The following is a 72,089-nucleotide window of genomic DNA, read 5'->3' as shown; positions in this document are numbered from 1 at the left end:
AAAATAAAAAATTCCTATTGATAGTTTCAGTTCAAATGTTTACATTACAGAAGGGTTTTTACCCCCCCTTTTTTTTTCTAAATTTATTTATTAATTAAAAAAATTAAGAAACCAGATAAAACATCAACCTATATAATCAGTAATTCACAATATCATCACATACTTGCATATGCATAATTTCTTAGAACATTTGCATTAATACGGAAAAAGAAATAAAAAGACAATAGAAAAAGAAATAAAATGAACACAGAAATGAAAAAAAAGATTATACCTACCATATCCCTTACCCCTCGCTTTCATTGATCACTAGCATTTCAAACTAAATTTATTTTAGCATTTATTCCCCCTATTATTTATTTTTATTCCATATGTTCTACTCGTTTGTTGACAAGGTAGATAAAAGGAGCATCAGACAGGTTTTCACAGTCACACAGTCACATTGTGACAGCTGTATCATTATTCAATCATCATCCAGAAACATGGCTACTGGAACACAGCTCTACATTTTCAGGCAGTTCCCTCCAGCTGCTCCATTACATCTTGAATAACAAGGTGATATCTACTTAATGTGTAAGAATAACCTCCAGGATAACCTCTAGACTCTGTTTGGAATCTCTCAGCCATTGACACTTTGTCTCATTTCACTCTTCCCCCTTTTGGTCGAGAAGGTTTTCTCAATCTCCTGATGCTCAGTTTCAGTTTATTCTAGGGTTTTTCTCAATCCCTTGATGCGGAGTCTCAGCTCACTCTAGGATCTCTTTCCCACGTTGCCAGGAAGGTCCACACCCCTGGGAGTCATGTCCCACGTAGACAGGTACCCCCCTTCTTTGATTTTGTATTTGTATATCTTTTGTCAGGGTAATTGAAAATCTTGGTTCTTAATCATCTTGACATTTTTACCCATTAGCTTTATCCTACCATATACATACAATGGCTTAAAAATCGCAATATTAATATTACTATTAACAATAAATCTATTGAATGAAGTTTCATATTTACTTGTTGTTCTTTTAGTCTTTAGAATATTTACCATTACGGATATACAGTCAAGGTGTTGTATTTAGAAGTCAGCTGAAATATTTCCTCTAATAGTTACATTAAAATTTGTTACGTAATTAGGTTAATTTGTCTTAGTTTTCATTTTAGTGTTCAATTTTCTTCTTTTTGAATGAATTTCATTTATAATAGCTAAAATATTTGCATGGTTCAAAAGTCAAAAGAAGATTTTTAAAAAATGTATTCAGACAAGTATCATGTTTATCCTCTCCCTCTGCACCCATTTCCTTCTGCCCTGTTTAAGAGAACATTTTTATTGGTTTCTGGTTTATTCTTGCAGGGCTTCTTTGTGCAAAAATAAACACATATGTATAAGCCTTCTTACTTACTCTCCTTTTTGAATCAGAATGTAGCATTTAATAAGTACATCTTTTCATCTTACTTTTTAAAAAACTTGATATTTTATTTTATGTAATTTTTAAAGGACTGGTATTTGTTCAAATTGCTCACATAAATCCGTTCCATCTGAAAGGGAAATGTAAAGTTCTTCTAGTAGTGCAAGCCCAGTTGGCATGTCCTATCCAAAGGTCTTCCACGGCAGTCTGCAAAAAAATTAAAATGTAGTTATCTCATGAACTGGATGTTTTTATTCTTAGGACTACAAGGGATTTTCAAAATCCCTTTAATTTTAAAATCAATCGTATCAGTTACAGAAGGGTAGACCACACAGCTGATTTCTGATGACTGAGTTATGTTATCACTGAACATAGCTTGTAATAAATGGTTAATGGCATAATGAAGATCTTGGGATACAGCCTCTTCAGAGTAACTAAGTACCACCTGGAAGGAGTCACCTAGCTGTCCCTAGGGGAGTCGTGTGCTATTGACCTTTTCCACTACTCACTCCTCACCATGATAATCAGGCTTGAAAGCTGAGAGGACCATACTCAAACTCGCCTAAGGTTTTTACAGGAAATCAGCAAAGGAGGTATTGTGAGGTAATGATTTTGAGACAATGTAATGTTTACATGCTGATGAAATCTTAAGGGCTTGAACCAAGTTGTATTGCCTTAAATGTATTAATTTTTTATATGTCTAGTCTTTCTCATAGGATAGTGGTGAGGATTTAATGAGATGATACTGGGTATCCAGTATTAACCCCTTCCTCCTCCTCCCCATCCTAAAACAAAGTCCTTGAACTTTGGAAATACTTTATAAATGAAGAGAAATTGTTTTTTTCTATCAGCGTCCTTGTCAGCATGATTCTGAATTGTTTCCAGGAGTAACTTTCCTTTCGTAAAAAGAACTTTATACTATTCGAAGTACACGTGTGGTTTCATTTTTGTTCAGTGTACCTTACCTTCCATTGGGAAAACTTATTTCTGAGGAATGAAACCCCAGAAGATATCTACAACAGAACATGTCAGATATCTTTTTGAAAATGATAATACAAGGAAAGGCCTGAAAAGATGTAATATTCAGCTGAAGGCCAATGCAGTGTCTGAAGGGAACTGTTCTCATTATTACTTTAAAAAGTAAAGTTACAGAATTACATCCAAGGGCATAAAATAAAACACTACTTTAAAATCAGAATGACTGAACAGTTAGGTGAAACAGGAAAAGGACACGGACTTAAGAACCATTTGAATGGAATAATGACCCATCATTCCTCGATGCTTCTGTTACAAGAACATCTTAAATCACATTGCCTCCTTTTTTTCTCTGCAATGTCTTCATTGAAATCACTAAGAAGTATTTTCACAGAACTAATTTAGGATTCAAAATTTCAACATAGTAGCCATCAGGATCTTGAATAAATGCCCGGCCTTTCATTTTACCATTATCAGGTTTCTTTACAAATTTGACTCTCAGTTCTTTACATCTTTTACAGGCACCACGTACATCAGAAACAGCAACTGCGGTGGGACCAAATCCTCCAGGGTCTGAATTGCCACAGTGGCAACTCTAAATTGCATCATCTCAGGTGCCCCAATTGTGTGTCAGCTTAAGTGTAGCTTTTTTGGAGTATACCCATGTTACTTTTTCATATTTATCGCTGCAGTTGTCATTTTTTATCCTTGTAAGCCAAAGAAATAGAGTGAAATTTTCATAGTGGGAAAATCTAATTTTTTGAGTAGTGTTGTTCCAGGTATAAAGTGTCATTCTTAGTATAAAAATTTAATGACTTCTTAGGATCTTTATTTGGTAGTGTGGTCTGCTGCAATAGAAGATCTTGGTGCTGGGGTCTGCATCAGAGCAGCAACTGAGGACAGCCTTGCCATTGAGGCTGGGTGCATTGTCACCCAGCTGCATCAGTGACCCGTCACCTCTCCTGGCCCCTGCTGCACCTTTGAACATTTAACAATAGATCCTTAGGATTATGCCATATTATTTTTCGTTCCCTTTTACAGCTGCATGGCATTCTGTTATCAGGAAATACCATAGTTTTTTTCCAAACGGTCTCCTAAAGATGGTTCCAATCTATTGTTGTGAAAAATAAGGCCAAAACGAATGCTTTCTTTCATGTTTCAAGTTTGTAGAAATATGTGTTAAGGGTATATTATTAGAAATGAGATTTCTGGATCAAAGGATAAATATATATGTAATTTCTGAAGGATTTTTTTATAGCAGTTTTGGGTTTACAGAAAAATCATGCAGAGAGAACAAAGTTTTCATACACCACCCAACCCACAGTTTACCCTATAATGCATGTTATTAGTGTTCGCATTAGTTTGGTATCTTTTTTACAACAGATGAAACATAAACATTATCATTACATTTATATAACTATAATCCATAGTTTGCATTAAGTTCACTCTGTTTTGTTTTGTATAGGTCTTTATTAGCTAAGGTTCTTTAGTAGAAACCAATCATAAAAACCCATTTTTAAGATTTTTTTAAGATTCTGTTTCTTAAGAACCATTCCCAGTACTAAGCTGTACTAGCTAGGGTTCTCCAGAGAAACAGAATCAGCAGGAGATATCTATAAATATAAAATTTATAAAAGTGTCTCATGTAACTGTGGGGATGTGGAGTCCAAGGTCTGCAGGGAAGGCTGTGGGTTGGCAGCTCCAATGAAGGTCCTCAACGAACTCTCAGAAGAGGGTGGCTAAATGAAGCAGGAAGAGTGATTGTCTCTTCTGAATCCTCCTTAAAAACCTTCCAGTGATTAGATTAAGCATCACTCGTTGCAGAAGACACTCCTTTGCAGCCAACTTGATTTAAGTCCATGACATGTCCTCATAACAGCAACAGACCAGTGCTTGCCCGGCCAGACAACTGGGCACCATCACCTGGCCAAATTGACACATGAACTTGACCTTGACAGTCCACCTGTTGTCAGCTTGGCAGTTATACATGTAACCGTAAACCATACTTACTCTCTAAGTACAAAACAATAACAGACACATTTTTTCCTTGACTAGCAAACAATACTCAACTGTCCCACATACAGCTGGAAATGCATTAAATCTCTCCAGAATGGGTGCAAGTCCTTGGGTAATATTCACTTTTAAACTTGATATTTTACAACTTAAATACTGCAACACGAACAAAATAGCTTATTCATATGATAAAGGAGATAAAATAAAGAAGAAAACAAAGATATTTGATTTATGTATAAATACATCATTTCTGTAACTGATTGCATGGATGTAGCTCACATTTATCACTACCTTCTTCCACTATCCATTCTATGTTCCCTTTACCCTCAGCAAGCACTTCAGCTGGCCATAGTTCTTTGCCTGGTGGGGTGACCCAAACCATCATTACTTAAGTTTCAGAGCTATTGGTAGTCCTTCTTTACCTCCATTTCCCCGGATAGTCAGGGTCAACCACCCCCTGCCAGCAAAGTAATCCCCTTCTTGGCTTGTTGATCCGGGGCATCCCCTACCCCACCCCTCGGCCCCTGGTTCTAGTTTCTGAGTCTATGAATCTGCTTATTCTATTTATTTCATATTAGTGAGAGCATACTATATTTGTCCTTTCAGACATTTTTTTTTCAACATGAGGTCTTCAAGTTTCATTCATGTTGTCACATGTATCAGAACTTCATTCCTTTTTACTATTGAATAATATTCCATTGTATGTATATGCCACATATTGTTTATCCAGTCTTCCATTGATAGACATTTGACTTGCCTCCACCTTCTAGCTATTGTGAATAATGCCAATATGAACACTGGTGTGCATATATTTGTCCCAGTCCATGCTTTTGATTCTTCTGCATGTATAACTAAAAGATGGATTGCTGTGTTGTATGGTAATTCTTTATTTAACTTTAAAGGAACAGGTACATTGTTTTCCACAGCGGCTGCCTTGTATTCCTAATGCTAACCCATCGAAAAGCCAAACCAATGTGAAGTCACTCGCACCTCATAACACCCCTCCTTGGCGGCACTACTATGGCATCCTCATTTAATGACAGCTGGGACACAGGGAGGTGGCGCAACTTGCTCAGCTCTAGATGTGCCCACCGCAGCCCTTTTATAGAGGGAGACAGCTGAATTCGTTTTTGCTACAATTCTGCTAACCAGCAATCAAAAAGCATCAAAGTACAAATAGTTCAACCTCTCCCCAAATTTGGCGGTGCATTCCTGCTTCCCGCCTCCCACCAATGTCAATCCCCGGCGGCCGCAAAATTATGAGTGTAAGTTTTACTTACTTCCTGTAAGTAAAAAAACTTAGTGTTTTTTTACTCACGGAAAGACCGGGTGAGTCGGGATATTTCCTCTAATGAATGTGCAGGGGTTTGCAGGGTCACTGTTCAGTTCGGACTCGGAGAGGGCAAATAGGGATGGAGTCTGAGTGGAGGAGCTGAGTGGCTTTCTGCGCTCGCAGAAGGCTCGGGTCAGAGTCTCAGCAGCGGCTGGGCCGAAGGGCTCTCCAGCACCGAGGGAGCAGTGACCCCGAACCGGGTGCGTGAAGCCTACATATGAACGTCTCACTCGGCCCCCAGGCTAGAGCTGGTTGGCTGGACCCATGATTGTAGAAACCCAACAGAAAGGGGAAAAGACCTGATTCCAAGACGCGCTCATTCCCTCTCCACCTTCCCCCACTCCTTTACATATTCCCCATCCTTCACCCCTCATCTGCTGCTTTTTGGCTCCTGCCCGGATGGTCAAATCCTTGTGTTACAAACAGCTCGTTTCCTTCTCACAGTGCAACGGAAGCTTCCAGGAGCAGGTCCCAGACGCTGGGCGGTCCGCTCAGTTCGTGGCTCCGCAGCAGAGCCCAAGCGCTCCTCATTTGCTTTTGCCTTCCGTGTCCTCCACCAGGGCGCCCCCTTTCTGCTCCGAAACAGGTCGAGTGGGCACCTGCAGGACACTCCGCGTGACACCCTGCACTAGCTCACCTGCCCTGCCCCCACTGCACCCCCGCATCGCCCCTCCCCCCGCCCCCACGACGCTCTTACTGGGCTCTAGCTCTGCAAACCCGCCCTAGTGTGGGCCTCTCCTGGGTGAGTCCGTGGAGCTGTGATTCTCTGCTAGGGTTTGCTAATTGTCAAGGACGGGGTGGGGAAGGGATCCAGCTTCAAGGGGGGAGGTGCTGGAAAACCCAGGAGGCCGGTTTTAGTCCTGGCACCATTTCCTCCTGGGACCATTAATTAATGAAATGGATTCTCAGTAGGGGAAGATAAAAATGAATTTGACTTTTTCTTATAATTTTCTTCAAAGACACTCTCACCTCCCCCCACACCCCCCATCTCGGCTTCCTGGGGCAAGGAGCGGCCTGCCTGGCACGTGGTTCACATACAGAAATACAAAAATACATATCTTGGGCTTAGTTCTTCCGCTGAGCTGCAAGAACTGTCGGAGGGGGAAGCTGCCCACCCCGGGGAATCAGATACGAAACAAACTGGCCGAGCTTCCAAAACTCCACATGGGCTTCGGATTTCCTGTCTCTGGAGGGCACATCACCTAGTCACCCTCTGCCAAGTCGGGTAAAGCTTTCTGTCCCCTCCTTAACCCCAATCCACTGGTTCCAAGTTTGCTCCATTCTTCCTGTTTAACTATCCTTCCCTTCTCCAGCCCTCCACGGTCTAAAGGAAATGCTCGGGTACTTCGAACTCTCCTGACCCTCGGGTCTCCTGGAATGCCACTGGACAGCAAGCAGGCGGCGAAGCGGGAGAGGGAGAATGAGAGGGGTGCACCTGGTGAACAAACCCGACTTCGAAGGCTGTAACTTCGGTTGGGTGCCGGCGGTCCTGACCTCAGGGCCGGCCACTTCTCCCTTTTGCATTGCGGCGCGCCCTTGCCCACTCCCTGAAGCCTCCTCCAGATCCAGAGCAGGGCGGTCCCTCAAGCTCCTTTCATTGCAAGCCCACTAGCTTGAAAAGTCTGGGGTTTCGATACAGAAGAGTGGACACTGAGGCTGGCTGCATGGCTGGCTAGAGGCCACTTGTCCCCTTTCCCCGGCTAGCAGCACCGAATATTCCAGGGAAGCACGGTGCGTGCTGGTCTTGAAAGCAGAGACGGAGTCCCAAACACACTGTACCCAGAGGTCGCCCTTCAGACTGCAAGCTAGTGGATGAGGGCGGACAAGGTCGCTAGGCACAGTCCATGCTCAAGACTTAACTGAGGGATCTGGGAGAACCCAGTTGGTCCTGTCGAATTCAGACCCGCCATCCTTGTTAACCTGGTCTGGATGAGTTTCAAGGCTCGCGGAAGGGCCACCAGCATTTGGCGCCAGAATTGTAGAGCCGGGTGGAGGCCCGTAGGGGGCGACGCTCTCGCTGCAGAGCTGTACCGCCCGGAGGGGGAGCGGCGGGGGTTGCCGGGGAGAAAAGGGAAACTGGGTATTTTAGTCCGTAAACCCTAGGGAGTCCTATCTTGAATGTGGTTATTCTAACGAGGGAAATCAAATCTGCAACTTCAAGTTTGCTTGTGGTTTCCTGCGATGCAACTGGTTCGGGGGTTTGATTTGCCGAATTGAGAAAGACATTTTTTTCCTCTCCTTTTCAGCACCAGCCCTTTTCCAAGTCGCTGCCTACTTCCTCATTTAGTCCTCGAGGCTGTCAGCAAAGCAGTCTTCCTCTCAAGGTGAGTCGGACCAGATTCTCAAGAGCAACGGGATGGAGAGGCTGGTCCTCGCGGACTGAACGGTCCCCATCATGAGCCTGAGACTGGTACCGGGGTCGCGGAGGGGGGTGGGTGGGCAGCCGGGGTCCCAGAGCGTGTGAGGAGGAGGAGTCACTGCGTCAAAGCCGGACTTAGGTCGCTCTACCGCATCTGGAATCTTGAGGAGGGATGGGAAACTTGAACTAGGGGCTGGCCTTTTTAACGCGTATGGAGGCCCTGCCAGACTGGCTCGAATTTCTGGTCCATTACCTCTGATATGTCGGTATTCTTGTGTGTCACCATAGGTGACTGCTTCATCGACAGCACCAGTACCTCTTTGTGCAATGCCAAGTTTCTTTACCGCAGAGGAAACGGCTGTCGCGGGAGGCTCGGGACTCCGTCTAGGACTTAAATGGACCGATTTGAAAATGCGGGGCGCAGTGCTTATTATTGGCACTGCCGTCTTCCAGCTTGTGTTAATTTTTGAAACCACACCCCACTACCCCCCCCCCACGCCTTTTTAAATTGTAAAATATAGCCTATAGACAGCAAGGCCCTTAAAACCTAGCTGTAGTTGTCATTTTGTTATAGTGAACCTTCCGCACAGGACGGGTTCCACATCTCAGCTGTCCCGCCCGGCCGCCGAGTGTTAGCGGGCTCTAGTCTCCCGCGATCATTTTGTCGCTTTCTTCCTCTGCTTTGCGTTGTTTGCGCCCTCTGTGAAATGAGGAACGTCCTCTCAATTCTGGCTTTCCCTCCTACCTTTAGGACATGTCGCCCTCGAAACTGAGCATCTCACTTCGCGCCTCGAGCCCCGGGTCGTGGTGGACCCTGGTCGCCGCGGGCGTCCTCGGAGCCGCCACCCCCTGGCTATGCTGGGTGATCTCCCTTCCATCCTCTCTGTCCAGCTAGCTAACAGGAATCCATGAACGATGTGCGGAACAACCCTTTGTTGAAATGGTGGCGTGAGGGCCACTCCAGGGAGTGGAGTGGAAATCCACTCAAGTGGGTGAGCTTAGAGATTATTAGTCATATTAACCCGGGAAAGGGAGTCGCAACGGAGACTGCAGCACGGGATTCACATGCCTGGTTTTCTTCCTATTTCTCAGGGAAGGATTCTGGAGTCGAAGTCACTTGGGGCAAAAACACCTGGAACCACAGGGAGCTCCCCACCAACGAGCACAGATGGCCCTTCTGATGCAGTGGATAGTCTGAATCACTCCTAGCCAGATTTCCCAAGCAGGCAGTAGAATATGCCGCCAGAGGATGAGGCCTCCTCTGACCCCTAGGGCTCTTGCAAGAACCTGTTCTTTGAGGTTCAGCTAAAGGGCTGAGTGATCTTGGGCAAGCTTCCTCAAGGGTCTGTGTCTCAGTTTCCCTCCCCAGGCAATGGGTTGCTTGATCAGGGGCCTCCTTCACAGAGGTGGCGATCAGATGTGGAAAAAGCACTTTCAACCTGAGGAGCACCTTGCCAATGTCATTGTGTTTAAACTCACTGCCTGAGACCACTCAATAAAGTATTTAAAAGCCAGACTTCAGCTGGCATACCTATTCCTGAAAAGCAAAAGGGGAAGAAAGAGAAGAGAGGCAAGGCAAATTGGAATCATGCAGCTGGGTGTCCTCTACCAGCTGAGAATGTCACATCAACACAATTAGAAATCTAACAGAAGACTTGATTCCCAGACCAGCAGCCCTCTTCACCTCCAGAATTTTTTTCTTTCTTTCTGATTTTTTTTCCTTCTTTGCTTTTTTGGCTCCTGCCATGACTGACAAAATCTTCAGTCCCGGGATACAGATTGTGCAACAGGACTGAATATAAAAACTCAGAAATGGACAGCGCAATACTACCTAACTGTAATGTAATTATGTTAAAACACTTAATGAAGCTGCATACGAGAATGATAGAGGGAGGAGGGCTGGGGGTATAAATGAAATCTGAAAGAAAGATAGGTGATAAAGATTGAGATGGTATAATCTAGGAATACCTAGAGTGTATAATAATAGTGACTAAATGTACAAATTTTAAAAATGTTTTTGCATGAGAAAGAACAAAAGAAGGTCATTACTGCAGGGTGCTGAAAATAGATGGTAATTAATATTTTAAAATTTCAACTTATGTGTGAGACTAAAGCAAAAAATGTTTATTTGGTACAAAATTTACATTTTGACTAGTGCATCTCCTAATATCACTTATGTAGATAGTTTTATTGAACACCATAAGTACTTGGAATCTTGGGTAGGACATGAAATTTTGTTGGTTTGTCCAGAGTGATGCCCCGATGAAACCCAGAGTGATTCGATCAGTGAGTGGAAAAGTATTTGCAAAGTCTCCTTCGGGGAATGGTGGAATTCCCCGAAGTTGAATTCTTGATATTCTCACAAGCAATGCGGACAACCAAGCTATAGGCTGAACCCCCAGTCTTGGAGTTGGTTCTTATGAAACTTAACCCCACAAAAGATAGGTCAAGACTACTTAAAATTTAGGCCTCAGAGTCCTCAGATGTTGGCCTCAGATGTGGCCTCTCTCTCTCCAGCCTACACGATGAGCAGTCTCACCACCCTCCACCTCTCTGCATGGGACATGACTCCCAGGGGTGTGGACCTTCCTGGCAACGTGAGACAGAAATCCTAGAATGAGCTGAGACTCAGCATCAAGGGATTGAGAAAAGCTTCTGGACCAAAAGGAGGAAGAGTGAAATGAGACAAAGTGTCAATGGCTAGAGATTCCAAACAGAGTGGAGAGGTTATCCTGGAGGTTATTCTTACACATTAAGTAGATATCACCTTGTTATTCAAGATGTAATGGAGAGGCTGGAGGGAACTGCCTGAAAATGTAGAGCTGTGTTCCAGTAGCCACGTTTCTTGATGATGATTGAATAATGATACAACTTTCACAATGTGACTGTGTGATTGTGAAAACCTTGTGTCTGATGCTCCTGTTATCTACCTTGTCAACAGACGAGTAGAACATATGGAATAAAAATAAATAATAGGGGGAACAAATGTTAAAATAAATTTAGTTTGAAATGCTAGTGATCAATGAAAACGAGGGGTAAGGGGTATGGTATGTATAATCTTTTTTTTTTTCTGTTTTCATTTTATCTCTTTTTCTATTGTCTTTTTATTTCTTTTTCTGAATTGATGCAAATGTTCTAAGAAATGATGATATGCAAGTATGTGATGATATTGTGAATTACTGATTATATATGTAGAGCAGAATGACCATATGTTAATGTTTTTGTTCATTTATTGTTAATTTTTTTAATTAATAAATAAATTTAAAAATTTTTTTTAAAAAACAAACCTTTAGTTCCTTTCCAGTGTGGTTGACAGTTTCCTTGTGCCTCTCACCTCCCTCTGTCATGCAGCAGAACTCACAGGAACCATGCTCACCTTTGCCTTCCCCTATCCTCTGCAGGGTGTGACCTCAGCAGGTACTAAGGATATAGACTTAGTGGGGACCTGCACAGAAGAGCCATGTTACCCCAGAGCTCAACCAGGTCACCCCTCTTCCACCTCTTTGCATTCACACATCTCCTCTCACAATGCTCTGGCCCAGTTCTAGTGCTTCCCAGCTTCTCTGGTGTTATATACCCCTGGGCAGTGGCCCAAAGGCAGAGTGGTAGGTGCAGATATGGCTCAAGGCAAGGCCTGAGGACCAGAGCCCTCCATTGAGGGGTTGGTTATTTTGGAAGAGGAGGAGGGATCTGATTTTTTATATATATATATTTTATTGTAAATAACAAACATACAAAAATTCTTGACATACATTATTGATATTGTTGCAATCAATGGCTCACAATATAACCACATAGTTGTGTGTTCATCACCATGATCAGTTTTTGAACATTTGCATCACTCCAGCAAAAGAAATAAAAAAAAGAAAAAAGTCATACATGCTATACCCCTTACCTGTCCTTCTCATTGATCACTAGTATTCCAATCTACTCAATTTATTTTAATCTTTGTTCCCCCTATTATTTATTTTTTATCATATAGTTGTATGTTCATCATCATGGTCATTTCTTAGAATATTCAGAAAAAGGAACAAAAATAAAACAGAAAAAAATCCATACATACCATACCCCTTACCTCTCCCTTTCATTGATCACTAGCATTTCAATTTTCTAAATTTATTTTGACATTTGTGGGGACCTGATTTCAAAAGGGAGATGCTGGAGTAAGAAACCAGGAGACCCTATTTTGCCTGGGCACCAACTTCCCAGGGTCTGTTAATTAATGAACTGACCTCATAGGAAAAGCCAAAATGTAACCTGACATTTTCATTGTATAATTTTCTCCAAAGGCATCTGTGGTGGTTTGAAAATATTCACCCCAGAAAAGTCATGTTTCAGTTCTGTTTCAATATTGTGGAGGTAGCCATTTCTTTTAATCATGATTCAATACTAGAATCTTGGAAAAAGATGGAAACTTTTGGTTACATTATCTCTAGGGACAGGTGACGTGTGGGTGTGACCCTTTGATTAGATGGAGATGTGACTACACCCCTTCCAGGTGGGTCTTGATTAGTTTACTGGAATCCTTAAAAGAGGAAACATCTTGGAGAGAGTCAGAAATGACAGAAACAACAGAGCCGACAGAAACTTCAAAGCAGAGCTGACACAGATGTTGACACTTGGAGAACAGAAATATGGATATTTGGAGATGCTTAGAGCTCAACAGACACCACCATGAGATATTAGGCAAGTCAGTGTCTGGAGAGACCCATGGGGAACCAAGAAATGAAGGCCAGCCCTGGAGAAATAAAATGACGAACCCCCACAGGAACAGAGGCTGAAATCAACAGAACCCAGGAGCAAGGGACCAGCAGATGCCAGTCATGTGACTACCCAGCTGACAGAGGTGTTCCTGAACCACTGGCCTTTCTTGAATTGAGGTATCTTTCTTTGGATGCCTTAGTTTAGACATTTTTATAGGCTTAGAACTGTAAACTTGTAACTTATTAAATTCTTTTAAAGAGCTGTTCGAGTGCTGGTGTATTATATTCTGGCAGCTTGCAGACTAACACAGCATCCTCTCCCCCAGGCCTCCCTGTGTGTGGAATGGCCTTGCCCTTCCTGGTGTTAATCTGGTGAAGGTGAAAATTGATTGGAATTGGCAGGTTTTTAAAAAAATTTTTTTTATTAATTAAAAAAAATTAACAGACAAAACATTAAGATATCATTCCATTCTACATATACAATCAGTAATTCTTAATATCATCACATAGTTGCATATTCATCATTTCTAGAACATTTGCATCGATTTAGAAAAAAATAAAAAAGACAACAGGAAAAGAAATAAAACGATAACAGAAAAACAGGTAACATACCCCTTACCCCTTGCTTTCATTTACCACTAGCACTCTAAACTAAATTTATTTTTAACATTTGTTCCCCTTATTATTTATTTATTTATTTATTTTAATTAATTAAAAAAATTAACACAACATTTAGAAATCATTCCATTCTACATATGCAATCAGTAATTCCTAATATCATCACATAGATGTATGATCATCATTTTTTAGTACATTTGCATCGATTTAGGAAAAGAACTAGCAAAACAACAGAAAAAGATATAGAATGATAATATAGAGAAAAAAATAAAAATAATAAAATATATATATATAAAACACAAACAAACAAGCAAAAAAAACTATAGCTCAGATGCAGCTTCATTCAGTGTTTTAACAAAATTACATTACAATTAGGTAGTATTGTGCTGTCCATTTTTGAGTTTTTTATCTAGTCCTGTTGCACAGTCTGTATCCCTTCAGCTCCAATTACCCATTATCTTACCCTGTTTCTAACTCCTGCTGGTCTCTGTTACCAATGACATATTCCAAGTTTATTCTCGAATGTCGGTTCACATCAGTGGGACCATACAGTATTAGTCCTTTAGTTTTTGGCTAGACTCACTCAGCATAATGTTTTCTAGGTCCATCCATGTTAATACATGCTTCATAAGTTTATTCTGTCTTAAAGCTGCATAGGACTTGGCAAGTTTTGATGGCTTAGTTGGTTGTGTCATTCAAACTCTCACTTCCAAGGGATCAGAGGCCCTGGTTGTCATACCCTTCTCAGGATGGGGTTGCTGCATATGTCCTTTCACAGCCACAGCTGGGCACAGAGTACTACAAGGCACCCGGTGGATCACCTGGCTTACACATAAATTCTTCCCGACTCCCATTGGGTAGCGGCAGCTGTACCTCCTCCTCTGATTAGGGTCATTTTTCACTGCCAGTATAGAGGCTTCTCTTTTCTCCTGTTCATCTTTGGATGCAAGGATGTAAAGTGCCCTGGTGGTAATCATAGCTTGTATAGCTTTTAGTTCGGTGAGACCCCTCTGTATCTCTTGGCAACCTGTTCCCCTTGGGGTACCAGGACATCTAATCCCACAGCCCCCAGATTTGAAGAGATGGGAAGCACAGACTCCAAATGGATCATTGAGAATGATGGCAAATGGGCTCACTTGATTTCACCCCTTGGTTTCTGAACCCATTATGCTTTCCTTTTGGGAATACAGCATCATATAGATGTTTCTGATTCAATAAGTACATTGCATCCTGAAAGATGCCACCTCTTCTTGAAGTGTAATGCCTCTGAGCTGGTGTTTCAGAACTGCCATCAGCTGGGCATTCCAATACTGTCAGGCAGACAGCTTTTGGGTGGTGCAGAATCAGTGTGACTCATGGTCATGAGTCTACTCTCACATCCTTTTTATTGTGAAGTCCAAGCTACATTATGTGGGATCAGGCACTCCTTAAGTCCCAGTGGTATTTAGCTGAAGTTCTGTGCAGAGAAAAGCAAACATATCAAAATCAGTGCGTATTCTTGTGAGAATGAAATGCTGGCCCTTTGAAGATGAAAGAAGCACAATGTAGTCAACATTTCATCAAGTGACTGGTTGGTCTCTTCGAAGAGTATTGCCACATTAGGGGCTAGGCATTGGTCTCTGTTCCTGGCAGGTGGGGTGTTTGAGAGGTAGCACAATCCAAAAATGAAATTAAGAAAACAATTCTATTCACAGTAACATTAAATACTTATGAATAAAATGAAGTAAATAAGAGCAAGACTGTATATTCAAACCTACAAAATACTGTTAAGAAATTCAAGACAATCTAAATAAATGGAGAAACATTTAATGTTCTTGATGGGAAGATTTAATATTGACCAGATAGCAATTTTCTCCAAACTGAGCTATAAATTCAAAAAAATCTATACCAAAATCCCAGCAATTTTTTTAGATTGATTTTCCTAAAATGTAAGGACCTAAAATAGCCAAAACAATTCTGAAAAAGAAAAATAATGTCAAATGTAAAACAGTTAAAAGAGACAAAGAAGGACACTATCTACTAATAAAAGGAACAATTAAACAAGAAGACATAACAATCATAAATATTTACGCACTGAACCAGAATGCCCCAAAATACATGAGGAATACACTGCAAACACTGAAAAGGGAAATAGACACGTATACCATAATAGCTGGAGACTTCAATTCACCACTTTCATCAATGGACAGAACATCTAGACAGAGGATCAATAAAGAAATAGAAAATCTGAATATTACTATAAATGAGCTAAACTTAACAGACATTTATAGGACATTACATCCCACAACCGCAGGATACACCTTTTTCTCAAGTGCTCATGGATCATTCTCAAAGATAGACCATATGCTGGGTCACAAAGCAAGTCTTAACAAATTTAAAAAGATTGAAATCATACACAACACTTTCTCGGATCATAAAGGAATGAAGTTGGAAATCAATAATAGGCGGAGTGCCAGAAAATTCACAAATATGTGGAGGCTCAACAACACACTCTTAAACAACGAGTGGGTCAAAGAAGAAATTGCAAAAGAAATTAGTAAATACCTCGAGGTGAATGAAAACGAAAACACAACATATCAAAACCTATGGGATGCAGCAAAGGCAGTGCTAAGAGGGAAATTTATTGCCCTAAATGCCTATATCAGAAAAGAAGAAAAGGCAAAAATTCAGGAATTAACTGTCCACTTGGAAGAACTGGAGAAAGAACAGCAAACTAATCCCAAAGCAAGCAAAAGGAAAGAAATAACAAAGATTAGAGCAGAAATAAATGAAATTGAAAACATGAAAACAATAGAGAAAATCAATAAGACCAGAAGTTGGTTCTATGAGAAAATCAATAAGATTGATGGGCCCTTAGCAAGATTGACAAAAAGAAGAAGAGAGAGGATGCAAATAAATAAGATCAGAAATGGAAGAGCAGACATAACCACTGACCTCACAGAAATAAAGGAGGTAATAACAGGATACGATGAACAACTTTACGCTAATAAATACAACAATTTAGATGAAATGGACGGGTTCCTGGAAAGACATGAACAACCAACTTTGACTCAAGAAGAAATAGATGACCTCAACAAACCAATCACAAGTAAAGAAATTGAAGCAGTCATTCAAAAGCTTCCTAAAAAGAAAAGTCCAGGACCAGACAGCTTCACATGTGAATTCTATCAAACATTCCAGAAAGAATTAGTATCAACTCTCCTCAAACTCTTCAAAAAAATCGAAGTGGAGGGAAAGCTACTTAATTCATTCTATGAAGCTAACATCATCCTCATACAAAAACCAGGCAAAGATATTACAAAAAAAGAAAACTACAGACCAATCTCTCTAATGAATATAGATGCAAAAATCCTCAACAAAATTCTAGCAAATCGAATCCAGCAACACATTAAAAGAATTATACATCATGACCAAGTAGGATTCATCCCAGGTATGCAAGGATGGTTCAACATAAGAAAATCAATTAATGTAATACACCATATCAACAAATCAAAGCAGAAAAATCACATGATCATTTCAATTGATGCAGAGAAGGCATTTGACAAGATTCAACATCCTTTCCTGTTGAAAACACTTCAAAAGATAGGAATACAAGGGAACTTCCTTAAAATGATAGAGGGAATATATGAAAAACCCACAGCTAATATCATCCTCAATGGGGAAAAATTGAAAACTTTCCCCCTAAGATCAGGAACAAGACAAGGATGTCCATTATCACCACTATTATTCAACATCGTGTTGGAGGTTCTAGCCAGAGCAATTAGACAAGAAAAAGAAATACAAGGCATCAAAATTGGAAAGGAAGAAGTAAAACTATCACTGTTTGCAGATGATATGATACTACACGTCAACAACCCGGGAAAATCCACAACAAAACTACTAGAGCTAATAAATGAGTACAGCAAAGTAGCAGGTTACAAGATCAACATTCAAAAATCTGTAGCATTTCTATACATTCGTAATGAACAAGCTGAGGGGGAAATCAAGAAACGAATCCCATTTACAATTGCAACTAAAAGAATAAAATACCTAGGAATAAATTTAACTAAAGAAACAAAAAACCTATATAAAGAAAACTACAAAAAACTGTTAAATCACAGAAGACCTAAATAGATGGAAGGGCATACCGTGTTCATGGGTTGGAAGACTAAATATAGTTAAGATGTCAATCCTACCTAAACTGATTTACAGATTCAATGCAATACCAATCAAAATCCCAACAACTTATTTTTCAGAAATAGAAAAACCAATAAGCAAATTTATCTGGAAGGGCAGGGTGCCCCGAATTGCTAAAAGTATCTTGAGGGAAAAAAACGAAGCTGGAGGTCTCACACTGCCGGACTTTAAGGCATATTATGAAGCCACAGTGGTCAAAACAGCATGGTATTGGCATAAAGATAGATATATCGACCAATGGAATCGAATAGAGTGCTCAGATATAGACCCTCTCATCTATGGACGTTTGATCTTTGATAAGGCAGTCAAGCCGACTCACCTGGGACAGAACAGTCTCTTCAATAAATGATGCCTAGAGAACTGGATATCCATATGCAAAAGAATGAAAGAAGACCCGTATCTCACACCCTATACAAAAGTTAACTCAAAATGGATCAAAGATCTAAACATTAGGTCTAAGACCATAAAACAGTTAGAGGAAAATGTAGGGAGATATCTTATGAAACTTACAATTGGAGGCGGTTTTATGGACCTTAAACCTAAAGCAAGAGCACTGAAGAAGGAAATAAATAAATGGGAGCTCCTCAAAATTAAACACTTTTGTGCATCAAAGAACTTCATCAAGAAAGTAGAAAGACAGCCTACACAATGGGAGACAATATTTTGAAACGACATATCAGATAAAGGTCTAGTATCCAGAATTTATAAAGAGATTGTTCAACTCAACAACAAAAAGACAGCCAACCCAATTACAAAATGGGAAAAAGACTTGAACAGACACCTCTCAGAAGAGGAAATACAAATGGCCAAAAGGCACATGAAGAGATGCTCAATGTCCCTGGCCATTAGAGAAATGCAAATCAAAACCACAATGAGATATCATCTCACACCCACCAGAATGGCCATTATCAACAAAACAGAAAATGACAAGTGCTGGAGAGGATGCGGAGAAAGAGGCACACTTATCCACTGTTGGTGGGAATGTCAAATGGTGCAACCACTGTGGAAGGCAGTTTGGCGGTTCCTCAAAAAACTGAATATAGAATTGCCATACGACCTAGCAATACCATTGCTGGGTATCTACTCAAAGGACTTAAGGGCAAAGACACAAACGAACATTTGCACACCAATGTTTATAGCAGCGTTATTTACAATTGCAAAGAGATGGAAACAGCCAAAGTGTCCATCAACAGATGAGTGGCTAAACAAACTGTGGTATATACATACGATGGAATATTATGTAGCTTTAAGACAGAATAAACTTATGAAGCATGTATTAACATGGACGGACCTAGAGAACATTATGCTGAGTGAGTCTAGCCAAAAACTAAAGGACAAATACTGTATGGTCCCACTGATGTGAACCGACATTCGAGAATAAACTTGGAATATGTCATTGGTAACAGAGACCAGCAGGAGTTAGAAGCAGGGTAAGATAATGGGTAATTGGAGCTGAAGGGATACAGACTGTGCAACAGGACTAGATACAAAAACTCAAAAATGGACAGCGCAATAATACCTAATTGTAAAGTAATCATGTTAAAACTCTGAATGAAGCTGCATCTGAGCTATAGGGTTTTTTTTTGTTTGTTTGTCTGTTTGTTTGTTTGTGTCTTTTTTCTTTTTCCTTTTTTTACTATTATTATTATTTTTATTTTTTCTCTATATTAACATTCTATATCTTTTTCTGTTGTTGTGCTAGTTCTTTTCCTAAATCGATGCAAATGTACTAAGAAATGATGATCATGCATCTATGTGATGATGTTAAGAATTACTGATTGCATATGTAGAATGGAATGATTTCTAAATGTTGTGTTAATTTCTTTTCTTTCTTTAATTAATAAAAAAAAATAATGTAGGACCACTTTACCACACCCAGTTTCAAAATTTACGATAAAATCACAGTGATCACGTTTTGGCTTTATGGGCACAAGGAAGAGCATAAAAACCAAAGCCACAGAACTGAGAGTCAGAAATACATTTTTACATTTATGGCTAATGGATTTTTTTCACACAAATAATATATTTTAAATAAAATATGCCATTTTATTAACATAAGTTAAACAATAAAAACTTTTAAGATATTAGGTAGTACAGTTAGAGAATAATGTTTGATTTAATAAAGAGTGAGTTTTAATGAAAAACACATTTTAATCTAAAACTTCTGAACTCAGGAAAATCTTAATTTTACAATTTGTAAAATTTTTGCATTTTAGGAAAGACATTTGGTTCCATATAAATTAATTCTTAAAACTTTTAAACTTTTTTCTTAATTCTCTCACATATAAAATTACTATATAAGCAAATACAATGTGAAATGGGGTATATCAGGGTGTTTTTAGTAAAAAGTATTTTATATATTTTCTGAAATTGCTTTCTTGTTACCTTGTACCTTATTAAAGTATTACACTTGTTAGAGTTAGTGTTCTCTAGAGAAACAGAATCAACAGGAAATATTTATAAATATAAAATTTATAAAAGTGTCTCATGTAACCAAGGGAACGTAGAGTCCTAAATCCGAAGGGCAGGCTGTGAAGCTGATGATTCTGATGGAGGGTCTGGATGGACTCCACAGGAGAGGCTCGCCGGCCAAAGCAGGAAGAGTACCTGTCTCTTCTGAATCCTCCTTAAAAGGCTTCCAGTGATCAGATTAAGCATCACTCACTAACGAAGACACTCCCCTTGGCTGATTACAAATGGAATCAGCTGTGGATGTAACCAACGTGGTCATGATTTAATTCTATGAAATGTCTTCATAGCAAAGACAGGCCAGCACTTGCCCAACCAGACAAACAGTACTGCCACCTGGCCAAGTTGACACATGAACCTGACCATGGCAGTCCACCTCTTGTCAACTTGGCAGCTATACTCATCACCTTAAACCATACCTAATTTCTAAATAGAAAACAATAAAAGACACATTTTTTTTTCTCACCCAACAAATACTCAACTATCCTGCATATAACCAGAAACACATTAAATCTCTCCAGAACAGGGCACAAACCTTGGGTAATATGCATTCTCAAACTTGATATCTTACAACTTAAATAGTATAACATGAACAAAACAGCATTACAGTCCTCGTTTCTGTAACTGATCATGTGGTTGTAGTTCATATTTATCACTACCTTCTTCCACTGCCTATTCCATGTTCCTTTTATTCTCAGCAAACACTTCACCTGGCCATGGTTCTTTGCCTGGTGGGGTGACCCAAACATTCATTCCTGAAGTTACAGAGCCATTGGTCGCTCTGCCTGGATTGAGTTGTTGCAGTTTTCCATTGATTTAAATCACAGGTCATGGTAGTACTAAAAGATGCCCTAGGGGATTTCCTATATTCCAGGAAAACTCTTCTTTACCTCCAGTGTGTAGTTGCAGTCCTATTTCCCCCTGATAGTCAGGGTCAATCACCCCAGCCAGTAATGTAATCCCCTTCTTGGCTTGTTGATCCAGGGGCATGAGTAGCCCAAAGTGACCAGGTGGCAGTCTTAGATTCCAGTTCAATGGAATCATTGTTGTTTCTCCTGGTGGAACACTTTCACTTTTGGAACTAAGACCTGTAGACCAGTAGAGCTGAGGGTCACAGGGACAGGAAGAAAAAATTTTCCTAGTGGATCGCTAGGGGTAATATGAGTGGTGCCATTCCCATGTCCACCCCTTGGTTCCTGAACCCATGGATTCTGGCTATGGGAGAAACAGCACCATATAGTGGATGCTGATTTGGAGCATACACAGCTTCGTGGAGAACATTACCCCAACCCTTTAAGGTATTGCCACCTGGTTGGCACCATAATTGAGTTTTCAAAAGGCCATTCCACTGTTCTATCAATCCAGCTGATTCTGGATGATGGGAAACATGGTAAGACCAGAGAATTTCATGAGTGTGTGCCCATTCCTGTACTTAATTTGCTGTGAAATGTGTTCCCTGATCAGAAGCAATGCTTTGTGGAATACCATTTTAATAGATAAGATATTCTGTAAGCCTATGGATGGTAGTTTTGGTAGAAGCATTACATGCAGGGAAAGCAAATCCATATCCAGAGTATGTGTCTATTCCAGTTAGAACAAATTGCTGCCCCTTCCATGAAGGGAGTGGTCCAATGTAATCAACCTGCCACCATGTAGCCGGCTGGTCACCTTGGGGAATGGTGCCATATCGGGGGTGAATGTGGTCTTTATTGCTGGCAGACTGGGCACTCAGCAGTGACTGTAACCAGGTTAACCTTGGTGAGTGGAAGTCCATGTTGCTGAGCCTATGCATAGCCTCCATCCCTACCATCATGGCCACTTTGTTCATGGGCCCATTGGGCAATGACAGGAGTTGCTAAGGAAAGAGGCTGACTGCTATCCACAGAATGGGTCACCTTATCCACTTGATTATTAAAATCTGCTGAAGTCACCCTCTGGTGCGCATTCACATGGGACACAAATATTGCCATGTTTTTTAGCCCACTCAGAAGGGTCTATCCACACACCTCTTCTCAAGACCTCTTTGTCACCAATTTTCCAATTATGGTCTTTCTGAGTCCTTGATCATCCAGTCAAACCGTTAACAACAGCCCATGAGTCAGTATATAAACACACCTCTGGCCAGTTTTCCCTCCAAGTAAAATGAACAACCAGGTGCACTGCTCAAAGTTCTGCCCACTGGGAGGATTTCTCCTCACCACTGTCCTTCAAGGATACCCTAGAAAGGGGTTGTAGTGCTGCAACTGTCCACTTTCGGATGGTACCTGCATATCATGCTGAACCATTTGTAAACCAGGCCTGAGTTTTCTCTTCCTTGGTCAATTCACTGTAAGAAACTTCCCAAGAAGCCATAGTTCTAGTTTGGGAAAGAAAGGCAATGTAGCAGGAGTGGAGACCATGGGCACTTGGGCCACTTCTTCATGTAACTTACTTGTGCCTTCAGGACCTGCTCTGGCCCTATCTTGTATATACCATTTCTATTTTATAATGGAATACTGCTGCGCATGCCCATCTTTTTAGCTGGGTGGGTCAGACAACACCCACCTCATAATAGGCAACTCAGGTCTCATGGTAACTTGGTGGCCCAAGGTTAAGCGTTTGGTCTCTACTAAGGCTCCATAGCAGGCCAAATGCTGTTTCTCAAAAGAAGAGTTATCTGCAGCAGATTGCAAGGTTTTTCTCCAAAACCCTAAGGGTCTGAGTTGTGATTCTCCTATAGGGGCCTGCCAAAGGCTCCAAACAGCATCTCTACCACTGACTCTTCTAGCACCATTGGATCTGCTGAATCATATGGTCCAAGTGGCAGAGCAGCTTGTACAGCAGCCTGAACCTGTTGCAGAGCCTCCTCTTGTTCAGGTCCCCACTCAAAATTAGCAGCTTTTCTGGTGACTCAATAAATGGGCCAGAGTAGCACACCCAAATGAGGAATATGTTGTTGCCAAAATCCAAAGAGACCAACTGGGCATTGTGTCTCCGTTTTGGTTGTAGGAGGGGCCAGATGCAGCAAGTTATCCTTCACCTTAGAAGGGATATCTTGACATGTTCCACACCACTGGACACCTAGAAATTTCTCTAAGGTGGACGGCCCCTGTATTTTTGTTGCATTTATCGCCCATCCTCTGACACACAAATGCCTTACCAATAAGTCTAGCGTAGTTGCTATTTCCTGCTCACTAGATCCAATCAACATGATATCATCAATATAATGGACCAGTGTGAAGTCTTGTGGGAAGCAGAAATGATCAAGGTCTCTGTGGACAAGATTATGACATAGGGCTGGAGAGTGGATATACTCTTGAGGTAGGACGGTGAGAGTATATTGCTGACCTTGCCAGCTGAAAGCAAACTGTTTCTGGTGGTCCTTACTAACAGCTATTGAGCAAAAAGCATTTGCCAGATCAATAGCTACATCTCAGGTACCAGGGAATGTACTGATTTGCTCAAGCAATATCACATCTGGAACTGCAGCTGAAATTGGAGTCACCACCTGGTTGAGACTACAATAATCCCCTGTCATCCTCCAAGACCCATCTGTTTTCTGCACAGGCGGAATAGGAGGATTGAATGGGGATGTGGTGGGAATCACCACACCTGCATCCTTCATGCTCTTAAGGGTGGCAATAATCTCTGCAATCCCTCTAGGAATCTGGTATTGCTTCTGGTTTACTATTTTGCTAGGTAGAGGAAGTTCTAGTGGCTTCCACTTGGCTTTTCCCACCATAATAGCCCTCACTGCACAAGTTAGAGAGCGAATGTGGGATTCTCCCAGTTGCTTAGTATGTGTACTCCAATTATTCATTTTGGAACTGGGGAAATAACTACAGAATGCATCTGGGGGCCCACTGGACCTACTGTGAGGACCTGAGCTAAAACACCATTGATCACTTGACCTCCATGAGCCCCCACTCTGACTGGTGGACCAGAGTGACGTTTTGGGTACCCTGGAATTAATGTCATTTCTGAATCAGTGTCTAATAATCCCCCAAATATCTGATCATTTCCTTTTCCCCAATGTGAAGTTAGCCTGGTAAAAGGCCACCGGTCTCCTTGGGGAAGGCTTGGAAGAAGATTAGCAGTATAGGTTTGTGGCAGTGTAATGGGGTTCTACCCTAAAGGGACCTGGCCTCCCTTTCATTCAAGGCGCTCTGGGTCTGTAAACTGTCTCAAGTCTGGAAATTGATTAAGGGGCTATAACTGTGTTTTTGTAATTCAAGTTAAACTTCTGTTCACTTGACCTAGAACTCTTTTGTTTATTCAGCTCAAACTAGAATTTAGTAGACTGCCCATCTATCATAGTTCTTGGTACCCCATGATTTAATAGTCAACTCCACAAATCTTTGTGAGTCAGATTATTTTGACTCCTGCTTTGAGTTTGCTATCTATTGTAATAGCTACATCCACCCTGTCTTTGGCGATTAAGTGCTGCCACCTGGCTTCTGCCAACTTGGGATCCAGTCATCCCCATTGTGTTTAAATATTCCAGTTCAGTGACAGCAGTTCTCACAGTAGTATATGACCTACAGAGAAGTGCAACCACAGAGTTCTTCAGGGATGATGGTGCTAGTCTGACAAATTTATTTCTTACTGTTGTGGCAAAAGGTGCATCCTCTGGACAGTCCTGGGGTGTAAGAGCAGGCTTTTTGCCTGATAAATCTAACATTTCAATCTCTCTAGGCCTCTGGATCCCCTCATCTACATTGTACCAGGGCAGTTCTGGCATTTCAACCTCAGGTAATGTTGGCCACCTTTTGATCTATGTTTCAGCCAACCATCCAAACAAACTGTTAATGCCTTTTCTTACCCCTCAAGGTATAACACTGAATGCAGAATATCTGCTTAGTGGGCCCATATCAATAAATTCAGCCTGACCCAGCCTTATATTCCTCCCACCATTATCCCACACCATTAAAATCCATTGCCACACATATTCCCCTGATTTCTGTATATATAAATTGGAAAACTCACACAGTTCTTTTGGAGTATAATGTACCTCCTCATTTGTGATACTTTGTACCTCACCTTTAGGCGTTATCTAGAGAAGGCTCAGCATGACCTAGAGTTTCAACCTTGCCACCACCATCATTATCAATATATATGTCGCCATCCCAGTTTTCAGGATCCCACTCCTTTCCAATCAATGCCCTCACTTTAACAGTAGACACCATGCAAGATTGAGATTTTGATTTATGTTGTAAAGTTGCTATCTAACAATAAGATTCTGAGTCTGATTTTTTGAGATCTCAAGTCTACAGCTACAGGAAATAAGATTTTTCTTCAGGACACTCAGAAATGTTTACATCTGTCAGATGGTGCGCAAGCTTCTTGTTTGAAGCCTTAAGCCCATCCCTTTCACTCATTAATGTATACAGTGTATCTAACAACAACCAGCGAACATCTCCATATCTTCTATTTCCACAAAACTCCATAAGGTGTTAAAAGCATTATCCCCCAGAGCCTGGCTTCATACAAGTGAAACATCATAAAAATTGAATGGTGATATTTTGAGTATCTCTTTTACCAACTCTCCCTATGGATTGGCAGTGTCATTCTGATTATGGGAATCAGAGTATTTAGTGCCTTTGAGTCCAGTCAGAGTAGAAAACCATTCATAAAAAAACATTTTTAAGATTCTGTTTCTTAAGAACCACTCCTGGTACCAAGTTGTATTAGTTTGGGTTTTCAAGAAAAACAGAATCAACAGGAAATATCCGTAAATACTAAATTTCTAAAAGTGTCTCACATAACTGTGGGAAAATAGAGTTCAAAATCTGAAGGGCAGAATGTGAAGCTAATGATTCCTATGGAGGGTCTGGATGAACTCGACAGGAGAGTCTCCACAAGAGTGTCTTCTTTAATGACACTCCCCTTGGCTGATTACAAATGGAATCAGCTGTGTCCTTTTGTTTCTGGCTAATCTCATTCAGCATAATGTCTGAAAGGTTCATCCATGTTGTTACATACTTCATAACTTTATTCTGTCTTACAGCTGCATAATATTGCATTGTATTCATATACCACAGCTTGTTTAGCCACTCGTCTGTTGATGGACATTTTGGCTGTTTCCTACTCTTGATAATTGTAAATAATGCTGCTATAAACATTGGTGTGCAAATGTCCGTTTGTGTCCTTGCCTCATGTCCTTTGGGTAGAGATAGCATATAGATGGTTCCTGTTTTTTAATCCATTCTGCTAGTCTATATCTTTTGATTGGGGAGTTAAACCATTAACATTCAGTGTTATTACTGCATGGGTAGTACTTTCTTCTACTATTTTTCCTTCTGAATTTTATGTTATATCTAATTTTCCTTCATTTTACCTTTACTTATAGTCTTCCTTTCTACACTCTTCTCCACAACTCTCTATTCTGTCTTTTCATATCTGTCTCTAGTGCTCCCTTTAGTATTTCTTGCAGAGCTGGTCTCTTGGTCACAAATTCTCTCAGTGATTTTTTGTCTGAAAATGTTTTAATTTCTCCCTCATTTGTGAAGGACAATTTTACTGGATATAAAATTCTTGGTTGGCAGCTTTTCACTTTTAATAATGTAAATGTATCATCCCACTGTCTTCTCGCCTCCATGGTTTCTGCTGAGAAATCTATGCATAGTCTTATGGAGCTTCCCTTGTACATGATGGATTGCTTTTCTCTTGCTGCTTTCAAGATTCTCTCTTTCTCTTTGACCTCTGACATACTGATTAGTAAATGTCTTGGAGTACATCTATTTGGATCTATTCTCTTTGGGGTATGCTGCACTTCATGGATCTGTAATTTTAAGTTTGTCATAAGAGTTGGGAAATTTTCAGTGATAATTTCCTCCATTAGTTTTTCCCCTCCTTTTCCCTTCTCTTCTCCTTTTGGGATATCCACAACATGTATATTCATGCGCTTCCTATTCTCTTTCAATTCCCTGAGTCCCTGCTCATATTTTTCCATTTTTTCCCTATATTTTCTTTTTCCTGCCAGATTTCAGGTGTTCCATCCTCCAGTTCACTAATCCTATGTTCTGCCTCTTGAAATCTATCATTTTAGGTTTGCATTCTTTTTTTTCATTTCTTTTACCTTGTCTTTCATTCCCATAAGTTCTGTGATTTGTTTTTTCAGACTTTAAATTTCTTCTTTTTGTTCATTCCTTGCCTTCTTTAAATCCTCCCTTAATTCATTGATTTGGCTTTTGATGAGGTTTTCTATGTGTGTTCGTATATTCTGAATTAATTATTTCTGCCCCTGTATGTCATTTGAATTGTTGGTTTGTTCCTTTGATTGGGCCATATCTTCAATTTTCCTAGTGTGATTTGTTATTTTTTGCTGGCGTCTAAGCATTTAATTACCTTAATTAGTTTATTCTGGGGATTGCTTTCACTTCTTTTACCTAGGGTTTTCTTGCTGGATGAATTTGTTGTCTATCTGTTCTTTGGCATTCACTTTAGCTTTATCTGGACCTCTAGCTTAAGTTTTGTTTAACAGAGGAGAATTTTTCAGTTCTTGTTTTCTTGTTTCTTGCCCTGCTTGTGTGGTGCCTTTCCCCAACCCCCCACCCTTAGGAAGGTCTACTTAGGTATTATAGACCCCAGCTGGATTTTCCCAGACCAAACTGGCCTCCTATCAGGAGGAAAGAGTCACCTGCATCGGTTTTCCATGAGGATGAGACCCAGCAGGTTGAAAGACTTTCCTGTGATGTCTCTGGACTTTGTTTTTCTTATCCTGCCCAGTATGTGGTGCTTGTCTGCCTTCAGGTCCCACCAGCGTAAGATAATGCGGTACCTTTAACTTTGGCAGACTCTCCCTGCTGGGGGCGTGGTGGGGACAGAGAAGAAGTTGTAGGCCGGTTTTAATGGCTTCAAATTACCAAGCCCTGGTGTCTGAATTCCTTGAGGGAGGGATTCCACCTGAGTTGGGCTTTACCCCTCCCCTAGGGAAGGAACAGTCTCCAGACAAGCCCCCAAACAAGCTAGCCTCCGCCTATGCCTGGGGCAGTTGCAGCCTGAGAAGTCCTGCCGCTATATCCAAAGGCAGTCAAGCCTTTGTAGAAACACAGTCACAAAAACCTCTGTCTCCTTCTTTTTGTTTTTTCTTTTTCCATCAGCCCTGCCCCCTTGGTGCCTGGCCAAAAATGAGCAACCTCTGCTTTGACCAGATTCACCTGAGCTGGGGGCCTATTGTTAGTAGTCAGAATTTGTTAATTAATTCCACAATTGGCATTTGATTATGCTCAGTCCCTGCTGCTGGTAAAGTCCCTTTCCTTTCCCCTCTGGGAAGCATCCTGTGGGAGAGGGGTGCCAGCCGCCACAGCTTTGGGAATTCACGGTTCTGGGGGGGCTCGCAGCCGGTCCAGCTGGTCCAGACTGGGGTACTCTGTGTGTCTGGTCACTGACAATGCCCCAGGAGCTGTTCTGTATTGTTTCTGGTTATTTAGTAGTTGTTTTGGAGTATGAACTAAAATGTGTTAAGCTGCCATCTTGACGCAGATCTCTAGTCTCCTTTTGAGAAACGGCTTTTGCCATGCTACTGGGCATTAGTAGAGACTGAATGTTTAACTATGGGACACCAAGTTACCATGAGACCTGAGTTGCCTATCATGAGCTGGATGTTGTCTGACCCACCAAGCCATAAAGTTGGGTGTGTGCAGCAGCACTCCATCATAAAATGGCAATGGTATATGTGAGATAGGGCCAGAGCAGGTCCTGAAGGCACTGGTAGTTACAAGAGAAAGTGACCCAAATGCCCATGGTCTGCACTCCTGCCACATTATCTTCTCTTTCCCAGTCCAGAGCTATGGCCTCTTGGAGAATACCTTACATTGAATTGACTGAGGAAGAGAAAACTTGGGCCTGGTTTGCAGATGGTTCAGCATGATATGCAAGTACCACCTGAAAGTGGACAGCTGCAGCACTACAACCCCCTACTGGGGTGTTCCTGAAGGACAGTGGTGGGGGGAAATCCTCCCAGTGGGCAGAACTTCGAGCAGTGCACCTGTTTGTTCATTTTGCTTGGAGGGACAACTGGCCAGAGGAACATTTGTATATTGGCTCATGGGCTGTTGCTAATGGTTTGACTGGATGGTCAGGAACTTGGAAAGGTCATAATTGGAAAATTGGTGACAAAGAGGTCTGGGGAAGAAGTATGTGGATAGACCTTTCTGAGTGGGCTAAAAACATGAGCATATTTGTGTCCCATGTGAATGCACACCAGAGGGTGACTTCAGCAGAGGAAGATTTTAATAATCAACTGGATAAGATGACCCATTCTGTGGATACCAGTCAGCCTCTTTCCTTAGCAACTCCTGTTATTGCCCAATGGGCTCATGAACAAAGTGGTCATGGTGGTAGGGATGGAGGTTATGCATGGGCTCAGCAACATGGACTTCCACTCACCAAGGCTGACCTGGCTACAGCCACTGCTGAGTTCCCAATCTGCCAGCAGCAGTGACCCACACTTAGCTTCCTGTATGGCACCATTCCCCTAGATGACCAGATGGCTACCTGGTGGCAGGTTGTTTACATTGGACCACTTTCTTCATGGAAGGGGCAGCAGTTTGTTCTAACTGGAATAGACACAAGCGCTGGATATGGGCTTGCTTCTCCTGCATGCAGTTCTTCTGCCAAAACTACCATCTGTTGACTTACAGAATGCCGTATCCATCATCATGGTATTCCACACAGCATTGCTTCTGAGCAGGGAACACATTTCACATCAAATTAAATATAGGAATGAGCACATGCTTATGGAATTCTCTGGTCTTACCATGTTCCCCATCATTCAGAGGCAGCTGGATTGGTAGAATGATGGAATGGCCTTTTGAAAACTCAATTATGGTGTCAACTTAGGTGGCATTACCTTGTGGGGCTAGGTAATGTTCTCCAGGAGATTGTGCATGCTCTGAATCAGTACCCACTATTTGATACTGTTTCTCCCATAGCCAGGATCCATGGGCCCAGGAACCAAGGGGTGGAAGTGGGAGTGGCACACTCACTTTAACCCCAGTGATTCACTAGGAAAATTTTTGCTTCCTGTCCCTGCAGCCTTGAGCTTTGCTGGTCTACAGGCTTTAGTCCCAGAAGGGGAAGTGCCTCCACCAGGAGAAACAACAATGATTCTATTGAACTGGAATCTAAGACTGCTGCCTGGTCACTTTGGGTACTCATGCCCCTGGATCAACAAGCCAAGAAGGGCATAACTTTACTGCCTGGGGTGATTGACCCTGACTATCGGGACAGAAATAGGAATGCAACTGCACAATGGAGGTAAATAATAGTTTTCCTGAAGTATAGGAGATCCCCCAGGGTGCTTTTTAGTACCACCATGCCCTGTGATTAAAATCATTGGAAACCCCCATCCAGGCGGGACTACCACTGGTTCTGAAACTTCAGGAATGAAGGTTTGAGTAACCCCACTCGTCAAAGAGCCATGGCCAGATGAAGTGCTTGCTGAGAGTAAAAGGAACATGGAATGGGTAGGTGAAAGGAAGTAGTGATAAATATGAACTATGACCACATGTTCAGTTATAGAAATGTATGTAATGCTGTTTTATTCATGTTATAGTATTTAAGTTGTAAGATATTAAGTTTAAGAGTGAATATTACCCAGGGACTTGCACTATATTCTGGGGAGATTTAATGCATCTCCAGTTTTATGCAGGACAGTTGAGTACTGTTAGGCAAGGGAAAATGTGTGTTATTGTTTTTTACTTAGAGATTAAGTATGGCTCAAGATACAAACTGACAAGGAGTGGACTGTCATGATCAGGTTCATGTGTGAACTTGGCCAGGTGATGGCGCCCAGTTATCTAATCAGGCAGGCTCTGGCCTTTCTGTTGCTATGGGGACATTTCATGGACTTGGATCATGATTACATCAGCTGAATCCACAGCTGATTGCATTTGTAATCAGCTAAGGGATGTGTCTTCTGCAATGAGTGATGCTTAATCTAATCACCAAAAGGCTTTTAAGGAGAATTCAGAAGAGACAGTTACTCTTCTTCCTGCTTCATCTGGTGAGCCTCTCCTGTGGAGTTCGTCCAAACCCTTCATCAGAGTCATCAGCTTCACAGCCCGCTCTATGGATTTTGGGCTCTTCCATTTCTACAGTTGTCCAGCTAGCCTCTCCTGAGAGTTCATTGTGGAACTTCATCGGAATTGCCAGCTTGCAGCCTGCCCTACAGATCTTGAACTGTATGTTCCCATGGTTACGGGAGATACTTTTATAAATTTTATATCTATGGATATTTTCTGCTGATTCTATTTCTCTAGAGAACCTTAGCTAATATATATAAATATATTATATATATATATACACACATTTCATTTATGATAAGACTGCCACTGCAGTGCAGTGGGTAAAATAATGGACTTTTCAATAAAGGGTGCTGGATCAAGTGAGTATCCCTAAGAAAGAAAATCAATCTTGACCCCCTTCCTCACACTATATGCAAAAATCAATTCCAGATGGATTTTAGATTTTAAGGAGAAATGTGAAACACTATGATTTCTCAAACTTAATATAAGAGAGAAACATCGTGACTTGAGATAAGCAAAAACAGTATACACAGAACAATGACGGATTAACTATAAGAGAATAGACAAACAAGAATTTAATTAAAATGAGCTATTCATTATAGACACTACTGAGAGACCAGAAAAGCAAGTTACAGATAAAGATTTGCTGTGCATATTTCTTTTTAAAATCTTTTTATTGTATAGTATAACATATATGCAATGCAAAGTAATAAAAAAGTAATAGTTTTCAAAGCACTCTTCAACAAATAGTTACAGGACAGATCCCAGAGTTTGTCATGGGCTATCATACAATCCTCTCAGATTTTTCCTTCTAGATGCTCAGAATATAGGAGGCTAAAAGGCGTGTTTTTTTTTTAATCATCGCAATTATTATTTTTTCTTTTTTTGTGAAAAAGAACATATATACAAAAAGCAGTAAATTTCGAAGCACAGCACCAAAATTAGTTGTAGAACATATTTCAGAGTTTGGCATGGTTAAAATTCCACAATTTTAGGTTTTTACTTCTAGCTGCTGTAAGATACTGGAGACTGAAAGAGATATCAATTTAATGATCCAGCATTCATGTTCATTTGTTAAATCCTTTCTTCTTGTGTAACTCCACCATCACCTTTGATCTTTCTATCCCTCTCTTTAGGGGTGTTTGATCTATGGCCACTCTAAATTTTTCATATTAGAAGAGTCTGTTACTAATATGGGATACAAAGATGGAACTATCTGATGTTCTGGAGAGGCTGGGCCCTCTAGATTTCAGGACTTATCTAGTTCATGGATCCATCTGGAGGCTGTAGGCTTCTGGAAAGTAACCTTAGTGCATGGAACCCTTGTGGAATCTTGTAAATTGTCCTAGGTGTTCTTTAGGATTGACTTGAATGGTCTTGGTTGGGAACCATTGTTGTGACAGGTAGCAATGTCTAACTGAAGCTTGCATAAGAGAAATCTCTAGAGTAGTCTTGATTCTATTTGAACTCTCTCTGTCACTGATACTTTATTAGTTACACTTCTTTTCCCCCTGTTGGTCAGGATGGAATTGTTGATCCTACAGTGCCAGGGCTGGACTCATTCCTGGGAGTTATTTCCCACACCACCAGAGAGACTTTCACCCCAGGATGTCATATCTTACATAGGGGGGAGGGCAATGATTTCACTTACAGAGTTGGGCTTAGTGAGACTGAGGCCACATCTGAGCAACAAAAGAGGTCCTCTGGAAGTAACTCTTAGGCATACCTACAGGTAAGCTAAGCTTCTCCACTGCCTAAATAAGCTTCACAAGAGTAAGCCTCAGGGCCGCGGTGGCTCAGCGGGCAAAGTGCTTGCCTGCTATGCCGGAGGACCTCGGTTCGATTCCCGGCCCCAGCCCATGTAACAAAAAACGGAAAAACAAAATACAATAAAACAAGAAAATGTTTAAAAAAAATGTTTCCCTTTCTTCCTTCCTTCCTTCCTTCTCTCTGTCTTTCCTTTAAAAAAAAAAAAAAAAAAAGAGTAAGCCTCAGGATCAAGGGCATGGTCTATTAATTTGAGCGTCCCTAAAGTTTGACACAGTATTAGGGGAATCCCTGATGGTAAAGTTTAATATTTCCATTCTCCCGTTACTCAAGGGACTTTTCCAATACTTTCAATTATCTGCTTCATATACTCTAGGATATATCCAGGCATTACATTAAGCTGTACAAGATTAAAGAACTCTTTCTTGTTCTAGGCTCCTGTGTTTCAATTATTAAAATGAGTTATCCAGATAGGTTGAATTAGATTATGTGTTACAGACAATTTAGGTTCCAGACCAAAGAAACCTTTCTTCCTTTGGTCTCAAAGGGTATATTTGGTTCTAAAATATAGACAGAGACTTCCTTACCCCTGTGTGAAAATCACTATATCTTATTTAGTTAGAGAAAATTAATGTAAAAATCAGTTTTATTTTTACTTTCATTAAAAAGTATTCTGATGACCTCAGAAACCCCACTGGACATCTTCCTAACTGAAAAAAAAAAAACTGGAAAAAAAAAGTATTCTGATGAAATAATTTTGCCTAGGAAAAGACAATCTGACCTTAAGTCTACAATATAAAGACAAAAAGAAAATGATTGATTTCCTGCTCAATTATCATGTTTAGTAATACATTACTGTTACGAGTAATACATTACAGTAATACATTACTGTTACGAGTAATGTATTAGTTTCTAGGGAGCATCACTATGTGTCTGGGTCAAAAACTTCACATACTTTCCTTGAGCATCAAAATAGTTAGCTGGCTGGTTTTAGCCATCCACACTGGATCTCCAACACACAGCAGCTTCACCTTCACATCATTCTTTTCAACCAGTGTGAAGTGGTGATAAATTCCAGCAGGAAGGTTTACCATGTCTCCTTTCTCCATGAAAATCTGAATCCACTTTTCCTCTTTACCCCTTACATCAAAATATCTACTTCCTTCCAAAATATATCAAATTTCATCATCCAGGTGTAAGTGTTCTTCATCAAACATTTTAATCTTTTCTTCATAATTTGATTGTTGATCTTTGCATATGATTACTATGTCCATGCATGAGTGGCTTCTTTCTTTTTGGATCTTTTCTAATTCTGGATCATTCTCATATTTGTGAGCATCCAGAAAAAGACCCTGAGTTGATGTAGCTGCCCTAGGTCAACCAGGTGGCCAGGCTCCAGTCGTTGGGGCTTCCTCTGTCCTTGAGGGACTCTTCCATATACCATGCCCTAACCATCTCCACTGACTGGTCAGAGGGAAGCCACGGGTCTTGGAGGAATGCCTACCATGCTGTTTTGATTATTGCTTTAAGATTGGGAAGTGTGAGTCCTCAAAATTTGTTCCTTTTTTCTTTTTCAAGATTGCTTTGACTATTCAGGGCCCCTTACCATTCCATATAAATTTGACGATTGGCTTTTCCATTTCTGCAAAGAAGGATTTTGAAATTTTTATTGAGATTGCAATGAATCTGTAAATCTCTTTGGGTAGAATTGACATCTTAACAATATTTAGTCTTCCAACCCATGAACATGGAGTGTCCTTCCATTTATTTAGGTCTTCTTTGATTTCTTTTAGTTTTATAGTTTCCTGCACACAAGTCACTTACATTTGACTTAGACTTATTTCTAAATATTTGAATCTTTCAGTGGTTATTGTAAACGGAATTTTTTTCTTGATTTCTCTTTCTGGTTGTTCATTCATAGTGTGTAGAAACACTATTGATTTGGAGGCATTGATCTTATACTCCCTTAATTTGCTGATTTCATTTATTTCATTATTCCAGCAGCTTGATTGTGGATTTTTCAGGATTTTCTGCATATGGGATTATGTCTTCTGTAAATAGGGAAAGTATCACTTTTCCCAACTTGGATAGCTTTAATATCTTTTTCTTGCCTAATTATTCTTTTTTTAATTTTTTTATTAATCAAAAAAGAAAAGAAATTAACACAACATTTAGAAATCATTCCATTCTACACATGCACTCAGTAATTCTTAGTATCATCACATAGATGTATGATCATCATTTCTTAGTATATTTGCATCGATTTAGGAAAAGAACTAGCAAAACAGCAGAAAAAGATATAGAATGTTAATATAGAGAAGAGAATTAAAATAATAATACTAATAAAAATATATATATATAAAGGAAAAAGAAAAAAACAAAAACAAAAGATACAAACACACAAACAAACAAACAAAAAACCATATTTCAGGTGCAGCTTCATTCAGTGTTCCAACCTAGTTACATTACACTTAGGTATTATTGTGCTGTCCATTCTTGAGTTTTTGTATATAGTCCTGTTGCACAGTCTGTATCCCTTCAGCTCCAATTACCCACTATCTTACCCCGTTTCTAACTCCTGCTGGTCTCCGTTACCAATGATATATTCCAAGCTGATTCTCGAATGTCGGTTCACATCAGTGGGACCATACAGTATTTGTCCTTTAGTTTTGGGCTAGACTCACTCAGCATATTGTTCTCTAGGTCCATCCATGTTATTAAATGCTTCACAAGCTTAGTCCGTCTTAAAGCCGCATAATATTCCATTGTAGGCATACACCACAGTTTGTTTAGCCACCCGTCTGCCGATGGACATTTTGGCTGTTTCCATCTCTTTGCAATTATAGATAATGCTGCTATAAACACTGGTGTGCAAATGTCCATCTGTGTCTTTGCCCTTAAGTCCTTTGAGTAGATACCCAGCAGTGGTATTGCTGGGTCGTAATCCATTCTGCCATTCTATGTCTTTTGATTGGGAAATTCAGTCCATTAACTTTTAGTGTTATTACTGTTTGGATAATATTTTCCTCTACCATTTTGGCTTTTGTATTATATATATCATATCTGATTTTCCTTCTTTCTACACTTTACTCCATATCTCTCTCTTCTGTCTTTTCGTATCTGACTCTAGTGCTCCCTTTAGTATTTCTTGCAGAGCTGGTCTCTTGGTCACAAATTCTCTCAGTGACTTTTTGTCTATAAATGTTTTAATTTCTCCTTCATTTTTGAAGAACAATTTTGCTGGATATAGGAGTCTTGGTTGGCAGTTTTTCTCTTTTAGTAACTTAAATATATCATCCCACTGTCTTCTAGCTTCCATGGTTTCTGCTGAGAAATCTACACATAGTCTTATTGGGTTTCCCTTGTATGTGACAGATTGTTTTTCTCTTGCTGCTTTCAAGATCCTCTCTTTCTCTTTGACCTCTGATATTCTAACTAGTAAATGTCTCGGAGAATGCCTATTTGGGTCTATTCTCTTTGGGGTGCGCTGCACTTCTTGGATCTGTAAATTTAGGTCTTTCATAAGAGTTGGGAAATTTTCAGTGATAATTTCTTCCATTAGTTTTTCTCCTCCTTTTCCCTTCTCTTCTCCTTCTGGGACACCCATAACACGTATATTTGTGCGCTTCATATTGTCATTCAGTTCCCTGATCCCCTGCTCAAGTTTTTCCATTCTTTTCCCTATAGTTTCTGTTTCTTTTTGGAATTCAGATGTTCCATCCTCCAGTTCACTAATTGTAGCTTCTGTCTCTTTAGATCTACCATTGTAGGTATCCATTGTTTTTTCCATTTTTCCTTCTTTGTCCTTCACTCCCATAAGTTCTGTGATTTGTTTTTTCAGATTTTCTATTTCTTCTTTTTGTTCAGCCCATGTCTTCTTCATGTCTTCCCTCAATTTATTGATTTGGTTTTTGAAGAGTTTTTCCATTTCTGTTTGTATATTCAGCATTAGTTGTCTCAGCTCCTGTATCTCATTTGAACTATTGGTTTGTTCCTTTGACTGGGCCATATCTTCAATTTTCCGAGTGTCATCCATTATTTTCTGCTGGTGTCTGGACATTTGATCAGATTTCCCTGGGTGTGGGACCCAGCTAGTTGAAAGCTTTTCCTGTGAAATCTCTGGGCTCTGTTTTTCTTTTCCTGCCCAGTAGGTGGCGCTCCTGGCCCTCATCTGTCTGCAGGGCAGTCGGCCCGGGAAACCGCGCGTGGAGGCGGGGGTCGCTGGCCACCGCGGCTTGGGGGAGTGCCGGTCCAAATTGCCCAGCTGGCCCGAGACGCCAAGCGTGACGGGAGGGCCCCGCTATCCAACGTTCCCAGTCAGACCGGGGAGCCACGTGCGAGGAGGGGACCCCAGTCGCCAGCCGCCCCGGCCCGGAAAACGCGCGCCCCTCGGGTATCTCACTGCAGTGGATTCTCCCTGCCCGTTCAGCCATTCCAGAATGGGGTACGCTGTCTTTTTGGTCTCTGTCGTGACTCCGGGAGCTGTTTCGTATTGTTTCTGTTTCTTTAGTTGCTTTTCTGGGGGAGGAACTAAGACCCGTGCGTCTTACTAAGCCACCATCTTCTCCGGAAGTCCTTGCCTAATTATTCTTGGCTAGGACTTCCAGTACGATATTGAGAAGCAGTGGTAATAGTGGGCATCCTTGGTTTCTTCTGACTTAGAGGGAAAGCTTTCAGTACTTTATCATTGAATATGAGGTTAGTTGTCAGTTTTTCATATATATTTTTTATCGTAGTGAAGAAGTTTCTATCTATTCCTGGTTTTCTAAGTATTTTTATTAATAAAGGGAGCTATATTTTGTCACATGCCTTTTCAATTGAAATGATGTGGTTTTTCCCTTTCATTCTTTTAATGTGGTGCATTACATGAATTGATATTCTTATGCCAAACCATTCTTGCATATCTGAGACAAATTCCACTTGATCACAGTGTGTAATTCTTTAAAAATGCTGCTGGACTTGATTTGCTAGTATTTGCATGAGAATATTGTTTGCAGCTATATTTGTGAGAGATATTGACTTGTATTTTCTCTCCTTGTGGTATCTTTATTTGGTTTCAGGATGAGAGTGATATTGGCTTTGTAGAAATAATTAGGGAATGATCCCTCTGCTTCAGTTTTTGAAGAGTTTGAGTAAGATTGGCATCAATTCTCCTTGAAATGGTTAATAGAATTCCCCCATCAAGCCATCTGTTCCTGGGCTTTTCTTTTTGGGGAGGTTTTGATTCAATCTCTTTACTAGTTATTTATGGACATCTTTTATTTTCTCTTGAGTCAGTGTGAATAGTTTGCATGCTTCTAGGAATTTGCCCATTTCATTTAAGCTACCTAATTTTTTGACATATAGTTGTTCATAGTATCCTCTTATAGTCCTTTTTATTTCAGTGTGGTTGGTAGTAATGCCCCCCTTTTTTATTTTAGTCTTTTGTGTCCTTTCTCTTTTTTATCTTCATCAATCCAGGTAAAGGTTTGTCAATTTTATTATCTTTTTAAAGCACCAACTTAAATTTTTTTTAACTTTTTAATTGTATAGTATAACACCTATACAAAGCGAAGAAATTAAAAAGCAATAGTTTCGAAGTACCCCTCAAGAAGCAGTCACAGAACAGATCCTAGCGTTTGTCTTGGGTGACTGCATGATTCTCTCAGATTTTTCCTTCTAGCTGCTCCAGAATATAGGAAGCTAGATGACTTGAATATTTTTTAGCACCACAATCAACCTTTTATCTTTCTTTTTTTGTGTGAAAAAGAACATATATACAAAAAAGCAATAATTTTCAAAGCACAGCACCACAATTAGTTGTAGAACAGATTTCAGAGTTTGACAAGGGTTAAAATTCCACAATTTCATGTTTCCACTTCCAGCTGCTCCAAGATACTGGAGACTAAAAGAGATATCAACTTAATGGTTCAGCAATCATATTCAGTTGTTAAATCTTATCTTCTTTGTATAACTCCACCATCATGTCTGATCTTTCCATCCCTCTCTTTAAGGGTGTTTTGGCTAACTTTCTCATGTTGGAAAGATCTGTCATTAATATGGGGTAGAGAGATGGAACTATCTGATGCTCTGGAGAAGCTGGGCCCTCTAGGTTTCAGGACTTATCTGGTCCAAGGACCCATCTGGAGGCTGTAGGTTTCTGAAAAGTTACGCCAGTGCATGGGACCCTCGTAGAATCTTATATATTGCCCTAGGTGTTCTTTAGGATTGGCTGGAATGATTCTGGTTGGGGTTTGACAGGTTATGATAGATAGCAATGTCTAACTGAAGCTTGCATAAGAGCACCCTCCAGAGCAGCCTCTTGACTTTATTTGAGCTCTCTCTGCCAGTGATACTTTATTAGTTACACTTCTTTTCCACCTGTTGGTCAGGATGGAATTGTTGATCCCACAGTGCCAGGGTCAAACTCATCCCTGGGAGTCATCTCCCATGCCACCAGGGAGACTCTCACCCCTGGATGTCACATCCCATGTGGGGGAGGGCAATGATTTCACTTGCAGAGCTGGGTTTAGAGACAATGAGGCCACATCTGAGCAACAAAAAAGGTCCTCCAGAAGTAATTCCAGAAGTGACTCTTAGGCATACCTATAAGTAGGCTAAGCTTCTCTGCTACCCACGCAAGCTTCACAAGAGTAGGCCTCAAGATCAAGGGCATGTCTCTTTCTCAGCCAACATGACAAGGAGGCTCAATGCCCTCCCCCTCTCTATGTGGTATATGACTACCAGGGGTGTGGACCTTCTTGGCAATGTGGGACAGAAATCCTAGAATGAGCTGGGACTCAGCTTTCTGATATTGTGTTGGAATGAATGTATTTTAGATTTAGAAAGAACATGTCTTTTGGGGTCCAAAGGTTGGAATGTGCCAGCTTGAAACCATTAGGTACCCCATAAATACCATGCCCTTTAATCTTTATTCAATGTTGCTGGGTGGATTTTTTAAAATTGTTTCCATGGTGATGTGACCCACCCAATTGTGGGTGGTAACTTTTGATTAGATGGTTTCCATGGAGATGTGTCTCCACACATTCAAGGTAGAGTTGCTTATGGATCCCTTTAAGAGGGAATCATTTTTGAAAAAGCTTTAGAGCCAAGAGAGTGACACACCTAGAGATCTTTGGAGATAAAGAAGGAGAATATCTCCAGGGAATCCTTATGAAATGGGAAGCCAGGACAGAAAGTTAGCATACATTGCCAAGTGCCTTTCCAACTGACAGAGGTGGTCTTGACCCATCAGCCTTTCTTGAATCAATGTATCTTTCTCTGGATGTTTTATTTTGGACATTTTCACAGCCTTAGAACTATAAACTTGCGACTTAATAAATTCCCTTTTTAAAAAGATATTCCATTTCTGGTATATTGCATTCTGGCAGACTTTGTAAACTAAAACAATGAACTTAAGATGCAAAAATGTATAATACATGCAAAGAATAAAAAGCAAAATAGCAGAAGAAAGTCCTTCATTATCAATAGTGATTTTAATGTAATTGGAGAGATGTGGTAAGTGTAGGTCGGCTGCACAAGACAGAGAGGGGAGAGGTTGAGGGAGGAGGAGCCTCATGGTCACCACCTACTGGGGAGAAGGAGCTAGGCATTCAGACCGAGTCTCCCCTGTGGTACACAGCCATTCTGCAACTGCAATACCCTGGCCTACCTCCCGCCTCTTCACAGGAATGTCAATTTCACTTATCAGAAACAAGAGACAGTAAAATCCTCATCAAGCCTTTCTTATAGACCCTTATGTTGAATTGTATCCTCTACATGAGATCTAGACCTTGATTGGGCAGAGAATAACTGACAAAGTTTAAAAGGAAACATTCAGCAAAAATTAAGTAAATACAAAACTTTAGAAAAGTGAAGGAAACCAACATACATAATAATCATATCAAGATAGACAAATGCCCAGAACACAACAGAAAATCATGAAACACACAAAGATTTAAGCAGAAATACCCCAGCCAAATGAGCAAATCAAAATTCCAAAGGGGACACAGAACATGGAACAACTACTCAAAGATATTTATAAAGAAATAAAGGATATCAGGAAGACACAAGAAGAGCATAAAGAAGAATTTGGGAGGTTAAATAGAAAAATGTCAGATCTCACAGAAATGAAAGATAGAGTAGACCAAATAAAAAATATACTGGAGACAATCAACAGCAGATTTGAAGAAGCAGAAGAAAGAATAGTGAGCTAGAAGTTAGGAAAATAGAACTAGAGGGCACAAAAGAACAAATGGTAAGAAAGATGGAAAAAATGCAACTGGATCTTAGGGAAATGATGGACAACAAGAGGCACAAAAATATATGAATGATTGCTGTCCCAGAAGGAGAAGAGAAAAGCAAAGGATTGGGAAATTCAGTTGAAGATATAATTGGAGAAAACTTCCCAACCCTTATAAAAGACATGAATATACACATCAAAGAGGCCCAGTAAACTTCAAATAGAAAAAAAATCAAAGCAAGCCCACTTCAAGAGACATACTAATCAGACTATCAGGTGTTGAGGAGAAACAGAAAGTCCTGAAAGCAGCACGAGAAAAGCAATATACTACATACAAGGAAAAACATGTAAGAGTAGTCTGAGTGACTACAGATTACTCAACAGGCAACATGGAAGCAAGAAGACAATGGTATGAGAGATATATATATATATAAATAAAATAATATGATATATATAATATATTATTGATAAAATCAAACAACATACAACACAAATATTCTTAACATATGAACATTTCATACTTGGAGTGCAGTCAATATCACAATATCATCACGTGGTTGTATATTCATCACCATGATCATTTCTCAGAACATTTACATCACCCCAGAAGAAGAAATAAAAAGAAAAAAGAAAAAACTCATATATACCATACCCCTTACCCCCTCTCTCATTGGTTGCTAGTATTTCCCTCTACCCAACTTATTTTAACATTTGTTCCCCCATTATTTATTTATTTTTAATCCATATTTTTTACTCATCTGTCCATACCCTAAATAAGAAGAGCATCAGAACAAGGTTTTTACAATTACACAGTCACTTGCAAAAGCTACAGCATTTTACAATCATCTTAAAGAAATATGGCTACTGGAACACAGCTCTAGTTTCAGGCACTTCCCTCTAGCCTCTCTAATACACGTTAAATTAAACAGGGGGTTATCTAGACAATGTGTAAGAATACTCTCCTAAATAACCTCTCAACTCTGAAACTCTCAGCCACTGACACTTTATTTTGTCTCATTTCTCTCTTCTCCTTTTCAATTGAGAAGTTTTTCTCAATCCCTTGATGCTGAGTCCCAGCTCATTCTAGGATTTTTGTCATATGCTGCCAGAGAAGTTTACACCTCGGGTGTCATGTCCCACTTAGAGAGAGAGAGAGAGGACAGTGAGTTTGCTTGCCATGTTGGCTGAGAGATAGGCCACATCTGAGCAACAAAAGGTGTTCTCTGGGGTGACTGTTAGGCCTAATTTTAAGTAGGCTTAGCCTATCCTTTGTGAGGATACGTTTCGTATGAACAAACCCCAAGATTGAGGGTTCGGCCTATTGATTTCATTGTCCCCATTGCTTGTGAGCATATCAGGCCTTCTCCTTATGGGGAAGCTGAATTTTCCCTCTTTCTCATCATTCTCCCAAGGGGACTTTGCAAATACGTTTTTTATTCACTGTTCAAATCATTCTGGGATTTATTGGGGCATCACTCTGGACAAACCTACAAAATCTCATGCCCTACTCAAGGTTCCATGTACTTATGGTGTTCAATTAAACTGTCCATATAAGTTATATTAGGAGATGCACTAGTCAAAATTTAAATTTTGTACCAAATAAACATTTTTTGCTCTAGTCTCACATGTAAGTTAAAGTTTCAAAATACGAATTATCATCTATTTTCAACACCCTGTAGTATTGACATTCCTTTGTTCTTACTCATGAAAAACATTTTTAAATTTGAACATTTAGTCACTATCACTGTACACTCCAGGCATTCCTAGATTATACCATCTCAGTCTTTATCATCTATCTTTCATTCTGATTTCATCTGTGCCCCCAGACCTTTTCCCTCTATCATTCTCACATTCAGTGTATAAACATTATTGTACTATAGTTAGGTAGTATTGTGCTATCCATCTCTGAATTTTTACAATCAGTCCTGTTGCACAATCTGCATCCCTTCAGCTCCAATTACACAATATCTATCCTGTTTCCATCTCCTGATGACCTCTGTTCCTTTTTTAAAATATTTTTATTGACAAAACAACATACAAACACAAACATTCTTAACATAGGAACATTCCATACTTGATGTCCAATCAATGGTTCATAATATCATCGCATGGCTGTATATTCATCACCATGATCATTTCTTAGAACATTTGCATCACTCCAGAAAAAGAAATAAAAAGAAAAAAGAAAAAACTCATAGATACAGTATCCCTTACCCCTCCCTCTCATTGACCACTAGTATTTCCATCTACCCAATATAATTTAGCCTTTCTTCCCCTTATTTTTTTCCTTATACCTCTTACCATTCCCTTTCATTGGAGTCACTAGTATTTCAATATACTCAATTTATTTTAACATTTTCGCCCTTATTATTTATTTATTTATCTATATTTTTTACTCATCTGTCCATACCATAGATAAAAGGAGCCTCAGACACAAGGTTTTCCCAATCACACAGTCACATTATGAAAGCTATATCATTATACAATCATCTTGAAGAAGCATGGCTACTGGAACACAGCTATACAGTTTCAGGCACTTCCCTCTAGCCACTCTAATACACCTTAAACTAAAAAGAGAATATCTATATAATATATAAAAATAACCTCCAGGATAACTTCTCAACTCTGTTTGAAATCTCTCAGCCACTGACACTTTATTTTGTTTCATTTCTCTCTTCTCCCTTTCATCGAGAAGGTTTTCTCAATCCCTTGATGCTGAGTCCCAGCTCATTCTAGGATTCCTGTCCCACATTGCCAGGGAGGTGGGGGTGACTTTTTAATATTTCTGCAGTGAGCTAGTTACATTTAAAGTACTTCTTTGATTTTCTAAGTGCTGAACTAATAAAACAGTCTGCTGCTTAGCATTTCCCAATACTATCCTCTTTTCCTTCCCTACCTTGAATCTCTTAAATTGCTGTCTCCTAAGGACTTTTCTTCTTTGCTGATGACCTCTGTTCTTAACCGAAATTCTCCAACTTCATTCATTAATGTCAGTTCATATCAGTGAGACCATATGATATTTGTCCTTTTGTTTCTGGCTAATCTCACCAGCATAATGTCCTCAAGACCTATCCATGTTGTTACATACTTCATAACTTTATTTTGTTTTACAGGTGCATAATATTCCATCATATGTATATACCACAGCTTGTTAAGCCACTCGTCTGTTGATGGACATTTGGGCTGTTTCCATCTATTGGCCATTGTAAATAATATTGCTATAAACATTGGTGTGCAAAAGTCCATTTCTGTCCTTGCCCTCATGCCCTCTGAGTAGATACCTAGCAATGCTATTGTCAAATCTTCATGCCCTTGATCTTGATGTTTACTCTTGTGAAGCTTATGTAGGTTGTGGAGAAGCTTAGACTACCTACATATAGACATGCTTAAGACTTACTTCTGGAGGACCTCTTTTGTTGTTCAGATGTGACCTCACTCTCTCTAACCCCAACTCTGTAAGTGAAATCATTGTCATTCCTCCTATGTGGGACATGACATCCAGGGGTGAAAGTCTCCCTGGCAGTATGGGAGATAACTCCCAGGGATGAGTCCAGCCCTGGGATCAATAATTCCATCCCAACCAAAACAGGGTAAAGAATAAAAAATAAATAATAAAACTAATAAAATATCAGTGGTGGAGAGAGTTCAAATAGAGTCAAAAGGTTACTCTGGAGCTCACTCTTACATGAGTTCCAATTAGACGTGGCTACTGTCCTAGTTTGCTAGCTGCCAGAATGCAATATACCAGAAACGGAAAGACTTTTAAAAAGGGAAATTTAGTAAGTTTCTAATTTACAGTTCTAAGGTCAAGAAAATGTCCCAATTGCAGCAAGTCTATAGAAATATCCAATCAAATGTACCCAGAGAAAGAAACCTTGGTTCAAGAAGGCCGATGACTTTCAGGGTTTCTCTCTAGTGAGAAGGCACCTGGCGAACACGGTCAGGGGTCTGCTCTCATTTGGAAGGGCACATGGTGAACACAGTGTCATCTGCTAGCATCTTCTCCTGGCTTCTTGTTTCATGAAGCTCCCTGGGAGACATTTTCCTCCTTCATCTGCAAAGGTCGCTGGCTGGTAGACTCTGCTTCTTATGGCTATGTCATTCTGCTCTTCTCTCTCTGAATCTCTTTCATTCTCCAAGATGTTTCCTCTTTTATAGGACTCCAGGAACTTATCAAGACCCACCCAAATGGGTGGAGACATGTTGCCACCTAATCCAGTTTAACAGCCACTCTTGATTAAATCACATCTCCAGGGAGATGATCTGATTACAGTTTCAAACACACAGCATTGAATAGGGATTATTCCACCTTTATGAAAGGGGATTTTGATTAAAACATCAAAAATCCTATTTCTAGGGTATATACATCCTTTCAAACCGGCATAGGTAGTGTTCCTATATCTTCAATTTTTTGGAAGAGTTTGAGCAGGATTGGTGTCAGTTCTTTTTGAAAAGTTTAATAAAATTGTCTTATGAGTGGATGTCTAAGGATAGTTCAGTGGTAGATTTCTTGCCAGTCATGTGGGAGACCAGGTTCAATTTCTGGCCCATGCACTTACCAAACAAACAAACAAACAAACAAACAAAAACAAACAAACAAAAATTCTAGAAATGGTGCTGCAATAACGGGATACTAACATGGAAAAAGAATGAAATGTGACCCGTCCATACAGCATACAGAAAAAGAAAAGAATCCTCTTGTGAAGCCATCAGGTTCTGGGCTTTTTTACACTTTTTTATTGTATAATATAGCATATACACAAAGCAAAGAAAGAAAAAAGCAATAACTTTCAGAGCACTCTTCAAGAAGGAGTTACAGGACAAATCTCAGAGTTTGTCAGAGGCTACCATACCATCCTCAGATTTTTCCTCCTAGCTGCTCCTGAATATAGGAGACTAGAAGGAATAAATTTTTTATCATCACAATTGACATTTTCTTCTTTTTTTTGAAAAATAACATATGTACAAAAAAGCAATAAATTTCAAAGCACAGCACACCAATTAGTTGGAGAACGTATTTCAGAATTTGGTATGGGTTACAATTCCACAATTTTGTGTTTTTACTTCTAGCTGCTCTAAGATACTGGAGATTAAAAGAAATGTCGATTTAATGATTCAGTAATCATATTTGTATGTTAAACCCTGCCTTCTCTGTTTAACTCCAACAGATCAAAGATCACCTTTGATCTTTCTAGCCCACTCTTTAGGGGTATTTGGATTATGGCCATTCTAACTTTTTCATGTTGGAAGAGGCCGTCAATAATATGGGGTAGAGAGATGGAACTAGCTGATGTTCTGGAGAGGCTGGGCCCTCTAGGTTTCAGGACTTATCTTGTCCAGGTACCCATCTGGAGGGTGTAGATTTCTGGAAAGTTATCCTAGCGAATGGAACTTTTGTAGACTCTTATATATTGTTATAGGTGTACTTTAGGACTGGCCAAAATGGCTTTTGTTGGGGTTTAGCAAGTTATGACAGGTAGCTGTGCTGGTTCAAAGGGATGCATGGACCCTAGAAAAGCCAAAAATTTTAATCCTAATTCCATTTTGTAAAGGCAGCTGTTTCCTCTAATCCTTATTCAGTACTGTATGTTTGAAACTTTAATTAGAGCATCTCCTTGGAGATGTGACTTAATCAAGAGTGGTTGTTAAGCTGGATTAAGTGGAGATGTATATCCACTCACTCAGGTGGGTCTTGGTTAGTTTACTGGAATCCTATAAAAGAAGAAACATTTTGGAGAATGAAAGAGATTCAGAGAGAGCATAGAAGAACAGCATAGCCACAAAAAACAGAGTCCACCAGACAGTAGCCCTTGGAGATGAAGAAGGAAAATACCTTCTGGGAAGAGAAACCCTGATTGTGCTCACCATGTGCCTTCTCACTTAAAAAAGAAACCCTGAACTTCATTGACCTTCCCGAATCAAGGTATCTTTCCCTGGATGCCATAGATTGGACATTTCTATAGACTTGCTTTAATTGGGACATTTCCATGACCTAAAAATGGTTAACTTGCAACTTATTAAATTCCCCTTTTTAAAAGACATTCCATTTCTGGCGTATTGCATTTCAGCAGCTAATAGACTTGAACAGATTTTGGTACCGAGAATGGGGTGCTTCTGTGGTTTGCAAATACCACATGTTGAAATGGCTTTAAATGGATAGGGGGAAGATTTTGGAGGGGTTATGAGAAGCTTGATAGAGAAGGCATCGAAGAGCCTGTTGGTAGAAACATGGACTCTAAAGATACTTCTGATGAAACCTTAGACAGAAATAAGACATGTGTTATTATAGTTTGGAAGTAAGGTGATCCTTGTTTAAAAAAGGCAGATAATCTGGCAAAGTTGACAAGTGGCTTTGGTTGGAAGGCAGATTTTAAAAGTCATGAACTTGGATATTTAGCAGAAGAGATCTCCAAACTAAATGTGGAAAGAAGCCCAGTTTCTCCTTGCAGCTTATAGTGAAATGTGACAGGAAAGAGATAAGCTGAAAACTGAACTCTTGGGTACAAAGAAACCAGAAATTGAAGTTCTGGAAAATTCTGAGCCTCCAGAAAGGGAGACCCCGGAGAAGAGTGCCCCATGTGAAGATTTAACCAAATGTGGGACTAGCCAGCCATTTCAGAGAAAGTCAGGATTGGAGATGGAGTTACCCAGGAAGGATTTGTGGAAACTGCTTATGTCTGATGGGCACAATCCAAGGCCACAGCATAGAAAGCCAACAAGAGTGTTGCACAATCTGTATAAAGAGAATCACTGCCAATTGGGACTGAGAGGGACAGAAAAGGGACACCTTGGAGGAAAAATAACTTCAGAGTGAAGGCCATGGAGGCTGGGGTCTGAAGCCAAGAAGCCTCAGGCCAGGAGAGCAGACCCACCCAAGCATGTGGAGAGGGTGAGATTACCCCGAAGGCAGAGGATGGGCATTCCACCTCATTGTAGTGGAAGAGTCATGCCACCTCAGGCCTTAGAGAGGGTGAAGCATATTCCGTGGGGTTTTGGGAGAGCCTGATTGCCAACATATGGTGGGATTGAGTATGTGTTTCCGGAGATGGCAGAGAGCCTGGGGAGCAGCCCCAATTCTTGGATAGGGTGGAGCTGAGAAAAAGGTGGTCTCCCCAATGTCCCCCAAGATTGTGTTCAGAGAGAGGCAGACCTCTGCATAGGCCCTTGGAAAGGGTGGGACTATCGTTTTCTAAAGCCCCAAAGATAAATGACTCTCAGACTTTGAAATCTCATGGACTTTACCCGGTGGGTTTTTGGAACTGTATGGGTCCTGTGACCCCTGTGTTCCTTCCTCCCTATGGAAGTGGTATATGTATCATGTGACTGTTCTTCCTTTGTATGTTGGCAGCAAATAACTTGTTCTGAGTTTCACAGGTCCAGAGCCAGAGGACATTTTTGCCTTAGAAGAGACCATGCCTATAATTAACTTTGATAAGAGTTTGTACTGTTTCTAGCTTTGTATTTCATTTGTATCACTACTGAAATGGTTTAAGGATTTCTGATACTGTGATGGAATTAATGTACTAAAACGTCTTTTTTAGGGTCCAGAAAGTGGAACGTGCCAATTTGAAAGGAGGTATGTACCCTAGAAAAGCCATGTTTGAATCCTAAACCCATTTTGTAAAGGCACCCATTTCTTCTAGTCCCTATTCAGTACTGCATGTTTGAAACTTTAATTAGATCATCCCCTTAGAGATGTAACTCAATCAAGAGTGATTGTCTAGCTGAATTAGGTGGAGCATGTCTTATTTAGTTTACTGGAATCCTATAAAAGAGGAGACATTTTGGAGAAAGGAGAGTCTGAGAGAGCAGAATGATGTAGCCATGAGAAGCAGAGAGTCCACTTGCCAGCGACCTTTGGAGAAGAAGAAGGAAAATACCTCCCAGGAAGTTTCATGAATCAGGAAGCCAGGAGAGAAAGCTAGCAGATGACACTTTGTTCACCACGTGCCTTTCCAAATGAGAGAGAAACCCTAACTGTGTTTGCCATGTGCCTTTCCACTTGAGAGAGAAACCCTGAACTTCATCTACCTTCTTGAATCAGGGTATCTTTCCCTGGATGCCTTAGATTGGACATTTCTATAGACTTGTTGTAATTGGGACATTTTCTCAGCTTTAGAACTGTAAACTAGCAACTTAAAAATTTCCCTTTTAAAAAGCCATTCCATTTCTGGTATATTGCATTCTGGCAGTTAGCAAGCTACAACAGAGGCTCAGGTGCTTTCTTGGGTGAACAGAGTTTTCCCTACTTCAACATCACTCTAATACCAAAATCAGATGAAGATGATACAAGAAAAGAAGACTACAGACCAATCTCCCTAATGAACATAGATGCAAAAATTTTTAACAAAATACTGGCAAATCATATCCAACACCACAGTAAAAGAATTATACATCATGAGCAAGTGGGATTCATACCAGGAATGAAAGGGTGATTTAACATAAGAAAATCAATCAACATAATACAGCGCATTAACAAATTGAAAGGAAAAAACCACATGATCATATCGATTGATGCTGAAAAAGCATTAGACAAAATCCAGCATTCTTTCCTGATAAAAACACTTCAAAAATTAGGCATCAAAGAAAACTTTCTCAATACCATAAAGGGCATATGTGGAAAACCCTAGCGTACTTAATGGTGAGAAATCGAAACCATTCTCACCATTGAGATTGGGGACGAGACAAGGATGCCCATTGTCACCACTGCGATTCAACATTGTATTAGAAGTACTAGCTGGATCAATTAGACAGGAGAAAGAAATAAAAGGCATCCAAACAGGAAGGGAAGAAGTAAAACTTTCATTATTTGCAGATGACATTATCCTATACTTAGAAAACCCTGAGAAATTTACAGTAAACCTACTTGAACTAATAATTCATCAAAAAGACAGGATGCAAGATTAATGTACGAAAGTCAGCAGTGTTTCTATACACAAGCAATGACCTATCTGAGGTGACAACTAAGGAAAAAATTCCTTTCATATTATCAACCAGAATATTAAGTATCTAGGAATAAGCCTGACCAGGGATGTCAAGGACTTATACACAGAAAATTACAAAAAATTGCTAAAAGAAATTTTAAAATGACCTAAATGGATGGAAAGATATTCCATACTCATGGTTAGGAAGGTTGAATATTGTCAAGATGCCAATTCCACCCAAACTGATCTACAATTCAATGCAATACCAATAAAAATCCCAACAACCTACTTTGAAGACTTGGAAAAACTGGTTATCAAATTTATAAGGAAGGTTAGAGACCTTGAACAGCTAAATATATGCTACAAAAGAAGAGCAAACTGGGAGGTCTATCACTTCTTGACTTTAAAACTTACTATAAAGCTACAGCGGTCAAAATATTGTGCCAGCATCATGCTATTTTGACCGCTGTAGCTTTATAGTAAGTTTTAAAGTCAAGTGGTGCTGGCACAAAGATAGAAGGACTGAACAGTGGAATAGAATTAAGACTGCAGAGATTGACCACCAAATTTATGGGCATTTGATCTTCAATAAGGCCCTGAAATCCACTGAATTGGGATACAATAGTCTTTTCAATAAATGGGCATGGGAGAACTGGATTTCAATAGCCAAAAGAATTAAAGAGGACCCCTACCTTACACTGCACAAAAATTAATTCAAAATGGATCAAAGACCTAAATGTAAGAACCAGTACCATAAAACTACTGGAAAAAATGTAGGGAAATATCTTGAAGATCTAGTAATAGAAGAGCTGCTTCTTCTTCTTCTTCTTCTTTTTTTTTAACATTTAAAGGTTGTTTTTTTTTATTAATTAACGGAAAAAAAGAAATTAACCCAACATTTAGAAATCATACCATTCTACATATGCAATCAGTAATTCTTAACATCATCACATAGATGCATGATCATCGTTTCTTAGTACATTTGCATTGGTTTAGAAGAACTAGCAACACAACAGAAAAAGATATAGAATGTTAATATAGAGAAAAGAAATAAAAGTAATAATAATAGTAAAAAAAACAACAAAAAAAAAAACCCTATAGCTCAGATGCAGCTTCATTCAGTGTTTTAACATGATTACTTTACAATTAGGTATTATTGCGCTGTCCATTTTTGAGTTTTTGTATCTAGTCCTGTTGCACAGTCTGTATCCCTTCAGCTCCAATTACCCATTATCTTACCCTGCTTCTAACTCCTGCTGGACTCTGTTACCAATGACATATTCCAAGTTTATTCTCGAATGTCCGTTCACATCAGTGGGACCATACAGTATTTGTCCTTTAGTTTTTGGCTAGACTCACTCAGCATAATGTTCTCTAGGTCCATCCAGGTTATTACATGCTTCATAAGTTTATCCTGTCTTAAAGCTGCATAATATTCCATCGTATGTATATACCACAGTTTGTTTAGCCACTCTTCTGTTGATGGACATTTTGGCTGTTTCCATCTCTTGCAATTGTAAATAATGCTGCTATAAACATTGGTGTGCAAATGTCCATTTGTGTCTTTGCCCTTAAGTCCTTTGAGTAGATACCCAGCAATGGTATTGCTGGGTCATATGGCAATTCTATATTCAGCTTTTTGAGGAACCGCCAAACTGCCTTCCACAGTGGTTGCACCATTTGACATTCCCACCAACAGTGGATAAGTGTGCCTCTTTCTCCGCATCCTCTCCAGCACTTGTCATTTTCTGTTTTGTTGATAATGGCCATTCTGGTGGGTGTGAGATGATATCTCATTGTGGTTTTGATTTGCATTTCTCTAATGGCCAGGGACATTGAGCATCTCTTCATGTGCCTTTTGGCCATTTGTATTTCCTCTTCTGAGAGGTGTCTGTTCAAGTCTTTTTCCCATTTTGTAATTGGGTTGGCTGTCTTTTTGTTGTTGAGTTGAACAATCTCTTTATAAATTCTGGATACTAGACCTTTATCTGATATATCGTTTCCAAATATTGATTCCCATTGTGTAGGCTGTCTTTCTACTTTCTTGATGAAGTTCTTTGATGCACAAAAGTGTTTAATTCTGAGGAGCTCCCATTTATTTATTTCCTTCTTCAGTGCTCTTGCTTTAGGTTTAAGGTCCATAAAACCGTCTCCAATTGTAAGTTTCATAAGATATCTCCCTACATTTTCCTCTAACTGTTTTATGGTCTTAGACCTAATGCTTAGATCTTTGATCCATTTTGAGTTAACTTTTGTATAGGGTGTGAGATACGGGTCTTCTTTCATTCTTTTGCGTATGGATATCCAGTTCTCTAGGCACCATTTATTGAAGAGACTGTTCTGTCCCAGGTGAGTTGGCTTGACTGCCTTATCAAAGATCAAATGTCCATAGATGAGAGGGTCTGTATCTGAGCACTCTATTCGATTCCATTGGTCGATATATCTATCTTTATGCCAATACCATGCTGTTTTGATCACTGTGGCTTCATAATATGCCTTAAAGTCAGGCAGTGTGAGACCTCCAGCTTCGTTTTTTTTCCTCAAGATGTTTTTAGCAATTCGGGGCACCCTGCCCTTCCAGATAAATTTGTTTATTGGTTTTTCTATTTCTGAAAAATAAGTTGTTGGAATTTTGATTGGTATTGCATTGAATCTGTAAATCAATTTAGGTAGGATTGACATCTTAACTATATTTAGTCTTCCAACCCATGAACACGGTATGCCCTTCCATCTATTTAGGTCTTCTGTGATTTAACAGTTTTTTGTAGTTTTCTTTATATAGGTTTTTTGTTTCTTTAGTTAAATTTATTCCTAGGTATTTTATTCTTTTAGTTGCAATTGTAAATGGTATTCGTTTCTTGATTTCCCCCTCAGCTTGTTCATTACGAATGTATAGAAATGCTACAGATTTTTGAATGTTGATCTTGTACCTGCTACTTTGCTGTACTCATTTATTAGCTCTAGTAGTTTTGTTGTAGATTTTCCTGGGTTGTTGACGTATAGTATCATATCGTCTGCAAACAGTGATAGTTTTACTTCTTCCTTTCCAATTTTGATGCCTTGTATTTCTTTTTCTTGTCTAATTGCTCTGGCTAGAACCTCCAACACGATGTTGAATAATAGTGGTGATAATGGACATCCTTGTCTTATTCCTGATCTTAGGGGGAAAGTTTTCAATTTTTCCCCATTGAGGATGATATTAGCTGTGGGTTTTTCATATATTCCTTCTATCATTTTAAGGAAGTTCCCTTGTATTCCTATCTTTTGAAGTGTTTTCAACAGGAAAGGATGTTGAATCTTGTCAAATGCCTTCTCTGCATCAATTGAGATGATCATGTGATTTTTCTGCTTTGATTTGTTGATATGGTGTATTACATTAATTGATTTTCTTATGTTGAACCATCCTTGCATACCTGGGATGAATCCTACTTGGTCATGATGTATAATTCTTTTAATGTGTTGCTGGATTCGATTTGCTAGAATTTTGTTGAGGATTTTTGCATCTATATTCATTAGAGAGATTGGTCTGTAGTTTTCTTTTTTTGTAATATCTTTGCCTGGTTTTTGTATGAGGGTGATGTTAGCTTCATAGAATGAATTAGGTAGCTTTCCCTCCACTTCGATTTTTTTGAAGAGTTTGAGGAGAGTTGGTACTAATTCTTTCTGGAATGTTTGATAGAATTCACATGTGAAGCTGTCTGGTCCTGGACTTTTCTTTTTAGGAAGCTTTTGAATGACTGATTCAATTTCTTTACTTGTGATTGGTTTGTTGAGGTCATCTATTTCTTCTTGAGTCAAAGTTGGTTGTTCATGTCTTTCCAGGAACCCGTCCATTTCATCTAAATTGTTGTATTTATTAGCGTAAAGTTGTTCATCATATCCTGTTATTACCTCCTTTATTTCTGTGAGGTCAGTGGTTATGTCTGCTCTTCCATTTCTGATCTTATTTATTTGCATCCTCTCTCTTCTTCTTTTTGTCAATCTTGCTAAGGGCCCATCAATCTTATTGATTTTCTCATAGAACCAACTTCTGGTCTTATTGATTTTCTCTATTGTTTTCATGTTTTCAATTTCATTTATTTCTGCTCTAATCTTTGTTATTTCTTTCCTTTTGCTTGCTTTGGGATTAGTTTGCTGTTCTTTCTCCAGTTCTTCCAAGTGGACAGTTAATTCCTGAATTTTTGCCTTTTCTTCTTTTCTGATATAGGCATTTAGGGCAATAAATTTCCCTCTTAGCACTGCCTTTGCTGCATCCCATAGGTTTTGATATGTTGTGTTTTCGTTTTCATTCACCTCGAGGTATTTACTAATTTCTCTTGCAATTTCTTCTTTGACCCACTCATTGTTTAAGAGTGTGTTGTTGAGCCTCCACGTATTTGTGAATTTTCTGGCACTCCGCCTATTATTGATTTCCAACTTCATTCCTTTATGATCTGAGAAAGTGTTGTGTATGACTTCAATCTTTTTAAATTTGTTAAGACTTGCTTTGTGACCCAGCATATGGTCTATCTTTGAGAATGATCCATGAGCACTTGAGAAAAAGGTGTATCCTGCGGTTGTGGGATGTAATGTCCTATAAATGTCTGTTAAGTCTAGCTCATTTATAGTAATATTCAGATTTTCTATTGAATATTATTGAATATAGTCTCCAACTATTATGGTATACGTGTCTATTTCCCTTTTCAGTGTTTGCAGTGTATTCCTCATGTATTTTGGGGCATTCTGGTTCGGTGCATAAATATTTATGATTGTTATGTCTTCTTCTTTAATTGTTCCTTTTATTAGTATATAGTGTCCTTCTTTGTCTCTTTTAACTGTTTTACATTTGAAGTCTAATATGTTGGATATTAGTATAGCCACTCCTGCTCTTTTCTGGTTGTTATTTGCATGAAATATCTTTTCCCAACCTTTCACTTTCAACCTATGTTTATCTTTGGGTCTAAGATGTGTTTCCTGTAGACAGCATATAGAAGGATCCTGTCTTTTAATCCATTCTGCTAGTCTATGTCTTTTGATTGGGGAATTCAGTCCATTAACATTTAGTGTTATTACTGTGTGGATAATATTTTCCTCTACCATTTAGCCTATTGTATTATACATATCATATCTGACTTTCCTTCTTTCTACACTCTTCACCATACCTCTCTCTTCTGTCTTTTCGTATCTGACTCTAGTGCTCCCTTTAGTATTTCTTGCAGAGCTGGTCTCTTGGTCACAAATTCTCTCAGTGACTTTTTGTCTGAGAATGTTTTAATTTCTCCCTCATTTTTGAAGGACAATTTTGCTGGATATAGGAGTCTTGGTTGGCAGTTTTTCTCTTTTAGTAACTTAAATATATCATCCCACTGTCTTCTAGCTTCCATGGTTTCTGCTGAGAAATCTACACAGAGTCTTATTGGGTTTCCCTTGTATGTGATGGATTGTTTTTCTCTTGCTGCTTTCAAGATCCTCTCTTTCTCTTTGACCTCTGACATTCTAACTAGTAAGTGTCTTGGAGAATGCCTATTTGGGTCTAATCTCTTTGGGGTGTGCTGCACTTCTTGGATCTGTAATTTTAGGTCTTTCATAAGAGTTGGGAAATTTTCAGTGATAATTTCTTCCATTAGTTTTTCTCCTCGTTTTCCCTTCTCTTCTCCTTCTGGGACACCCACAACACATATATTTGTGTGGTTCATATTGTCCTTGAGTTCCCTGATACCCTGTTCAAATTTTTCCATTCTTTTCCCAATAGTTTCTGTTTCTTTTTGGAATTCAGATGTTCCATCCTCCAAATCACTAATTCTATCTTCTGTCTCTTTAAATCTATCATTGTAGGTATCCATTGTTTTTTCCATCTTTTCTACTTTATCCTTCACTTCCATAAGCTCTGTGGTTTGTTTTTTCAGTTTTTCTATTTCTTCTTTTTGTTCAGCCCATGTCTCCTTCATGTCCTCCCTCAATTTATCGATTTTGTTTTTGAAGAGGTTTTCCATTTCTGTTTGTATATTCAGCATTAGTTGTCTCAGCTCCTGTATCTCATTTGAACTATTGGTTTGTTCCTTTGACTGGGCCATATTTTCAATTTTATGAGCATGATCCATTATCTTCTGCTGGCATCTGGGCATTTAGTCAGATTTCCCTGGGTGTTGGACCGAACAGGTTGAAAGATTTTTCTGTGAAATCTCTGGGTTCTGTTTTTCTTATCCTGCCCAGTAGGTGGCGCTCGTGGCACACGTTTGTCTGCGGGTCCCACCAGTAAAAGGTGCTGTGGGTCCTTTAACTTTGGAAAACTCTCGCTGTGGGGGAGGCTTGCCAGCCGAAGCGGCTTGGAAAAGTGCCAGCTGGCCCGGGGGTCCGAACGTGGGGAGGGTCGCCGGCCGCCGCAGCTCGGGAGAGCGGCCGTCAGAATTTCCTAGTCGGCCCGGGGCGCCAAGCGTGGTGGGAGGGCGCCAGCCGCCGCAGCCCGGGAGAGTGCACCATTTCCAGCCGGACCGGGGAGTCACGTGTTTGGAAGGGACCCCCTGGTCACCGTTCTCTGCGGTCTGGGGATTTTCGATCCAATTCTCTCAGTTGATCCGGGGGGCCTCGCATGGTGGGGGCGCCAGCCGCCGTGGCGGTGAGGGGACTGCCTGCCTAATTCTGCCAGCTGGCCCGGGAAGGAGGAAGGAAAGGACTCCGGCTGCTTGCCACCCCGCCCGGGAAAGCCTGCGCCCCTCGGCGATCTCACCGGAGCTGGTTCTCCCAGGCAGTCAGCCATTCCAGGATGGGGCACGCTGTCTTTTTGATCTCTGTCATGGCTCTGGGAGCTGTTCTGTATTGTTTCTACTCCCCTAGTAGCTGTTCTGGAGGAGGAAAGGTGAGGGTGGCAAGGCTGTCGAGGACGGTGGTGGAGGAGCCGGTGAAGGCGGAAGAGGGCACGTTGGTGGTTGGAGAGCTGCTGGAGTAGGAGGAGAAAGGGAAGGACAAAATGGCGGATGGAGCGCCGCTGGAGCAGAAGGGGAAAGAGAAGGGCAAGATGGTGGCGGGAGGGCCGCCGGCGGAGAAAGAGGAAGAGGAGGGCTAGATGGCGGCAGGAGCGCCGGCAGAGAAAGAGGAACACATTTAAAGGTTTTATTGGCTTAATTAATTTTCCTCACAAAAGTTATTTATAAGTTCCTAGAATGTCAGAATAGAAGAGAAGAAAAACCGACTAAAGTTTAAAGGGGCAGTGGGGGCTTGCTGCATTGCAGGTGCGGTGGCCCCTCTGGGCCCCTCACTCCCAACAACAGCAGCTCTGAACGCCAGCGGTGGCGGAGGCTCCCGGGGCGGCAGCGGTTGAGGCACCCCGGTCCCATGGGGTGCCGCGCGCCAGGCCACTCGGCCGTCAGCAGCATGCAGGGTAAATGCAAGGCACTGAAGTTGAATTTTGCAAATCCACCTTTAATCTACAGCAAGGTTTACTCTGAATCCAAATCCTACAGGAGTTCAAAACCCAAACATAGAGAGACTGAGAAGGCACAGCATTGAATCATCAGGAAAACTGAAGATCTCCCCTGAGCAACACTGGGATTTCATTGCAGAGAACTAGAAAGACCTTGGAGAAATTGGACGAGGAGCTTATGGTTCTGTCAACAAAATGTTCACAAACCAAGTGGGCAAATAACGGCAGTTAAAAGAATCTGGTCAACAGTGGATGAAAAAGAACAAAAACAACTTCCTATAGATTTGGATGTAGTAATGTTGGGTAGTGATTGCCCATATATTGTTCAGTTTTATGGTGCACTCTTCAGAGAGGGTGACTGCTGGATCTGTGTGGACCTTGTCTACCTCGTTTGATAAGTTTTACAAATGTGTATACAGTGTATTAGATGATGCTATTCCAGAAGAAATTTTAGGCAAATTCACTTTAGCAACTTTGAAAGTACTAAACCGCTTAAAAGAAAACTTGAAAATCATTCACGGAGATATAAAATCTTCCAATATTCTTCTGGACAGAAGAGGAAATATTAAACTCTGTGACTTCAGCATCAGTGGAAAGCTTGTGGACTCCATTGCCAAGACAAGAGATGCTGAGTGTAGGCCATACATGGCATCTGAAAGAATAGACCCAAATGCATCACGACAAGGGTATGATGTCGGCTCTGATGTTTGGAGTTTGGGGATCACATTGTATGAATTGGCAGCAGGCCGATTTCCTTATCCAAAGTGGAATAGCAGGTTTGATCAACTAGCACAAGTCATGAAAGGAGATCCTCCACAGCTGAGTAATTCTGAGGAAAGGGAATTCTCCACAAATTTATCAACTTTGTCAACTTGTGCCTTACAAAGGATGAATCCAACTGGCCAAAGTATAAAGAACTGAAACATCCCTTTATTTTGATGTATGAAGAACCTACTGTAGAGGTCGCATGCTATGTATGTAAAATCCTGGATTAAACACCAGCTGCTTCCAGCTCTCCCATGTATGTTGATTGATAGCACTGCTACATCAGACTTACAAACAAAGTGCTGAAAGGAAGCAAGATGTCAAGAATTTTCATCCTTTATCACAGTGTTTTTATTGCTTGCCTAGACACCATGTACAATTAGATTGGTGTTCACTTCCATCATGTCTGTATACTCCTGTCACATAGAACGTGCATCCCTGTAATACCTGACTGATCACACACAGTGTTAGTGCTGGTCAAAGAGACCTCATCATGATCTTTTGTGATGAGCATGTTCATGAAATGTGGAAGTCAGTACGATCAATTCATTGACTGTGATTAGATGACATCTTAAATTCACTTCTAAACTCGAAACCTGGAGACACAGCTACTGGGATGGTGTTCTGCAAGACTTGTGAATACTGGAAGAATGCGGTGATACAGGTACTGTGTCTGAACATAGAGACTGGGGCTTGAGCAAGAAGAGCTTGCGCAGTCAACGAGACATGTTACCTTCTGGAGCTGGGAGACAAAGGAGGAATTTGCTTTCTTCACCAAATGCAATAGATTTACTGATTTGATATTCTGCTGCTTTACATTCACAGCCGATGTTTGGGGAGCGATGTGCTGAGCCAAATTTCCTGTTTGAAATATCATGTTAAATTAGAATGAATTTATCTTTACCAAAAAACCATGTTGCATTCAAAAAGGGTAAACATGAAAATGTTGAGACAGGACAGAATGTGTTCTTTTCTCCTTTACCAGTTCTTCTACTCTTCTTTGGAAAGACTTAGGAGTCTGCCACTTGTCAAAGAAGGTGCTGATCCTAAGAATTTCTCATTCTCAGAATTCAGTGTATTGCCAGCTTGATGTTCCACCTGCCACAGACTACAAGGACTGAAAGAAGAAAAAGTACAGAAGGCGAAGTTTACAGATGCTTTTAATTTTAATATCTTATCTGGAACAACTTGTAGCAGCTATATAATTTCCCTTGATCCTAAGCCTGATACTTTAGCCATCATAACTCGCTAACGGGGAGATGTAGCCAGTGGCAATATGCCTTGGTTGATTACCAAAGATTCTTATAGGCAGCAAAAGACCAAATCTCAGTTGTTTGCTTCTTGCCATCACTAGTCCAGGTCTTCAGTTTCTGAATCTCTTTTCCTTCCCATGTGGTCTATTACTGCTGTGTGGCTTTTGCTTAAGCCAATATTTCCCTTTTTTCCTATATCAAAAACCTTTATAATTACAAGAATTTTCCTTACCAAGGATTTTTAGCCCCAACTGTCTACTATCCTCTAATGTTGAAAAGGCTGAGAAAAGTGGGGTCCAGCTGGTGTGGTGGGTGATGAAGGGGCAACTTTTCTAGTGACACACTTGATCAGTTAAGGATCAGCACTGCTAGAATCTTCAGCAAATCACTTTTCATGTAATTGGAATCCCTACCAACTATACAAATAAAACCAGGACAGTTATAAAAGGCCATTTAAATCTGTCATCTTTCTCTGTGCTTCTTCACCCACCATGAGCCAGGTTCTCCGTAGGTTTCTCTTTGGCCTCCCTGGCCCTAAACATTAGGCTTTGTTTAATGGTTCAGCAACACTGTGAGTGGTTCAACCACTTTGGAATATAAAAACAGCCATGGTCTGAGGTGTAGGTGATGCTGTTACAGAACCAAATTATGGTGTGTATTTTCTCTCAGAGAGACAGTCATAAATACTATAAAAATAAATAAAGAGAGAATGGTGCTGTTTAAAGTTACATCCCTGTAAATTTCAGAATTCAAAAATGACTTGTCTCTTTGGTCCAATTGCTTATTTTCCCATCTCCTCCCCCATGGCAGCCTAAACCTCTGACTTCCCAGTATTCTAAAGGAGGCGTTATTTGTCTTCCTTCAGCCACATCAACCCACCAGCCTCCATTTCTCCCAAGAACTCAAGAGAAATTTTATTTCTCTGTTGCCAACTCCCCATCTGCCCCAGCACAGGGTCACTTTGCCATTATGCAAATGGAGATAAAAGCAATTCTGACTGTCCAGGAGCTACTCTGATCGTTCTATTGTGTGGATGACCACATAAAAAGGCAATTTTAGTGTATCAATCATAGATTATTATAAACTATAAATTTAAGGGCAAGGAGTTTATTACAACATAACTTTATTAAAACAAAAGGGTGTATATTGTTCACAAACTGTGAAACTAGTGTAAGAACTGTACATTGTGAGCTCTGGTTATTTTTCTCTTGTACCATAGAAAAATATATAAAACCTATCAGAAAGCTAATGTGCAGGGATATTACCTTATTTTTCTGTAAAAATGGAGCTCAGTAACGTAACTGTTTCTTGGGGCTTTGGAATATTTTATCCTGTATTCTTGTTTGAATTTCTTCTCTATTTAAGATATATACATGGAATCAAAGTGTTTATGCAATAGTTCTATCCTTTTGCCTTCAGGTCAGTTGTAATAAATCTAGGATGTGGTGATAAAAAAAAAAAAGGGAAATGGCAGGAACAGCAATTTGGCAATGATTCCTCAGAAGACTGTTTTTCAGACATACTTTTTCTCCAGTAAAATTTTGTGCAACTCCTCTGCATCTTCGCTTGTTTTACCCGGATTAACATAGTAAGTGGCATGGTGGCATTCTTCTCATCAATTGGTGGATTAGGAATACAAACAATAAGTGCATTGTTTTTCCCTGTCCAGGTACATGGCATATTGGGTGAAATCAGAACATTCAGCCATAAATTGCCTAAGTTGGTGTCCGCCCACACTAAAAGCTGTGTCTTCTGATTGGCTTTAGGTTTTAAGTGCAGAGTGCCTACATGCTTCTCTTTAAATTCATTATCTTTCTTGTAGAATAGTTTACACTTTTTGGAGTAAAAATCATCTTCTTTTACCTCAGTAACTACTACTTTGGGTGGTTCATCAGTCTCTTCTTCCCCTCCACCTTTGCATTCATTAGGGCTGTGTTAGTTAGATTCAGTTGTCAACTTGGCCAGGTGAGCATACCTAGTCTTGTTGCTGCGGACATAAGCCAATGGTACGTGAACCTCATCTGTTGCTAATTACATCTGCAGTCAGTTAGAAGGCGTGTCTGCTGCAATGAGTGACGTTTGACTTAATTGGCTGGTGCTTAAATGAGAGAGCGCAATGTAGCACAGCCTAAGCAGCTTGGCGTTTCTCATCTCAGCACTCGCAGCTCAGCCCAGGCCTTTGGAGATGCAGAAAGAAGTCACCCCGGGGAAAGTTGTTGGAGCCCAGGGGCCTGGAGAGAAGACCAGCAGAGACCATCCTGTGCCTTCCACGTAAGAAAGAACCTCAGTGGAAAGTTAGTTGCCTTTCCTCTCAAGAACTAACAAAATAAATCCCCTTTTATTAAAAGCCAATCCATGTCTGGTGTGTTGCATTCCGGCAGCTAGCAAACTAGAACAAGGGCCAACTTCTTCTTGGTTCTCCAATGTTTTAGTGGAAAATGATGAAGAAACTGGTTTATTCTGGATAACATCTTTGCCAAATAAACTGGGATTGCCATGGGAAAATGAAAATCCAGTCAGGAAGCCAGAACTTAGTAAGCCCAAAGCAGAGCTATCAGTTTTCTTGCCAAAATTAAATGAGGCACTTGTTGCACCTAATGATGGGTCCATTTTCTTTTCAGACGCAGCCTCCATCTTTTTTTTCAGATGTATCCTCAGTTTTGTTGCCCTGCAACAGAAATGCCGATTCTTGCTGTAATTTTGTTGATCCATATAGGGAAGGAGACTGTGTTTCAACCAACATTTTGTTAGTTTCACTTTCATAAAGACAAGTCATAAAGACTGCCACTGTTCCCATGTTCGATCTTTGCTAAATATTTCTCATAATCTTTAAAGATAGGTGTCACTTCACAGACTTGGTTTGTGTTCACATGCTTCACTGTCCAATCACAGATGGAGTAGTTTAGTGTGCTAACTGCTTGTGATAGGCATTTCCAAGGTATGTTTTACCTGAAGCAAAAGCAGAGCAGGAGGGTGGCTGACTGTCGCCATTAGTTTCGGGATTTGAACTCTTATTCTCAACCAAGGGGGTTGGGCCATTTGCAGTAATAGAACCAAAGGGTGCCTTGGTCTCTATCGCTATCTTTGTACTACTGGGAAAGGAAGGGGCACTAGTTATGCTATTTCCATTTGATAGTCCTCCTTAGGGCTTCACTCCAGCGCCATTACCAAATCCAGAAAACCCTTCTCCTCCAGAAGGTACACATTTAAAACCTTTAAAGGCCCCTCCACTATCAGATTCAAATCCAACATTTCTTCATTTTGCTTTTTTATGGTTCTATTCTTCAAGATTTCCTCACTAGTTACCGAGAATGGTCCCACCTCTTCTGCTTAATCTTCTTGATCCCAAATACTATGTCAATTCTTTCTCAGCAATTCTTTTTGCCATTTTTTCAAACCTCCCCAGAGGCCACCAGAGCACTCACTATGTTGTGGGGACAGCGAAGACCAGCAGGTCCGAGGTCACGGTTCGCGCTGGGGTCCAGGCAGAGACTGGTCGCCCAATGGAGCACTCTTGATCGCTTCTGGTGCTCTGAAAGCCTCTAAGAACTTCGTGATCAGCAAGCTGAGACTCTCAAATACCATGTCCCCTTGGGGCCTCATCGCTCTATGCTCAGGATTAAGGGGGAAGAGCCCTGGTTTAGCCAGAAACTGCTGGGGTAGCAGCAGCGAACACGTTCCAAGCTGCCATTTTGTAGGTCCAATATACCCCTCAAAATGAATTCAAATAAACAAGTAGGAGGTAGCTTCTTAAACTTTATACCTAAAGCACAAGCTGTGACAGAAAAAAAAAATAGACAAATTGGGAACGTCTTAAAATCAAGACCTTCTGTGCCTCAAAGGACTTTGTTAAAAAGGTGAAGAGGCAGCCAATTCAATGGGAGAAAGTATTTTGAAATCACATATCAGATAAAGGCTTGATATGCTGTGTATATAAGGAAATTAAACAGCTCACCAACAAAAGAACAAACAACCCGATTATAAAATGGGCAGAGGAAATGAATATGCACTTTTCTGAATAGCAAATACAGATGGGTAAAAAGCACATGAAGAGTTGCTCATCTTCATTGGCTATAAGAGAAATGCGAATTAAGACGACAATGAGATATCACCTGATACCTATAAGAATGGTTGCTATTAAACAAGCAGAAAACTATAAATGTTGGAGAAGATGTGGAGAAATTGGAACACTTATTCACTGTTGGTGGGAATGTAAAATGGTTCAGCTGCTGTGGAAATCATTGGCAATTTCTCAGAAAACTAAATATTGAGTTGCCCTATGACCTGGCAATACCAATACTCAGTATATACCCAGAAGAGTTGAGGGCATTGTCACAAACAGACATTTGCACACTGATGTTCATAGCAGCACTATTCATAATTGCCAAGAGATGGAAACAATCCAGGTGTCCATCAGCAGAAGAGTCGATAAAGAAAATGTGGCATGTATATATGATGGCATATTATGCTGCATTTGGAGGAAATGATGTCTTGAAGCATATGACAACATGGATGAACCTTGAGGACAAAACATGGAGTGAAATAAGTCAGATGCCAAAGGACAGATACTGTGTGATTCCACTATTATGACTCTGATAAAGTCTCCAGTATTATGAAGTAGCTAGAAGGAAAAATCTGAAGTGAGGGCATGGTAGCCCATGACAAACTCTGGGAACTGTTCTGTAGATACTTGTTGAAGTGTGCTTTGAAAATTATTGCTTTTTTCCTTCCTTTTCTTAGTATATATGTTATATTTTGCAGCTAAAAATGGTTTTTAAAAAGACTATGGGCTGTTATAGTAACATTAGATAAAATAAATACCTGAAATAAAAAATTTGAAAATATTTAGTAATATAGCTCACTACTATAGCAAAGTTGACATTTGTAATGACTTTTTTATCTTTTATTTATTAAACATAACAACATGCAAACACAAATATTCTTACCCATATGATCATTCCATTCTTGATATATAATCAATAACTCACAATATCATCACACAGTTGTATATTCATCATCATGATCATTTCTTAGAATATTTGCATCAATTCAGAGAAAGAAACAAAAAGAAAACAAAAAAATTAATACATACTATACTCCTTACCCATCCCTTTCATTGATCACTAGCATTTCAGTCTACTAAATTTATTTTAACGTTTGGTCCCACTATTATTTTTTTATTTTTAATCCATATGTTTTACTCATCTGTTGATAAGGTAGATAATAGGAACATCAGACATAAGGTTTTCTCAATCACATAGTCACATTGCAAAAACTATATCATTATACATTCATCTTCAAGAAACATGGCTACTGGAACACCGCTTTACATTTTCAGGCAGTTCCCTCCAGCCTCTCCATTACACCTTAACTAAACAGATGATATCTATATAATGTGTAAGAGTAACCTCCAGGATAACCTCTCGACTCTTTTTAGAATCTCTCAGCCATTGACATTTTATTTTGTCTCATTTCACTATTCTCCCTTTTAGTCAAGGTTTTCTCAATCCCTTGAGGCTGAGTCTCAGCTCATTCTGGGATTTCTGTCCCATGTTGCCAGGAAGGTCCACACCCCTGGGAGTCATGTCCCATGTAGAGAGGGGGAGGGCAGTGAGTTTGCTTGTTGTGTTGGCTGGAGAGAAAGGCCACATCTGAGCAACAAAGGAGGCTCTCTTGGAGGTGACTCTAGACTTAGCCTATCTTTTGTGGGGTAAGTTTCATATGTACAAACTCCAAGATTGAGGGCTTGGTCTATTACTTTGGTTGTCCCCACTGTTTGTGAGAATATCAAGAATTCAACTTAGGGAAGTTGAATTTTCCCCCATTCTCACCATTCTCTGAAGGGGACTTTGCAAATACTTTCTTATCACTGATCAAGTCACTATGGGATTCATCAGGGCATCAGTCTGGACAAACCAACAAAATCACATGTCCTACTCAAGTTTCCATGTACTTATGGCGTTCAATTAAGTCGTCTACATAAGTTATATTAGGAAATGCACTAGTCAAAGTATAAATTTTGTACCAAATAAACATTTTTTTGCTTTAGTCTCACACATAAGTTGAAATTTTAAAATATTAATTACCATCTATTTTCAGCACCCTTCAGTAATGACATTCCTTTGTTCTTCCTCATGCAAAAACATTTTAAAAATTTGTACATTTAGTCACTATCATTACACACTCCAGGCATTCCTAGATTATAGATGTCTTTATCATCTATCTTTCTTTGATTTCATTTGTGCCCCCAGCCTTCCTCTCTCTAGTATTCTCACATTCAGCTTCATTCAGTGTTTTAAAATAATTGCATTACAGTTGGGTAGTATTGTGCTGTCCATTTCTGAGTTTTTACATTCAGTCTGTGGCACAATCTTCATCTCTTCATCTCCAATTACCCAATATCTTACCCTATTTCTATCTCCTGATGGTCTCTGTTACCGACGAAATTCTCCAAGTGTATTCACTAATGTCAGTTCATATCAGTGAGATCATGCAGTATTTGTCCTTTTGTTTCTGGCTAGTCTCACTCAGCATAATGTCCTCAAGGTCCATCCATGTTGTTACATACTTCATAACTTTATTCTGTCTTACAGCTGTGTAATATTCCATCATATGCATATACCACAGTTTGTTTAGCCACTCATCTGTTGGTGGACATTTTGGCTGTTTCCATCTCTTCTCAATTGTAAATAATGCTGCTATAAGCATTGGTGTGAAAATGTCTATTTGTGTCCTTGCCCTCATGTCCTCTGAGTAGATACCACTGGCAATGTATTGCCAGGTCATGGGCAATTCTATATTTAACTTTTTGAGGAACTGCCAAACTACCTTCCACAGTGATTGTACCATTTGACATTCCCACCAACAGTGGATAAGTGTGCTTCTTTCTCCACATCCTCTCCAGCACTTGTCATTTTCTGTTTTATTGATAACAGCCATTCTGGTGGGCATGAGATTATATCTCATTGTGGTTTTGATTTGCATTTTTTTAATAGCCAGGAAAGTTGAGCATCTCTTCTTGTGCCTTTTGGCCATTTATATTTCCTCTTCTGAGAAGTGTCTGTTCAAGTCTTTTGCCCACTTTGTAATTGTGTTGGCTGTCTTTTTATTGTTTAGTTGAACAATCTCTTTATAAATTCTGGATACTAGATCTTTATCTGATCTATTGCTTCCAAATATTGTCTCCCATTGTGTAGGCTGTCTTTTTACTTTCTTGATGAAGTTCTTTGATGCACAAAAGTGTTTAATTTTGAGGAATTCCCATTTCTTTCTTTCTTCAGTGCTCTTTCTTTGGGGTATAAGGTCTATAAAACCGCCTCCAAGTATAAGATTTATAAGATATTTCCCTACATTTTCTTCTAACAATTTTATGGTCTTAGATCTAATGTTTTTTGAGTTAACTGTTGTATAAGGTATGAGATATGGATCCTCTTTCATTCTTTTGCATATGGATATCCAGTTCTCTAGGCATCATTTATTGAAGAGACTGTTCTGTCCCAGGTGGGTTGGCTTGACTGTCTTATCAAAGATCAATTGTCTATAGATGAGAGGGTCTATATCTGAACACTCTATTCAATTCTATTGGTCAATATATCTATCTTTATGCCAGTACCATGCTGTTTTGATTGCTGTAGCTTCATAATATGCCTTAAAGTCAGGTAGCATGAGACCTCCAACTTCATTTTTTTCCTCAGGATACTTTTAGCTATTCGGGGCACCCTGCCCTTCCAGATAAATTTGCCTATTGGTTTTTCTATTTCTGAAAAGGAAGTTTTGGGGATTTTAATTGGTATTGCATTGAATCTGTAAATCAATTTAGGTAGAATTGACATCTTAACTATATTTAGTCTTCCAATCCATGAACACGGTACGCCCTTCCATCTACTTAGGTCTTCTGTGATTTCTTTTAACAATTTCTTGTAGTTTTCTTTGTATAGGCCTTTTGTCTCTTTAGTTAAATTTATTCCTAAATATTTTATTCTTTTGGTTACAATTGTAAATGGAATTCTTTTACTGATTTCCCCCTCAGATTGTTCATTACTAGTGTACAGAAACACTACAGATTTTTGAGTGTTGATCTTGTAACTTGCCACTTTGCTGTACTCATTTATTAGCTCTGGTAGTTTTGCTGTGGATTTTTCAGGATTATTACTATATAGTAACATATCATCTGCAAACAGTGAGAGTTTTACATCTTCCTTTCCAATTTTGATGCCTTGTATTTCTTTTTCTTGTCTAATTGCTCTGGCTAGAACTTCCAATACAGTGTTGAATAACAGTGGTGATAGTGGACATTATTATCTTGTTCCTGATCTTAGGGGAAAGTTTTCAATTTTTCCCCATTGAGGATGATGTTAGCTGTGGGTTTTTCATATATTCCCTTTATCATTTCGAGGAAGTTCCCTTCTATTCCTATCCTTTGAAGTGTTTTCAATAGGAAAGGATGTTGAATTTTGTCAAATGCCCTTTCTGCATCAATCGAGATGATCATGTGGTTTTTCTGCTTTGATTTGTTGATAGGGTGTATTACATTAATTGATTTTCTTTGCTCGAATTTTGTCGAGGATTTTTGCATCTATATGCATTAGAGAGATTGGCCTGTAGTTTTATTTATTGTAATATCTTTGTCTGGCTCTGGTGTGAGGGTGATGCTGGTTTTCTAGAATGTTAGGTAACTTTCCCTCTTCTTCAGGTTTTTTTGAAGAGTTTGAGCAGGATTGGTACCAATTCTTTCTGGAATGTTTGACAGAATCCACATGTGAAGCCATCTGGTCTTGGACTTTTCTTTTTCGGGAGCTTCTTAATGACTAATTCAATTTATTTACTTGTGATTGGCTTGGTGAGGTCGTCCATTTCTTCTCGGGTCAAAGTTCGTTGTTCAAGCCTTTCTAGAAAGTTGTCTATTTCGTCTACATTGTTGTATTTATTAGCATGAAGTTGGTCATAGTATCCTGTCATTACTTTCTTTATTTCTTTGGGGTCAGTGGTTATGTCTCCTCTTCCATTTCTGATCTTATTTATTTGCATCCTCTCTCTTCTTCTTTTTGCCAATCTTGCTAATTGTCCACCAATCTTATTGATTTTCTCATAAAACCAGCTTCTGGTTTTGTTGATTTTCTCAATTGTCTTCATGTTCTCAATTTCATTTATTTCTACTCTAATCTTCATTATTTCTTTCCTTTTGCTTGCTTTGGAGTTAGTTTGCTGTTCTTTCTCTAGTTCTTCCAAGTGGACAGCTAATTCCTCTATTTTTGCTCTTTCTTCTTTTTTGATATAGGCATTTTAGGGCAATAAATTTCCCTCTTAGCATTGACTTTTCTGTATCCCCTAAGTTTTGATATGTTGTGTTTTCATTTTCATTTGCCTCGAGATATTTACTGATTTCTCTTGTAATTTCTTCCTTGACCTACTGGTTGTTTAAGAGTGTGTTATTGAGCCTCCAGATATTTGTGAATTTTCTGGTAGTCTGCCTATTGTTGATTTCCAACTTCATTCTTTTATGACCTGAGAAAGTGTTTTGTATGATTTAAATCTTTTTAAATTAATTGAGACTTGCTTTGTGACCCAGCTTATGGTCTATCCTTGAGAATGATCTATGAGCACTTGAGAAGAAGGTGTATCCTTCCGTTGTGCGGTATAATGTCCTATAAATGTCTGTTAAGTCTAGCTCATTTATTGCATTATTCAAATTCTCTGTTTCTTTATTGAGCCTCTGTCTGGGTGGGACCTTTTTGATTGCTTCCATGGAGATGTGCTTTGATTGCTTCCATGGAGATGTGCTTACTGGAATCCTTTAAAAGAGGAAACATTTTGGAGAAAGTTAAAAATGACAGAAGGCTCAGATATGACAGAGCCAACAGAAACTTCAGAGCAGAACTGATGCAGATGTAAACACTTGAAGAAAAGAGACACAGATGTTTGGAGATGCTTGTAGCCCAGCAGATGTTGCCATGAGATGTTAAGCAAGTGAGTACATGGAGAGAGCCAAGGTAAGCTCAGAGATGAAAGCCAGCTCTGGAGAAGTAAAGTGAAGAACCTCCACAGGAACAGAGGTTGAAAGCAATGGAGCCCAGGAGAAAAGGACAAGGATATGCTAGCCATGTGACTTCTAAGATGACTTAGGATTTTCCTGACCCATCGGTCTTCCTTAAATTAAGGTATCTTTCCTTGGATGTCTTAGTTTGGACAATTTTATATGGTTAGAACTGTAACCTTGTAACTTATTAAATACCCCTTATTAAAAGCCAATCCTGTTCTGGTATATCACATTCTGGCAGCTTGCAAACTTACACAGGTTGCTTCCAGTTTTTGGTAATTGTGAATAATACCGTTATGAACATTGGTGTGCAAATATCTGCTTGAATTCCTGCTTTCAATTCACTTGGGTATATAGCTAGTAGTGGGATTGCTGGGTCATATGGTAATTTTATACCCAGCTTTCAGAGGAACTGCCAAACTGTCTTCCACAGTGCCTGCAACATCCCCACCAGAAATGAATGAGTGTTCCTATTTTTCCACATCCTTTCCAACACTTTTAATTCTCCACTAAAAAAAAATAGTTATTTTAGTGGGTGTGAAATGGTATCTGATGGTTTTTATTTGCATATCCCTAATAGCTAATGATGTGCTTCTTTTTAATGTGCTTCCTGGCCATTTCTATATCTTCTCTGGAGAAATGCCTATTCAAGTCTTTTGCCCTTTTGTTAATTGGGTTGTTTGCCTTTTTATTGTTGAATTGTAGGATTTCTTTATAAATTCTGGGTATTGAACCCTTATCAAATATGTGGTTTCCAAATATTTTCTCTCATTGAGTAGGTTATCTTTTCAGTTTTGTGATAAAGTTCTTTGATGCACAAAAGTTTTTAGTTTTGATGAAGTCCCATTTAACTATTTTTGTTGTTGTTGCCTGTGCTTTCAGTGTAAAGTCTAATTAACCATTGCCTAACACCAGATCCTGAAGATACTTCCCAGTATTTTCTTCTGGGAGTTTTATAGTCCTGGCTCTTATATTTAGGTCTTTGATTCATTTTGAGTTTTTTTTTTTTTTTTATATATATGAGGTGTAGGGTATACGGCCTTTTATGCTGTTGAGGAAGTTTCCTTCTATTCCTATTTTTCTAAGCATTTTTATTGAGAGAATGCTGGATTTTGTCAAATGGGACAGAGACTGCTGTCCTAATGGGAGCAGTCTCTGTCCCAGTTGAGTTTACTTAGCAACTCTGTCAACAATTAATAGACCATAGATATGAGGGTGTATTTCTGAACTCTTAATATAATTCCATTGGTCTATGTATTTATCCTTGTGTCAGTACCATGCTGTTTTTGACCACTGTATCTTTTAGTAAGTTTTAAAGTCAGAAAGCATGAGTGCTCCAATTTCTTTCTTCTTTTTTAAGACATTTTTGCCTTTCCCTTCCAGATATCTTTCCCAAACAGATAAATTTGATGATAGGCTTTTCCATTTCTGCAAAGCAGGCTGACAGATTTTGATTGATATTACACTGAATCTGTAAATCAATTTGGGTGGAACTGACATCTTGATGACATTTAGTCTTCTAATCCATAAACATTGAATATCCTTCCAATTTTTAGATTGTCTTTGATTGCTTTTAGCAATGTTTTATAGTTTTCTGTGTACAAGTCCTTTATATCCTTGGTGTGTCAGTTTGAATCTGTGTTGTACCCCAGAAAAGCCAAGTTCTTTAATCCTCATTCAATAATGTTGGGTGGGAGCTTTTTGATGGTTTCTGTGGAGATATGATCTGCCCAATTATGGGTGGTACCTTTTGATTAGATGGTTTCTATGGAGATGTGTCTCCACCCATTAAAGCTGGGGTTGCTTACTGGAGCCCTTTAAGAGGGAACTATTTTGGAAAAAGCTTTAGAGCCCATGCAGCCAGAGACAACTTGGAGATGAAGAAGGAAAATATCCCCACGGGAGCTTCATCAAACAAGAAGCCTGGGGAGAAAGCTAGCAGACATTGACATGTTCATTATGTGTTTTTCTAGTTGAGAGAGAAACCTTGAATATCATCAGCCTTGTTGAACTAAGGTATCTTTCCCTGGATGCCTTAGGTTGGACATTTTCATATCCTTGCCTTAATTTGGACAATTTAATAGCCTTAGAACTGCAAACTTGCAACTTAATAAATTTCCTTTTTTAAAAGCCATTCCGTTTCTGGTCTAAAGCATTCTGGCAGCTTACAAACTAAAACACTTGATTAAATTTATATTTAGATATTTGATTATTTTAGCTACTATTATAAATGGAATTTTTTTCTTGAATTCCTCCTCCGATTGCTCATTAACTACTGTATAGAAACACTACTAATTTTTACATGTTGATCTTGTACCCCACCACTTCGCTGAACTTATTAGTTCTAGTAGAATTTTTAAAAAGATTCTTCAGGATTTTCTATATATATGTCATATCATCTGCAAATAGTGAAAACTTTACTTTTCCATTCCAATTTGGATACCTTTATTTCTTTTTTCTTTAATTGTGAAAAATAACATATATATATAAAAAATCAATAAATTTCAAAACACACTGCAACATTAGTTATTGAACAGATTTCAGAATTTGGTATGGGTTACAGTTCCACAATTCATATAAAATTTAATTTTAATTAAAAATTAAAAACTAACTTTAGTTTTTCCTTCTAGCTGCTCCAAGATACTGTAGACTAAAGCAAATATTAATCTAATTATTCA

At 39.6% G+C, this 72,089-nt stretch overlaps 4 pseudogenes; 1 reads left to right on the top strand and 3 right to left on the bottom strand.

The window, feature by feature from the left end:
• Nucleotides 1-2,754: 2,754 nt before the first annotated feature.
• On the bottom strand, nucleotides 2,755-3,309 carry LOC143683198 (lactoylglutathione lyase pseudogene; annotated as a pseudogene).
• Nucleotides 3,310-33,725: 30,416 nt separating this feature from the next.
• Nucleotides 33,726-34,268, bottom strand: LOC143683197 (acireductone dioxygenase pseudogene; annotated as a pseudogene).
• A 5,376-nt stretch (nucleotides 34,269-39,644) lies between these two features.
• On the top strand, nucleotides 39,645-58,391 carry LOC143683196 (dual specificity mitogen-activated protein kinase kinase 4 pseudogene; annotated as a pseudogene).
• Nucleotides 58,392-60,888: 2,497 nt separating this feature from the next.
• LOC143682582 (nuclear pore complex protein Nup50-like) lies at nucleotides 60,889-62,763 on the bottom strand (annotated as a pseudogene).
• Nucleotides 62,764-72,089: the final 9,326 nt, after the last annotated feature.

Source organism: Tamandua tetradactyla, chromosome 5, assembly GCF_023851605.1.
Source record: "Tamandua tetradactyla isolate mTamTet1 chromosome 5, mTamTet1.pri, whole genome shotgun sequence".
NCBI lineage: Eukaryota > Metazoa > Chordata > Mammalia > Pilosa > Myrmecophagidae > Tamandua > Tamandua tetradactyla.
The sequence above is the reverse complement of the archived record's forward strand: the minus strand, read 5'-3'. Positions and strand labels throughout refer to the sequence as shown.